Source organism: Pelophylax lessonae, assembly GCF_965119305.1.
Source record: "Pelophylax lessonae genome assembly, chromosome: 2".
Classification (NCBI taxonomy): domain Eukaryota; kingdom Metazoa; phylum Chordata; class Amphibia; order Anura; family Ranidae; genus Pelophylax; species Pelophylax lessonae.
The window spans coordinates 463,486,017-463,558,105 of record NC_138769.1 but is presented as its reverse complement, the minus strand read 5'-3'; the positions used below and the strand labels follow the sequence as shown (position 1 = coordinate 463,558,105).

The window sequence follows — 72,089 nt, the reverse complement described above, 5'->3', positions numbered from 1 at the left end:
GGCAGGGGGCGGTCTAGAAGAGGTTAAAATACTATACATATGTTTACATAAGGTTTTACCCCCCTTAATGACAAGGCCATTTTTTGCGATTCCGCACTGCATTGCGTTAACTAATAATTGCGCGGTTGTGCAACACTGTACCCAAATACATTTAGTGTTTGCGCTATAAACAAAAAAAGAGCATCAATTTTGAATATCTTCTACTTTCTGCTATTAAACATTCCCAATCATTTTTTTTTTTTAAAAATCTAATTTTTTTTATCAATTTAAGCCTATTTGTATTCTGCTACATATTTTTGGCAAAAAAAAAATCCCAAAAAGCGTATAATATTTGATTTAAAAGTTATAGCGTTTACAAACTACGGGATAGATTTATGCACTTTTTATTTTTTTTATTTTCTATTAGTAATGGCGGTGATCAGCGATTTTTCTCGGGATTGCGATATTGCCCGCAGACAGATTGGACCCCTCCAACTGACATTTTTGACACTTTGGGGGACCAGTGACAATACTACAGTAAAAAGTGCTAAAAATATGCACTGTTACTGTGTAAATGACACTGGCAGGAAAGGGGTTAACACTGGAGGTGATCACCTATTTGTGCTTTACTAACTGTGGGGGGGGATGGGTTGGACAGAGGCAGAGAGAGATTGGTGATTCAGCTTAGCTGAATCACATGATCTTTCCCTGCCTCTCTGACAGGAAACCCATCTTGCATTGTTTAAATTCCAGATGGCTCTCCTGTCAGTAATGCTGAAGATCGCAGGAGGCCAGCGGCAATCGTGCCCACTCCTCCCGCGGTCTGCCTCCCACTGTGTCTAATCACAGCGGGAGCGCAGCTCCGGCGGTTATATGCATGTGGTTACGGCTCCACCGTAACCGCATAGCATTGTCCCCTGACTTGGTCTGTGGCCTAAACATAAATTGTGCTTAGCACCACTTACAAATGTGGCTGGAACCAAGGATTCATCAATAATTGCTCTTTGGAAAGAAAAAAAAAAGGCAGAACAACTTTCCACAGGCTCACCTGAGTCAGAGTACAGTTCAGTGCTTGTTTTATTTTGCTTTATTGAGGGATTAGAACTTAGATAGGGATTGGGAAATTATGGGATGCCCACTTGACTTCAGACAACTTCAGAGACAACTTCTCCTATACACTCCTAAGTTCCTCCAGCACACTTGCTTGCAGAATTCAATTCCAGCTGGCACACTGTTTGTAGATCAGACAAAGCACTCAGATTTAGAGCAAAAGCCTGTTATAGGTAGGAACCCAAGGCCCCCTTAAGTGTGCAGGAAAAAATGCATTGTCCAGCTTAGTCACTCCTGTGGCTACTGATTCCAGCACCACCTCTTCAGGCACTGCAGGCCCAACCTTTTTACTAGCCATCCTGGCTACATCTCCACAGTCCTCCCAGACTGACACTCGCTCACTCCACAGTCCTCCCAAATGGATCACTCACTAGCCCCCCCAGCTGACCTATCAGGAAACCTCCTGGATGTACTGACCTGCTCCTGCTGTCCTCTCCTCGCTCCTGTGCCTCCAGGAAATATTCATCCATGTGTTGTAGAGTTTTTCTCCAGCACCCAAGCCCCAAAGCCAACCCCCCCCCCCAGACTAGGGGGCGCCCTCAAGGGCCACCAACAGCCTCCTCAGCACTTCATCTCCATCTTCTACCCGACTGCCCCTGCTGGCATGACTCATGAGTACATATTTTTGCCAGCCCATTTTGTTGGGGATTGGCTGGGGCACTCATCAATACACCAAGCAGTTCCTCCTATACTCCACTCTATACTTCTGGAAGCTTATCCAATGTTCTATAAAGTAGGGGGTATCGCCAGAGATGCTGCTTGCTGAGTCTTCCAGCCTCCTAAATCACTTAGCCCAGACTCAGATTCAACCTAGTCCTGGCTCGCAGCCAAGCCAAATTTACCTACACTACATTACTAAAAATATATATATATATATATATATATATATATATATATATATATAGCTACCACACTAGGGTGCTACACTTGAATATAGCAAAAAAACATAAAACAAAGTTCAAACATCATTATCTTTCAGGTTACTAGGTTATTGTAGCATTTGTTAGCAAGTTCCTAATTTACCCTTCAGAAATCCCAGGAGGAAAATGGTCTCACATCCTCTTTAAATTCTTTATTTAAATTGTAAAAATGTACAGTGCAAAGGGAGGTCTTATTTCCAAACAAAAGTATCATAGTGATGCGGGTTTAGAAAAAATGGGGGAGGAGAGAAGAAAAAACGAGTAGAGAAAGGGGAAGGAGGATTCGGGGGGAAAGAAGGAGAAAATGGGCACTACAGTCTTTAAGGAACAATGTAAGATTGACCCTGCAGAAAAAATCCCCAAATTTTCCATCTAAGGAGGAGCTGCAGAAACATTATGTGGAGATTTACTAAAACTGGAGCACTCAGAATCAGGTGCAGCTATGCATGATAGACAATCAGCTTCCAAATTCAGCATGTTCAATTAAGCTTTGGCAATAAATCCTGCAAGCTGATTGTTTTATATGCAGAACTGCACGAGATTTTGCACGTTTCAGTTTTAGTACAAAATTCCCTATGTGTGGCACCCTGACAGTGCTGGGGCACTGGAATGGGGAAGTAGAGGCACCATGAGATAGTAACACTGGCAGGCTAGCAGTGGGGGCAGCAAATTGTTTTGGTGTCAGGTCAGCAGTGGTAGAATAAGCTGCTATAGGTGGCAGGAGCTGGTAACGGTGGCTAAATATTGTAACAGTGGCAGGCCAAGAGGGGTGAAAAGCAATGGTAATGGTGGAAAGAGATTATAATAGTAATAAAGTAAAAGCAGAGGTGGGCAATGGTATGCTGTAAAGTATCATGTCTGGGGTAAGATTCAAAGAAAAAGTGTATTCATTAGCATCATCTGTAAGGTTTGGTACTCATTGCTGATCAAGGGCTGGTTCATTTTAAAAAAAGGTGAGCCAGGCAACTGTGTCAGGGAACAAAAAGATGATTTTACCTGTCACAAAACCACCACAGAATGACCACAGGGCAGCTCAACCCTCAGGGTATCCCCTTCTGCCCTTAAGGTAAATGAAAATCTCTCTTTTTTTTTTTTTTTTGTTAAAAAATAACAAACATGTTCATGCTCTGTGCAGTTGGTTTTGCACAGAGAAGCCCAGATTCTCCTCTTCTCGAGTCCCTCACCAGCGCTCCTGGCCCCTCCCTCCTGCCATATGCCCCCACAGCAATAGCCGCTGCTCTGTTGTCCATTCAGACATAGAGCTGCGGCTCGGCCTGCCCTCTCCGTTTTCTCATTTGCTCACTGACTTTGATTGACAGCAACAGGAGCCAATGGCCCTTGGTGCTGTCTCAGCCAATGAGGAAGGAGAGTCCCATACAGCCGAGGCTCTCGTTCAACAATGCTGGATCTAGAAGCTCAGGTAAGTATTAGGGGGGTTGAAGGGGGCTGCTGCACACAGAAGGTTTTTTTATCTTAATGCATAGAATGCATTAAGATAAAAAAACCTTCAGCCTTCAGAACCACTTTTAAACTGAATTTTACTCAAAAGTGGAAGTTCTGCTTTTCCATCTCCTCCCCCTATTTTTTAACCACCTTTCCACAGCCTTTTATTTTGGGGGAGGGGTTGCGGCATTTTAATTGGAAGTTTTCCTCCCCCCTCCCTTCCGCCCTCAACCTTCTGGGACAAGTCACAGGTCCCAGAAGGCTGCAGGACCATTCAAAATGTGCAGCATGGCTCACTCAAGCACTGTGGGCAGCTGGCTTTAAAGCCACAAGGAGTCACATCTGGCTGCCCACAGTTAACATGTCAGCACTGGGGACCAGAAGACCAGTGAAGAACTGGTTCCAGTGAGGACAGTTTTGAGTTTTGAACCCTTGGACAGGTAAGCTGGCTTTTATTACAAGTCAGCAGCTACAGTATTTTTCAATAATTTAACTTTTAATTATTTTGTTCCGAGGGTGAAGAACCACTTTAATTCCATATAATTTGTGATCATATGCTTTAAGCACTACCTGTGACAACTTTAAAGCCCTGCTAAGACTTCCACACACTGCTGCTCCTGTTTTCACTGACTTGGGTAGCCATGGACTGAAAATGAAAAAAATGCAAAGGAAACAGATGCAGCAGAGCAGAGCGCAAGAACAAATGCAAGCGCACACAAAAAGGTAGTCCTAAAAATAAATATTGAGTCAATTCACTGTAAATACAAAGGGCAATACAATGTACAATAACATGTAACCCCCCCACAATGCAATTCACATTATTATCCACTTCAATACAGGACACTTTTACTCCCTTCCTGCCCAGGCCAATTTTAAGCTTTCAGTGCTCTCACACTTTGAATGACAATTACTTAGTCATGAAACACTGTAACCAAACTAAATTTCTATAATTTTTTTTAGATAGATAGAACTTTCTTTTGGTGATATGTAATCACCACTGAGTTTTTTTTATTTTTTTGCGATATAAGCAAAAAAGGCTGAACATTTTAAAAAAGTTTGCTTTCTTTTTAGTTTCTATTATTCAATTTTGCAAATAAGTAATTTTTCTTCATATATTTAGGCCAACATTTATACTGCTACATTTCTTTGGTAAAAATAACTCAAATCAGTGTATAATATTTAGTCTGTGGGAAAGTTATAGAGTCTACGAGTTATGGTACATATCAATCCTGATGTACTGACGGCTTCATTTCTCAATTCTTGAGGCCTGAAAATGCCAGGAGAGTACAAATACCCCCCCAATTACCCCTTTTTGGAAAGTAGGCAGTCCAATGTATTTATGAAGAGGCATGGTGAGTTTTTTTGACGTTGTAATTTATCCCAACAATTCTTTGGAAAATGAAGAAATCAAATAATTTTATTTAATTTTTTTACAAAAATTGTCTTATTATTAGGTTATTTCTCACATATGGCATAATATAAAAAAAGGGGATATTGCTGCGCTAAAATGTAAAGATAAAAACATACATGAATAAAAAGTCAACAGACCAAATGAAAGCAGCCAGCACCTGATCTAGAATCAGAAATACCAGATCTAAATAGCAATATAGAATGGGATTGGTGCAGCGCTAACACAATTGAATCCACAGTCCATACAAATGTTCAAATGGATCAAATACAAAAGTGCAGTAAACAAAAGTTCATCAGAGAGTGCTCTAATAAAGAAGGGAAACTGTCCACCACTTCAAGCTTGGAAAAAGCCCCGAGTGCAGGAACCGCCACCAAGATAATAAATGGCCTCTTACCAAATTGCAATGACCCCCATTATAAGGATCAAAGACAGCCTGTGTGATCAAATCAGTGCCCAGATTGACATGTATCGATTCCCAGTGTTCCCTCAGCATCTCCGACCGGAACAAGTGAACATAAGGAAAAGAGGGACAACTCCAATAGTGAAGTACGTTCACAGGTTTATTCAGTAAAAGCAGAGTGGCAACTCACGTTTGCATGAAGAAATCACAGCATGTCACGTCACGTGTTGACGAAACCGGTCGGAGGAGGAGCCTGCGGTTCGTCGTGCTGAGGCCAGCAAGGTGACACGGCGGCCATTTTATTGGTTGGAAACAAAGGTTCTGAGAGTATAGCTCCGAGACATGCTGTGATTTCTTCATGCAAACGTGAGTTGCCACTCTGCTTTTACTGAATAAACCTGTGAACGTACTTCACTATTGGAGTTGTCCCTCTTTTCCTTATGTTCACTTGTTCCGGTCGGAGCTGCTGAGGGAACACTGGGAATCGATACATGTCAATCTGGGCACTGATTTGATCACACAGGCTGTCTTTGATCCTTGTAATGGGGGTCATTGCAATTTGGTAAGAGGCCATTTATTATCTTGGTGGCGGTTCCTGCACTCGGGGCTTTTTCCAAGTTTGAAGTGGTGGACAGTTTCCCTTCTTTATTAGAGCACTCTCTGATGAACTTTTGTTTACTGCAATTTTGTATTTGATCCATTTGAACATTTGTATGGACTGTGGATTCAATTGTGTTAGCGCTGCACCAATCCCATTCTATATCACATATGGCATAGGCATACTTGCAATTTTACCCCAAAATACATTCTGCTACTCTTCCTCGGTAAGAAGATACCACACGTGGGAGACTTTTTTTTACAGCCTAGTCACATAGAGAGACCAAAGGAGAACCTTTTGTTGGCTGTGATGGGTACACTGCTGGTGGGTGACAGTAATGGTGGCTCTGTGACGGGTACTTTAATAGGCTGAACTTTTGGCTCCTGTGACATGTACATTGATAGGTTGCACTGATGGCTGCAGTGACAGGTACACTGATAGGCTGCACTGATGGCTGCGGTGACAGGTACACTCATAGGCTGCTCTGATGGCTGCAGGGACAGGAGCACTGAATGGCTGCACTGATGGCTGCGGTGACAGATACACTGATATGCTGCACTGGTGACTATGGTGATGGGTACACTGATAGGCTGAACTGATGGATGTGGGGATGGGTAAATTATTAGGCTGCACTGATGACTGTGGTGATAGGTAAAATGATAGGCTGCACTAATGGCTGCAGTGACAGTTACACTGATAGGCTGCACTGATGGCTGCATTGACAGATACACTTATATGCTGCATTGATGGCTGCATTGACGATACACTGATAGGCTGCACTAATTGCTGCGTTGACAGTTACACTGATAGGCTGTACAGTATAATACAGTACAGCGCATATGGGGTACACACTCCACAGTCCACACTTTGTAGCCAAGCACACTGCTAATAACTGTTATCTAGCTCAATAAGCTACTAAATATAGCATTGTATAGCTCTGTATATAGCACTAAAAAAAAAAACTTTAGAAAAGTATATGTCTCTCCCTGAAAACACTCTTTCAGCTGTTCCCTATCGACTCCAATTCAAACACTGACAAGAACCTAATAGGAAACCTGACTTTTATAGGAAGAGGTATGGCATGTTTAAAAAAACCCCCATCATTGGCCCTTCTATGTCACATGACTGCCCTTTCAATAGCCAGGAATTGTATGACTGGTAGTATGTTGCTATGGCAGTAAACTAACTTAATAATTTGTGGATGGCTAGAGTTTGAGTCAAACTTATGGTCAACCTGATCTCAGAGCTCATAAAGCTTTATAATCTCTTCTTATGATGTTATAAACATTTTCTTTATAAGAACTTTATATGGGAATCTGCTTTCACTGTATCTGAATATTAGATACTAAAATACAACTGTTTTAGGTAAAGTGAGTTTAAGGATATGCAGGCCACAGGCAATCTCATGAGTACTCTGGGCATCACTAGGTTGGTGCATTATGCTGGTGCACTTGGAGACCAACAATAGTAGCTTTGTTGGTAGGTTTTGAGCAGCAAGAACTGGTGAACTCATAAATTAGTATTTATAATTTGTTAAGAACACCTAACACTAGAAAACCTTCTTACTTCTTAAGTAAGTCAATGCTCAGTAATGAAAAAGATAATAGTTGCAGTTGTTACTACTTCAAAAATAGATCCCAGGGTTCTCCATGACAATGCTTTTACCATTTTCTCAGTAGGCCAATACTGTCTTTGTTCCAGCATCATTGTCAGCTTTGTCAGTATCTACTCACTGGATAAATATGTTGGCTCAAAGATGACACTAAATACTAGTGTCTTTGTATGTTCTTAACTGTTCTTGGCTGCCTACCACTTTGTAAAGGGCTAGAAAATTGCAATGTACAGTCTCAGTTAGTGCAGAAGAGAGAATAGGTGAATGCTTTCCTGCTGCATGTTGCATAATGATTACATAATTATACTGTACAGTGGGGATCGAAAGTTTGGGCACCCCAGGTAAAAATTTGTAATAATGTGCATAAAGAAGCCAAGGAAAGATGGAAACATCTCCAAAAGGCATCACATTACAGATTAGACATTCTTATAATATGTCAACAAAAGTTAGATTTTATTTCCATCATTGACACTTTTAAGATTACAGAAAACAAAAAAATGGCATCTGCAAAAGTTTGGGCACCCTGCAGAATTTATAGCATGCACTGCCCCCTTTGCAATGCTGAGACCTGCCAGTGTCATGGATTGTTCTCAATCATTGTCTGGGAAGACCAGGTGATGTCAATCTCAAAGGTTTTAAATGCCCAGACTAATCTGACCTTGCCCCAACAATCAGCACCATGGGAACTTCTAAGGAGTTGTCTAGAAAACTGAAACTGAAAATTGACGCTCACAATGCTGCAGAAGGCTATAAGAAGATAGCAAAGCATTTTCAGATTTAAATATCCTCTGTTTGGAATGTAATTAAGAAATGGCAGTCATCAGGAACAGTGGAAGTTAAAGCAAGATCTGGAAGACCAAGAAAAATATCAGACAGAACAGCTCGCAGGATTGTGAGAAAAACAATTCAAAACCCACGTTTGACTGCAAGATCCCTCCAGAAAGATCTGGCAGACACTGGAGTTGTGGTACACTATTCCACTATAACAAGATACTTGTACAAATATGGTCTTCATGGAAGAGTCATCAGAAGAAAACCTCTTCTACGTCCTCACCACAAAAATCAGCGTTTGAACTTTGCAAATGAACATATAGACAAGCCTGATGCATTTTGGAAACAAGTTCTGTGGACCGATGAGGTTAAAATTTAACATTTTGGCCGGAATGAGCAAAGGTACGTTTGGAGAAGAAGGGGCACAGAATTTAATGAAAATAACCTCTGTCCAACTGTTAAGCATGGGGGTGGATTAATCATGCTTTGGGGTTGTATTGCAGCCAGTGGCACAGGGAACATCTCAGGAGTAGAAGGAAAAATTGATTCAATAAAATTTCAGCAAATTTTGGATGGTAACTTGATGCCATCTGTGAAAAAGCTGAAGTTCAAGAGAGGATGGCTTCTACAAATGGATAATGATCCTAAACACACCTCAAAATCCACGGGGGATTACATTAAGAGGCATAAACTGAAGGTTTGCCATGGCCTTAACAATCTCCTGACCTCAACATAATTGAAAATCTATGGATAGACCTTCAAAGAGCAGTGCGTGACAGACAGCCCAGAAATCTCAAAGAACTGGAAGACTTTTGTAAGCAAGAATGGGCAAAGATACCTCAAACAAGAATCAAAAGACTCTTGGCTGGCTACAAAAAGCGTTTACAAGCTGTGATACTTGCCAAAGGGGGCAGTACAAGATATTAACTCTGCAGGGTGCCCAAACTTTTACAGACACCATTTTTTTGTTTTCTGTTATTTTGAAAGTGTAAATGATGGAAATAAAATCAAATTTTTGACATATTATAAGAATGTCTAATCTGTAATTTGATGCCTTTTGGAGATTTTTTCCATCTTTCCTTGGCTTCTTTATGCACATTAATACAAATGTTTACCTGGGGTGCCCAAACTTTTGATCCCCACTTTATTGTGACTTTGCAAAAATACATTAATTAAATCTTAATGATAGGCCTATTTTATCTTCCAGAACTCTTAGCACTTTACATAACCCCTACATTGAATCCTTAGTTTTCATTGCACTTACCTCCAGCCTCCAGCTCTCTGATGTTCTGGCCAGTAGTGAATGTTGTTATTTTGAAAGCTGAAATGTGACAAAAGATAGGTGCCAACTAGTGAATGTTAAAGAAATTCCGCAGAAGCAAACTCAAGAGTCCTTTGATGTCACCAGGGTGGAATATTAGATCTTTGCACCAAGATAGCAGTGCTTTTAGCAACAATAACAAGTAAAAATCCCAAAGATGCCTTAAGTGTCCAAACATTAATTCTCAACATGGTAGTTTTCTATTTGTTTTAAATGCCCCTAACTATAAAAGTTTCCCCAAAAGTACCATTTAACACTCATCCTTTGTCTGTCTAAATCATTAAAAATTAATATAACCCCCCTAATCCCTAAAAACACTTAACTCCTCATCTAAAATCTGGCAATTAACCCTTCTCTTGACCATTTCACTTAACCCTCAATCTAACCTTGGGAATCTCTAAATTAACTCTTAACATTGAACCTACTTCTTAAGATGTAACCTAAACTGAACCTCCTAAACCTTAACCATAACCATAACAGTTAAATTACACCACTTAAGCCCTATCACAAACCAATAACAAGATGCCAATAGTTAGTGAATCCTCACAAGACAGCAAACTGGAGAGTTAAACATTTTGGCTATTGTAAATACGTTCAATTGTTTTTAAACCATGTTCAGCACTGTTAAAAGCTTTAAGAAATGAAATTGCATAGCATATGAGTACATTTTATTGTAGGCACTGATTTCTATGAAACATATGTTGTTTAGATATGCCGTTTAGAATACCCAAAAACCTAATTCAAGTTACCCTAACTATATTGTAAACCTCTGCACAAATTGTTGGCCCTATATAAATACTGTCTTATAATAATGATATTAATAATAATAATTGTAATAACAAATAATAATAATAATAGTAATAACAAATAATAATAATGGAAAGAAGAAGAAGAAGAAGAAAAAGAAAAAGAAGAAGGAAAAGTATTTATCTTAGCAACAATAAAAATGTGCATTGTGAAATACAATATAAGTGCAGAAAATCCTGGACATTTCTATGCTAATCTCAACTGAAGGTATATATCCTGTGCAGTATATTGCATAAGTAACTGAACAAAGAGCCTTTCTTTATGTTTATGGTTTTCTGGCAAAGTTCTGCTTTAAATATTATTCTGTTTCTGACCCTGGTATGTGTACTGCCTGTCTCAGCTACAGCCAATAACTTAACAAAAACCTCAACTTTTGCCTCTAGCTAGACATTCCTTTGGCACTTTGGACTTTGTCTCCCATTCAGCACTGTATTTGACTCAACTTTCTGCAACATTATCCACAGGTTTTGGTGAAATCTTAGACCAAAACTCCAGCCTAAACTTCTTTTTATAATTTGGTATAGAGTAGGAAAGGGTTAGGACTTTAAAGTCAAACACTCAAATTATTGTGTTGCCTGTGTCCCATTTGGTCACCTTAATTCTTGCTCCACATATACAACAAGAAGTGAGAGGAAATCCCACATTTCAGCACTGTATTTGACTCACCTTTCAGCAACATTATACACAGTTTTTGGTGAAATCTTAGACCAAAACTCCAGCCTAAACTTCTTTTTATAATTTGGTATAGAGTAGGAAAGGGTTAGGACTTTAAAGTCAAACACTCAAATTATTGTGTTGCCTGTGTCCCATTTGGTCACCTTAATTCTTGCTCCACATATACAACAAGAAGTGAGAGTAAATCCCACATTTCAGCCCAGTGTTTGACTCACCTTTCTGTAACATTATCCACAGTTTTTGGTGAAATCTTAGACCAAAATTCCAGCATAAACTTCTTTTTCTAATTTGGTAAAGAGTAGGAAATGGTTAGGACTTTTAACTCAAACACTCAAATTATTTTGCTGCCTGTGTCCCATTTGGTCACCTTAATTCTTGCTCCATATATACAACAGGAAGTGAGAAGAAATCCCACATTTTTTCAGTTGTCACCGGAACAATTCTCTAACTTAGAAAATATCTCTACAACCTCTCCAGGGACAACTCTAATTTTTTTTGCCCTTACATTCTGTCTTGGTGACAATGGTCACCAAAACAAATAAAAAGGGTGAATCTGCCTCATGGGGACACTGAATAACACTCTCCATGGCCACGTTGATTGTTGCTATATATGCAAGCTTTAAAGCAGAACTAAAACTTCTCATCTCCTATCCTCCAAGGATGGTGCCATCTTAGGTTTTATTTAGATCTACAGTTGTAATCATGCTGCAGTACACACATGACCAGCTATGACACAAGCCATTTGAGGGCTTTAAGGTTTGGTGGAGGGATTACATAAGCACCAGAGGCATTCTTTGAAAGTAATATAGACAGTAGTGCTCATGGGCTAATAGGCAGAAAGTATTGATATGTTTGATTAAGCATTTCATAAAATTTAATGAACATTTATTTTAGGAGCTTACTTTTAAAAACAGTTCAATTAATGGATTTAGTTCTGCTTCAAGCTACCCTAAAATACGTCTTGAATTTTTAAATCCAAAATGTTTGGCTTGGGTTCTAGCATGGAAGGAGTGATTCCAAATATATGGATCATTCAATCTCTGTAATCAAAATGTATTCTAGAAAGTTAGTATTAATTAGTATTTGTTTTAACTAGTAATATAACTACTAATATAAACTATAAACAATAAACTATCAGCGCAAAACCTAGTATGTGATGTACATACAGTGCAAACAAAATTAAATCACTGTGCGTGAAAATAAATGTGCATAAAAATGTACATAAACATAAACAATAAATGTGCATGAAAAGATGGCCGGCAGCATACACCAATCGTGTCCACACTTCACAATCAAAATCACATAAAATAGAAAACGTGATGCGCCAGATGTGCACAGAATTATCCTGAAGTGACTATATAATTAATTAATAAAAGTCCACATATACAATTCAATAATTAATCGTGCTCAAAATCAACTGTAAATGTGTTTAAGTGTCCAAGTTGAAGCCTCAATCCCGTGAGAGATAATAAAAACACCAGTGTGTTGAATCCCTCCACCTGAAAGATTGGCCTCTCACCTCAATATGAGACCCAAGCAGGCCAGCATTAGCCTATATGACGATAATGGACTCCTGGGATGACTCTCCAGCCTTTCACCTCCGGAGGTCGCCGGGACATACAGTAGGAAACAAAGGCAAAAATCTAGTGCTCTCTGCTTATAAGTGTGTAAGCTTTATTGAATTAAAGAAAGCAACTCACATTCTACGGGCACTCAGCCATGCCTGCTGGTATGGCAATCAGTAGCTAGTTCCACCCGAGAGACGACCAGCGTCAGCCACGCAAGCTCCGCCCCCCTATACGCGTTACGTCAGAGCGTACGGCTCCGTTGACTTCCTCGGTACCGAGTGCCCGTAGAATGTGAGTTGCTTTCTTTAATTCAATAAAGCTTACACACTTATAAGCAGAGAGCACTAGATTTTTGCCTTTGTTTCCTACTGTATGTCCCGGTGACCTCCGGAGGTGAAAGGCTGGAGAGTCATCCCAGGAGTCCATTATCGTCATATAGGCTAATGCTGGCCCGCTTGGGTCTCATATTGAGGTGAGAGGCCAATCTTTCAGGTGGAGGGATTCTACACACTGGTGTTTTTATTATCTCTCACGGGATTGAGGCTTCAACTTGGACACTTCAACACATTTACAGTTGATTTTGAGCACGATTAATTATTGAATTGTATATGTGGACTTTTATTAATTAATTATATAGTCACTTCAGGATAATTCTGTGCACATCTGGCGCATCACGTTTTCTATTTTATATAACTACTAATATGTCCAGTAGACAATATGATATATATATATATATATATATATATATATATATATATATATATATATATATATATATAATATATATATATATATATATTTGTACTGTGTATATATATATATATATATATATATATATATATATATATATATATATATATGTATATGTACTATGGATATAGATAGCTAAGATGATACATGGAAGACTGGAGTTATGTTAGCGTGTTAATAACTTTGTTTATTCTTTTTACATACCTACTCTTTATTTATGCTCTGCTGAAAAAGTGGACATTGTTCATAAGATGCATAGAGAGTCGCTAATATCCAAGAAAGAGATTTGCAACATATATGGATCTGGATTATTGACATATGAGAAATAACTACTGTCAAGTGTAATCCCACTAAGGCTAAAACATTTTAAAAAAAATACTACTAGCCTTTTAAAATATGGTGTTATTAATGGATGATTTGAACAGAATGTAAAAATAAAATATTTGATTTTGTGATATTGTAGATATTTGTGTGCTTCTAAAGTAGCAAATGTTTAGTTTCTTTAGTATATGTTTGTTAAATAGAATGAATCATGGATAATACACACTGAACCATATTTGCCTAATTAATTTTTTAACAGGAATGAGAGAGACTGAAAGAAAAGTAATATTAAGGTATTTGGTTTTTAAGGGCGTCATAAGCTTACAAAACTCTAAAAAGCCATTTTCATAAATCCCAGAACTGTTATTGTTTCAAAAAAAGTCCCCTAATTTAACTTCATCCTTGTTTTTTTTTTACAGTCAAAAATGTAAAATAAAAAAAAAAAAATTAAAACAACACATAACATTCAAACATTGATATAAAGAAAACTAAAGAAAATAAACTAACCTAAATACATATGAAAATCCCAGCCCTTCAAATAAAAAAATAATATTATAACTTTTTTTTCAAGCAAATTTCTTCAAACAGGTAGCAATCATAAAAATGTATTCTGTAGAAAAATTGATTATTATGCTACAAATTTGATTTTGCCAAACTCACCCCTCTCTTTGCTAATTGTAAAAATGGCTTGAACAAAATGGCTATGGAACAAAATGTATTGCATGTTTGTTGAAATGGGCAACACTATAAAGTGTGTTTTTGCTGATTTTAGTAGAACCATGAAAAGCTTCTGTTATATAGAAGAACCTTCCACAAATGTAAGCCATGTCTTCTCATTGATTTATCTGTTCCTAAATAATGCTAATATTTCATGAAATGAAGCGGGACCTTATTAAGAACAAGGTAGGGACAATACAACTAGCATTATTATAGCACTGCAATACAATTTATATGATTGAAAAAATTATACAAATAGGAAATTGCAACACATTTTTGTGACACTCTTAAAAAACAGAAATCTGGATAGGATGGTTTTGTCTATTTTATACTAACTACTATCTTTAGAGATGTGGAAAACATCTAAGACTAGATCTAGGACCACCGCATTGCTAATATTCAATGCATAAACTTTAAAATACTCTTTTGGATAAAACTGCTCAGTGAAATAAAAATAGAGTGTGATGTTGGTCTTTGTACCTGGTTAATTCAATGTCTTCAAAGTCATACAGTAAAATTATTATTTCCATACAACACATGCCTTCAGAGGACTGTAAAAAATGCAAACTTTCAAAAGCACAATGAAGCTCCCCCAGTCATATGTAAGCAAACTTTACTAATTTATTCAAAGATATTCTGATATGCTTTGTTTGTTGTACCTCAATACACACAGAGCTTATGTCATCCCACATTTGGACAAAACAAAGATTAAAAAAAAAAAAAAAAAAAAAAAAGGTTGGGTCCTTAATGATAGCTCTAAAAGAAGGGAAAAGGGTAAAAGATTACGTTTGTAAACCTGCTTTGTTTCCTTGGATAGAGTAAATTTGCTAATGTATTTTACACATGCAGTTATACTGTAAATGCCCTTCATCAGTCCTGAGAATCTCATTTAAATATGTGGGTCCTGTTTGAAATCCTTTTTTGCATATATAAATCAAAATAAAATGAAGCAGAACAAAGCAATATTATATCTACTCTTGCCTGGAGACACATCCATGCTTTGGGAACATTAATTAGAAATGGCAACTGAGACAAGACCAAATGCAGCAAGATACAATATTCAAGTACTGAGTGCTACTGCTTCATCAGTCCTGGTCTAGCCTTTATTTATACATTTATGTATTCATTTTTTTATGTTACCACCAACATTATTATCAGTCTATTTATGTCAATATTTATCCCTAATATGTTCTCTTCAATTAAACATTTGATCAACAGTCTTCTGGCCTTGCCTTCTACCATTGTACCACCTTACTACCTGTTGATGGCATGTCACTTTATACCACCCAGCCAATGAGGTTAGAATGTTAGTAAATATGGTAAAATGTGTATTTACTTTAAATACCCAATCATTCATAAAATAAATTGAAAAAAATATGATTTTTTTTTTCTGACACACAATTAGCGTTCAAAGTAAACACAGGTTTGCCTTACTAACATTCCCTTTGGTCAGAAAACAGCCTTTACAATGCTATGTGTGAACCAATACCTTTTCAAAGTCACATAGTATGCAATTAGATACAGTCAGCTCTAGAGAAAATGATACAATCTTGTTGTCGGAAACATAGGAGTATGTCCTTTCCAGGTGAATAGTCTCTTTTGTAATTATGATTACAGTAGGCAGTATCCACCCTTTTGTCACTTCCTAATGCACAGTATCCATGGCTTTGCTGTTTTTTTCAGGCTGGGAATCTTTATAAAATATATACATAAAAATTATTATAAATTATTGCAAGTTGTGCAGTTCCAGCTGCAACTATGCCTATCAATAATTTATAGTTGACGGCTGCAGTGGATTGACTAGTTAAAGACAGCAAGCATGTGAGCAAACCAGCTCTGATGGGGAGAGTCAGATTTGAAACCATTCAGCGATTACACATTCTAGATACAGTGGTTACATGCCCTATAACCGGATCCACTACAGGGATTTTTTTCTGTGCAGTAAGGGTTGAGCAGGTCTTTTCCTGGCAGTCTGTAAAGAATGTTTGTGAGTACCTGTCAGGAGCGTGTAATTGTAAATGCTCCTGTTCTTTTACTGTTGCTGGTCTCATTCCATTATCCTGGTTTTGGCTTTGATGCATCCCTTTCTGTCCACCTGCAAGGTGATTAATGTGGCCAGTCTCTGGGTAGAGATCAAACCTGATTTAGGCCAGCCAAGTGTGCAGTCTCATGCTTGTGATAGTGTTTTTATTACATGTTCCAGGCTTCCTGTTTGTCTTCCCTGCTCTGCTAGATTGGCTTCCCTTGTTTACGACCTCGGATCAGATATGGACTATTCTCTGAACTCCGCCTGCCTTTTGACTATAGGTTGACCCAGACTATTCTGACCCTTGCCTGCCTTGTACCTGAACTGTCATTAAACCACTCTGCCTGCCTGCCACCGCAAGTACCTGTTTGCTTTGCTCAGTTTGCGCCTGCTTGCCTTATAGGAAAGGGGGCTGCTATAGGTGAATAATACAGAAGCTAGTTATAGTGTCTGGCCACCCGTGTGGAGAGAGAGCGTAACAGTACTAAATTTTACTATTTTTGTAGAAATGGTTCAGGGGGAGGCTTTAAGAGGTCCCCCAGGGTTCTATTCCACTTGTGGTGGGACGTGGCGCTTGGTTCACCTCTCCCCGCCTCCCCCTGAACCATCTGGGAGGAGGACAGGCAGTGGAGAGGACATTGCGCGTCCCGCCATTACTGCACATGCGTGGCCTTTTGCGCATGCGTGGTAGCGCTCTCTTGTCTGACAATCTCCGGCTTACTAGCTTACTAGCCAGAGATGTCAGCAATTAAGCTGGGAAGGGAAGAACAGCTGGAGAGGCTGCCAGTTTGGCACCAACCCAGCTATTTAAACAGCCCTGAAGTCTTCAATTACAGCAAGGCTGCTGTGAGAGCAGACTGAACGGACTGAAGGTAAGCGCAGGAGACACATTTTTTCTTGTATGTCTAATGAAAAGAGGAGAATTTATCCTCCACTGGGGTAGCAAAAGTAATTTTATGCTATATAATTCTGCCCTATAGATCTTCCTTATACCTGTATTCTAAGGATCATCAGCGTATCCTAAGGATAGTTAAGCTGACTTATCCACATTGCAACCGAGCCCACTGCAGCCTTCTCATTATCCCTAGACACCTTGGAAAGGTAGGTTCTTCCATTTATGAACATTTAATGTAAAGTGCCTGATGAGATTTTCTTTGTCACCAAACTGTTGCCCAGTTTCATCGCTGATAGTCTTTTAGATCTATTTAGTATCAGTTCAACACAAAGCCCTCTTTTAACCTTTCAGGGATATTTTTTGGAGGGCAAAGTACTTACCAATATATGAGGAGCTCAGGTGAGATTGGATGGATTATGTGATCAAACTGCCCCTATCCCTTTCCATGTCTTCTTCTGGACTATGATGGACAGATACTCTCCTGAAAGTCTGGGCGACCCTACATGCACTTATCCTGCTTTGAAGATAGATAGAGTCTAACTGATTTTGTGGAAACCTGAATGCAATCTGATCCTCTGCATGGACAATTTAGTCTCCATACGCCCTTAGATGGTTGATTTGCCTCTGTATATGTTGGACCATCTTTGATTTGTAAGTATAAGATATATGAACTCATAGTGGATTAATTTATGATTGATCTGGTTATTATTTTTAAAAATGTATTATATGAGTATACTTTTTCAATACACTATACAGTGATGTACATTTTATGAAAAAACTTAGAATTATGGATAATGATGTCTATGTATACATTGTATTCATATTTCTCTTTCTTTTTGTATGTTAGTATAAACAACACTGTGAATATTGTGATTCCTCTACACCTACCCTTCCCTGAAGAAGCCGTCTAGGTGAAATGCATTGGATGCCCTACCTTGCCCCACTTTAGGACATTCCCATATGTACTTATGTGGGGCTGGGTGTGGGTAAGGTGCTACTTAAAGGTCCACGTATATTGATTGTTCTTGTATGTATGTTGGTGTTTGTTTAACTGTACCTTTGTTGTACAGATTTTTAATATGTATTTTCAATAAAAGGTCTTTTTATATTTATATTTTTTGAAATTCTTTGTCTCTCAAGGCGGTAGAATTAGCACCGATATAGCCCCCCTTTCTTAGCCTACAACCCCATTTTTTGTCATACAGCATGTAATACTCCCTCAAAAAGCACCCCAGCACTTAACCTTCCTGAGAACTGGTAAGTTGATAGAGAACCCTATGGGGTTTATTGCTGTACCTGCCTCCAACTGGGTCTTCTGGTGGCTTAGTGCCAAAATGGGGCATATCAGTGGAATGTGACCTATGCTCGTCTGGTATCACTCCATGCATTGGTATATGGCCCTTACTACTAAAACTGTAAATCTGCATGAACATTGGGTAATTTGACAGGAGGTTGTCACACTCCCTGCTTCTAAAAGTGTGGTTACTCTGCTCCAGTCTGGAAGTTGGGAAAGCTGAAACTTGATGAACAAGTGGGCATCATCTGTATGCATGGTGATGTAAAAGATTATCCTGCAATCTTGTGTCCATCCCAGTAGGAACTGCTTCACTAAAGGTTAGGGTGTTGGGTTGCAACAGGACCTGTTAATTGGGTAAGATTGACCCATATTTTAGGACTTATATGGACAAGTCAAAAGGTACAAAGACATCCCCTAATAAAGAGGATTCCTCTGATGAAGTAACTAATATCATGCTTAAAAGCAGGGCTGATCTATGTATGGAGAAATGTGATCCTTCAGAGACTGACCAGGTCCCCTAGAAGTGTTTTCAGGATTAAAAGCAGAGACCTACTCCTCTGAGCTAGACCTGCCCGATTTTGAGTTCTCCCAAGAACATTTTGTTAGCACTCAGATGAGGGATCCACTCTGATCCCCAAGGGGGGAGCAGGCCTCAGTGTTAAATGGTGATCCACAGCAAGCCGGAGCCAATGTGTGATTCCCCATTTTGCTGTGAATCATGATCTGTTGTACAGAGTAACCTAGAAGAATGATTCAACAACTGGTGGTACCTCACCATTTATTTTTTGTCATACAGGAGGTGACCCATCAAGATAGCCACATGGTTCTCACCATCTGAATCGGTTTATGGGAGACACCCCCATGGACTAATGGATCTGTTTATTGAGGTGAGGGAACAAGAGGTTAGTCCCTATCAGACCATAGTGAAACACACTGCTCAAGTATGGGGCCAAATGGCAGACACGATGCCCATAATAAGGGAGCATTTGCATTCAGTGCAAGAGGCTCAAATAGATTGCAAACCTGGCATACCAAAGGTCAGAGAGTTTAACCAGGGGATTAGGTTGGTCCCAATCAACCCTAGCATAATGGTAGGAACCATATGACAAAGTCAAAAAAGGTAGGACAGATTAAGTATATGGTCTACTAGCCCACAAGGAAAAATATCTACCAAATATATCATGTTAACCTGATAAAAACCCAAAAGGAAAGCTAGTCTCTGACAGTAGTGAAAAGCAGAACATACTTGGATTTAGTTCGGGGCAGATTTCACGAACAGTACAAAAATTCTGAGCCAAATCCAAACTTCATTAAAGTCAATGGGAGCCAAATGTTAAAAACAGTAATGACTATTTTCTAGGTTAATAGGGAAGGGGTCATCAAACAAATAGGAGATTGGGCACTGCCCCAGGTGGCATGTACCAAAGCAAAAAAAAATGTAAATGTATTTGGTGGGGAGCAGCAATTTTTAGTAATTCCTAAAGTGAAACATTAAAATGTGAAATTCCTTTAGGTAACATGTCTGGGGTTGCCCTTAACCTGTCTGTGAAGTAGGGCATCTATGCAATGTCCACAACCTACTATAACAAAACTGACATTTACAGAGAAAAAGTGTTTACATTTCCAGCAAAATAACATCTCCCAGATAATTCTGTTTTACACAGAGCATCTGGGAATTCCATTCATTTGTACCAGACCTTTACCCTAGATGAGGGTCTGATGTAAATGCTAATGGGTGACCAAAAAAAAAATAGGCATAAGGGTTTATATCATTAATCATAACAATCTCTTGAAGTATGGTATCATTTTTAAGGAGGATCCTACACATAAAAAAAAAAAAAAAACACGTGAGGTCTTTACCAAATTTTTTTACTATACCCCTTGGGTCTGTTATGGTTTTTTTTTAGTGAAACCACATCCAGAAAAAAAGTGTGAGGTCCCCCAAAAGATCAACATCAGATCGAACCTGTGTTCAGACCTGAACTGGGAGCTCATTCCTTTTTGACAGTAGATATGAAAGTTCAGGAACATTCCAACAGCAAGAATATAAAAGTAAGCTTAGCAGAGATCCTCTCCTCACCTTAATAACAAGAATCCCATGAATTCTTGCAGAGACTTCATACAAATGTTAAGCCATGAGTTGGCCCCAACTGTTACAGCCATAACATCTTCAACTCTTCTGGGAAGGTTTAGAAGTGTGTCTATGGGCAAATTGAACACCCCCTCTGGTTGAACTACAACACATCCTAGGGAAGTGGTAAAGATATTTGAGGATTTTTACTCAAACCTACTCTCTCCTCCTACAGAAGCTTCATCACACATTACTCAAAACTGGTTGGACTCCTTGCCAATACCACAATTAACTCCTGCACAGATTACTAAATTAAACACTCCCATTACGACTGAGGAAATATTAAAGGTCATTAAAAATCTTAAAAACTCCTCAGCACCAGGTCCAGACGGTTATATCGCCATATACTATAAAAAATTTGCCACAATTCTTGCCCGTAAACTCACTAGTTTATTTAATTTCGTATTACAAGGAGGGAAAATTCCCAGATGAAATGCTTCTGGCCAATATGTCATTAATACCAAAACCCAACAAAGATCTCTCCAACCCACAAAATTACAGACCAATATCAGTCATAAATAATGACCTCAAATTATTCAGCAAAATATTGTCTAATAGACTATCACCCATCATCACCACCCTAATTTCACCCTATCAAACAAGCTTTATACCAGATAGACAGATCACTGATAACATAAGGTTAGCATGTAACATTATTCAGGATGCAAAATTATTCAACAAAAAACTACTTCTTTTGGGCCTGGATATTCACAAGGCATTTGATAGTGTCTCATGGCAATTTTTGCAATTGGTATTGTCCAGATTCGGTTTTGGCGGTGAATTTGTTAATGGATTCTCGGCACTGTATCACAACCCCAAGACTAGAGTTAGAGTCCCTGGTTGTAACTCTGACTTCTTCCCACTAGGCAGGGGAACCAGACAGGGTTGCCCCCTCTCCCCCCTTTTATTTGCCCTCGCATTAGAACCCCTCTCGATCGCTATTTTACAAAACCCAAACATTATGGGATACGACAAAGGAAATGAAACATTCAAACTTAATCTATATGCAGATGACACCCTTCTATTTCTTTCGAACCCCTGCACATCGATTCCGAACTTGCTACAATTACTTAACTCATTTGACGCCCTCTCAGGTCTTCACATTAACATATCTAAATCAACGGCCCTTCCGATCAATTTTACACAGTTGGAGGTAGAATCTCTGAAAAATCAGTTCCCATTTACGTGGCCCTCGGACTCAATTCTTTACCTAGGAATTCAACTAACTAGATCTTACGATTCTCTTTTTCAATGCAACTTTCCCCCATTAATAAACAAAATCCGAAGCACCCTACAAATGTGGTCCTCATACTCCCTTTCCTTCCTTGGAAAAATCACCGCCATTAAAATGACCATACTCCCTAAAATCCTTTACCTGTCCAATTGCCATCTCGAAGGGTTACATCTCTAAGATCCAATCAATTATAAATAAGTTTGTCTGGAACAGCAGGAAGCCTAGATATAATAAAGCCATACTTTATCGATCTCACAGGTTGGGAGGCCTGGGCTTCCCGCAGTTGTGGTACTATTATGTCTCATGCAGATTATCCCAACTAACCCAATGGAATATCCATTCTCCTACCGCCCCTTGGATTAGATTTGAGGAGCAGTCAGTAGCCCCCTTTCATCTCCCGAGTATACTGTGGTCCACGGGTAATTGGGTGAGTCGGATTGCTCCGCGAAACACTATAGTCTCAGACTCCTTAAAACTTTGGAATAAGTTTAAAAAGGAGGGATCTCTGATCTCCAACCCTCCTCCGGGAGCCTCATTCCTAGGAGACCCCAGATTTGTGGAAGCTTTTGTCTCCCCTTCGGATTTTTCACAATGGATAGATAGAAATATTGTTAAACTTTCAGATTTCTATCATGGAGGAGTATTTCTTCCTTTTACCCATTTTTCTAACTCATACAACATGCCAGACTCTGAGAAATCAAACTATCTACGAATTAGACAATTCTTTGAATCATCTCTCCCTAAGCCCTCCGGCTCTCCGGTAATACTCTTCGAACATATCTGCTCTACAACACCTGGGGGCAGAGGTCTCATCTCTATCATATACAGTGATCTTAACTCTCAACACTTAGATGTTAAATTATCATATATGATGAAGTGGGAGACAGACCTTGATAAGGTGTACTCGGTTGATGAATGGAATCAAATGTGGTCAAACTTGCGCAAATGCACCAGATCTCTCTCTATTAGAGAGACAGCAGTTAAGCTATTCACCAGGTGGTACTACACGCCGGTTCAATTAAATGTATTCTTTCCAGACACCTCCCCTCTATGTTTCCGTGGTTGTTCAAACCTTGGAACACTCTTACATATATTCTGGGAGTGTGGCAGGGTCAAACAAATATGGTCTGAACTGTTCAAGATTGTTGACAAGATGGCCGGTAAGTCTTGAACTGACACACTTCCACTGCATATTTTTCCAGAGCATACACGATACACCCTCCCAATTCCAACAACTTGTTCACACGTTCTGTGTAGCTGCCCACTGGACAATCGCTCTACAATGGAAAAAAGATTTTGTCCCCTTAACACAGGTTCTTAGTAGAATTGAGGAAATAAGACATATGGAGTATTTACAACACTCCATTACTAACACCAAACACATATATGACCTAAAATGGAACCCTTGGCTCACGTACAAAGCTTCACAAATTGTTGCACCTCCAGTCAATCCCTAATACTATATGTTTGCATTAACCTTTACCTCAATATACCATATGTACATTTCTGAATCCTATTGATATTGATATACTTAAATATCTTGATATGACTGAGGATATTACAGTTGTTTTTTCTAAAAAGAAGAAAACATTTATTTTTTTATTTTTTTGGATTTATATTTTTATATGTATATTACAAAACTTTATATATAATGTATGGATGTTTTATTATGCATTGTATGTTTTGTACCGAAACACTTTCAATAAAAGTTTTTAGACAAAAAAAAGAAGTGTGTCTATGGGAATGTTTGACTATTATTCCAGAAGCAAATTTGTGAGGTCAGGCACTGATGTTAGATGACAAGGCCTGGCTTGCAGTCTCCGCTCTAGTTCATCCCAAAGGTTTTCTATTGGGTTGAGGTCAGTACTCTGTGCAGGCCAGTCATTTTCCTCCACCCCAAACTCCCTCATCCTTGTCTTTATAATCCTTGCTTTGTGCACTGTTTCAAATTATTTGGTGGAGGGGGGATTATGGTGTGGGGTGGTTTTTCATGGGTTGAGCTTGGCCCCTTAGTTCCAGTAAAGGGAACTCTTAAGCTGTCAGCATACCAATACATTTTGGGCAATTTCATGCTTCCAACTTTGTGGGAACAGTTTTAGGATGGCCCCTTCCTGTTCCAACATGACTGTGCACCAGTGCACAAAGCAAGATCCATAAAGACATGGATTTGGGGTGGAGAAACTTGACTTGCCTGCGCAGAATCCAGACCTCAACCTAATAGAACATTTTTGGGATAAATTAAAGCGCAGACTGGGAGCCAGGCCTTCTCTCCCAGGGCCTGACCTTACAAATGCGCTTCTGGAAGAATGGTCAAACAATCCCATAGACACACTCCTAAACCTTGTGGGCAGCCTTCCCAGAAGAAATGAAGCTGTTATAGCTGCAAAGGGTGGGCCAACTCAATATTGAACTTTACGGACTAAGACTGGAATGCCATTAATGTTCATGTACGTGTAAAGACAGAGGTCCCGATACTTTTGACAATATAGTGTGGTTACTAGCCCCTTCCTCCCCTCTCACTTCTGAAACATCCCCCGCAGCAGCTGGGGGGGGGGGGGAGAGGCAAGAACCCAGCAGCACTGCAGGGTGGTAGATCCAACACAGGGGAAGCCCAGGCAATAGGGGGTAATAGCACTGCAAGCAGTGATCAGGGTGTGCCCAGGCACACCTGGCACACACCCCGAGCATACCTATGATGTATATCCAATGCCCTGGGTATAAGGGTTACTGGCAGATCCCACTCACCAAAGAATTTGTTTCAAAGAGAGTTGTCCACTGTTTTTGTTGAAGAATTGCCCTGTCTAAAGTGAGATCTACAGTTTAAACTTGGGGTAGAGAAGGAAGGCTTCAAAAACAAAAAGAAAGTTACATCTAGCTAAGACACTTTCCTTGTGGACCCATTTTTCTGTACATTTTTGTTTCCATTAGTGTTTTAACTGATCTAGAGTAGTGACTTCATGGTAGTTCAGGATGTTGGGAGCTCCATGCCCTTGTAATCACCTGTCTCTGCTTCAAATTTTTATTAAATCTGTGTTTTCCTTGCCAGATAAAATGAGATACAGCAGAATTAAGAATGATGGAAAAACTATTCAAAATAAGTATACAAAAAAATCTAAACCGAAAAATAAGTAAAAAAAAACTATACAAAATAAGTCGAAATGGTGATCCTCGCAGTCCAGGATACAAACGAATGATCATAGACTTTACCGCTGCTGAATCTGAGATATCAAAGGCATGTACAGGCTTTACATACACGCACTTTACATACACTGGGGGGGTATGGATATACCCACAAACGTACGTAAAGTTCCTTGCAAGTATGGACATTCCCATGCTGCACAGTCCACCAGCCAGTACAGAGTTGCCCACCAGTCAGCCTCGAGTTGCCATCCAACAGTCAGCTTGGAGTTGCCCACCAGCCAGCCTACAGTTGTCGTCTGCCCACAGGCCCAGAGTTGCCGTACATCCACCCAAAAACCTGCCTAACTGTAAGTGGAGTATTGTAGCATACTGTACAGGTGATTGGGAATAAACATTAGAGCAAATGTACCTGTACAGTATATTTTTTTGGTGAAACCTGTACAGTACAGTATTTTCCTTTAACTCCCCGACCCCCTCACTACAGCCCATGGCCCCCTACTATAGGCCCTAACCCCCCCCACTACAGCCCATTGCCCCTCACTATAGGCCATGACCCCCCCACTATAGGCCCTGACCCCCCCCCACTAGAGGACCTAACCACCTACTACAGCCCATGGCACCCTACTATAGACCCTGACACCCCCACTACAGCCCCTGACCCCCCACTACAGCCCATGACCCCCCCACTAAAGGCTACAACCCCCCACCACAGCCCATGGCCCCCTACTATAGTCCCTGACAACCTTACTTCAGCCCCTGATGCCCCCACTACAGCCCCTGGCCCCCATACAGCCCTTAACACCCCTAATACATCCCCTGACACCCCCACTACAGCCCCTGATCTCCTCACTACAACATCTGATATCCCCACTACAGCCCCTAAAACCCCCACTATAGCCCCTAACCTCCCACTACATCCCCTGACCCCCTCACTATGCCCCTAACCCTCTGAAATAGTAAATATTTTACAAGTCTGTGAATTTAAGCCTAATAATTAGGGATAATTTTGAAATACAGTTACGGTACATATTTTAGGAACTTCTATCTGTTCTTTTGATTGTTCCAGGTACCTATCATGTACTGTAATGTACTGTACATTATTAATGGCAGATAAAAAAAAACAAAACGTAAATCTATTCCCTTGGATATGAAGGCTAAAATTACTAAATTGTATGATGAAGGTGTAACTCAAGCTGAAATAGGCCGAAGGCTAGGCTTCACTCAGACTACAGTTAACACCATCATGAAAAACAGAGAAAAAATTCTTGCAGAAATTAAGAGTGCTACACCAGTAAACAAAACAACAATTCGAAAAAGGGATAGCATTGTTGCAGACATAGAGACTCTTAACACTTTGGATAGAAAATCAGACAACATGTTCCTGTCAAACAGGCAATTATACAAAGTAAAGCCTTAAGCCTATTCATTGACCTGGAGGCTAAGAAAGGTGAGGCAGCAAAGGATGCAGAATTTATTTGCAAGCCGTGGATGGTTTGATTGGTTCAAGAAGAGGTCTAACCTACATAGCATTAAAGTAAAAGGAGAGGCAGCTGCTGCAGATGCTGAGGCTGCAGAAAGCTATCCAAGCGATTTTTCCAAAATTATTCAAGATGGAGACTACTCCATGCATCAATTTTTTAATGTGGATGAGACTGGGCTATTTCAGAAGAAGATGCCTGCCAGAACCTTCATCGCAAGACAGGAAAAATCAATGCCAGGCTACAAGCCAGCTAAAGATGTAATAACCCTTGTTAGGTGGCAACGCTTCTGGTACCTTAAATCTAAAGCCTTTGCTAATTTACCGATGGCAAAATCCCAGAGCTTTGAAGAACTATGTAAAAAATAGACTTCCAGTACATTGGAGAGCTAACAAAAAAGTATGGGTAAGTGCAACCCTTTTTAAAGAATGGTTTGACACCTGCTTTGTTCCAGAGGTGAAATCCTATTGCAAGGACAACAATGTCCCTTTCCACACTTTTTTGCTTGACGATAATGCCCCTGGACAACCTTGAACGCTAGATGAGCTGAGCCTTAACATTCAAGTGCAAATCCTACCACGAAATACCACATCACTACTGCAGCCAATGGATCAATGTGGCATAGCCACCTTCAAGTTGAACTATTTTAAAAGAACATTCGGTAAGTGTATTGCAGCAATAGACAAAGAAGGAGGAGACTGTAAAGAAGTCCAAATTCTGGAAAAGATACAACATCTTGGTTTGCATTAAAACTGTAAGAGATGCTTGGAATGACATTAAGGAAACCACAATGAAAAGGGCCTGGAAAAAATTATGTCCACAGTTAGTTGATGATTCCGAAGGCTTTGAAGATGTAGCTAATGTTACTGAAAATATTGTAGAGATGGCAAGGCAGGTAGGGCTGGAATTGGAGCCAGAAGATGTTACTGTACTGCTAGAATCCCACACTGAGCCCTGCAGCAATGAAGGTCTTCTAGAACTTGAAGAGGAGAGAGAAGAAGATGTGCAGGATGAGGTTGTGATCATTGAACAGCCTGAAGGCTTACCTAGAAAAAAATTCTCTTTGAAGTTTTCTGTCATCTTAATAGCGCCATGGCTCTTTTTGAAAAGCATGATAGGGATTTTGAAAGAAGTTCCAAAGTCAATGCCAACATTTCAGGGGCTTATGCCTGTTACAACGAAATCTACAGGGAAAACAAGAGAGCTACACTGCAAACCTCCATAGCCACTTACTGTACTTTTCTAAAAGTCCATCAGCATGCAGATCATCAACATTGACTGACAGTAATTTTGATCCCATATTCATCATCATCTGACAGTCGATTTCCAGCTCTGACATCACCATCAAGTTCTGCTCCTACTCTGATTGCTACTTGTTGTAACATACCCAATTCGCCAGCAAGAAAGCGACTCGCCTTTGAAGACTTGACTTGTGAAAAAGAAGATACCTGTATGCCTACCAGTCCATTTCCAGCTCTGACCAGGGCAGCCATCATAAATTGTGGGGCCCCTTACACAGCTTTAGGCCTGGCCCCCCCCCCCCCGGGCTGACCACCCACATTCAACAGGGCCTACCCATGGGCCATCCCACCAAATCCACCCACTAGCCATACCAGTGAGTCCTTCAGTGTACACTTTTAATTTTTCTTTTTTTTTTTTGTACACTTTTATTTTAACACTCTTACAACATAATATATGAAAATGAAAATTCTATTCCAGGTTATCAGTGCTATCAAGATTTAACAGTAAGGAATTATATTTTGTCCAAAAAGATCCCAATTCAGCAGCTGTACGCACTCAGCCCCCTCACACGTGTACGCACTCAGCGCCCCTTATACATGTACGCACTAAGCGCCCCTCACACGTGTATGCACTCAGGCCCCTCACACGTGTACGCAATCAGCGCCCCTCACACGTGTATGCCCTCAGGCCCCTCACACGTGTACGCACTCAGCGCCCCTCACACATGTACACACTCAGCGCCCTTCACACGTGTATGCACTCAGCCCCCCTCACACGTGTACCCACTCAGCCCCCCTCACACGTGTATATATTTCACACACACACATGTACAGACACGTGCAGACACACACAGACATGTACGCACGCACAGTCACGTGTACACACACATGTACACTCACAGATATACACACACAGACATGTACGCACACACACAGACATGTACGCACACGCACACACAGTCATGTGCACACACACATGTACACTCACAGATATATACACACATAGACATGTACACACACACAGACATGTACGCGCACACACACACACACACACAGTCATGTGTACACACACATGTACACTCACAAATATACACACACACACAGACATGTACACACATGCACACACAGTCACGTGTACACACACACACATGTACACTCACAGATAGTGATGGAACAACATCAGCCGGGGCGGTTCGCAAACGTCAGCCGCATATTTTTTTCAAAAATCCGCGAACCGCGAGTTCGCGCCGGGCCCCATTGACTTTAATGGGAGGCGAAATTTAAAAACCTTTAGGTCATATTTGCAGCCACAAAAGACGTACTAGGTGTGCACAAATAGTCCCAGCACATGGACAATGTCATAACAGAAGTATTGCAATTGGAAAAATTGCCCTAAAATTGTTTATTTTTTTTACAGAAAATTATTTTTTTTTTTTTCATAAATCAGCCAGAACTGACAGCAGCTGGTAAATACATGTCTAATACATATAGGGTCCATTCACACATCTGTAAAATGGGTCCGCATCCATTCCACAATTTGGCGGAACCTTTACAGACCCATTGATTTTCAATTCCAGTCTGAAAAATTAGGCATTCACGGGATAAAGAAGTACTGTAAGTGTCGGCCATTCCAGGCCCCAAAAATTAGCCCACATGCGTTTACCTGACAGCTAAGAACGTCGTTTTCTGTGGCTTAAGGTTCATTAGGCATTCACAGGATACAGAAGTAAGTGTCGGCCTGTATAGGCCCCAAAAATTAGCCCACAAAAAGGGGCACTCTGACGGGGACACACTGGATATCAAGGGGCACTCTGACAGGGACACACTTTCAGCCTGTGTCCCCCCTCATCCAGCCGGTGTCCCCCCTCATTCAGTCTGTATTCCCCTGTCATTCAGCCCAAGTCACTGCTGTCATGCAGCCTGTGTCCCCGCCGTCATTCAGCCTGTGTCCGTGTCCCCATGAGAGTCCTCCTTTACATCCAGCGTGTCCCTGTCAGAGTCCATCCTTTACATCCATGTCCCCATCAGAGTGCTCCTTTACATCCAGTGTGTCCTCATCAGAGTGCCCCTTTACATCCAGTGTATCCCCATCAGAATGCCCCTTTACATCCAGTGTGTCCCCATCAGAGTGCCCCTTTATGTGTCCCACTCAGAGTTCCCCTTTATTATTCCAGTCAGAGTGCCTCTTTATTATTCCTGTCAGAGTGCCCCTTTAATATTGTGGTCAGAGTGCCCCTTTAATATTGCTGTCAGAGTTCCCCTTTATTATTCCCGTCAGAGTGCCCCTTTAATATTGCGGCCAGAGTGCCCCTTTATTATTCCCGTCATAGCTGCAGCAATGCTCAGTCACCACACCTGTCACAGTGCTGCACAGTGCACAATAATACTACTAATCCACTATAATATGCTTTCTGCAAAGTATATTATACCGTGGATTACCCCCCTCCCCCCTATATAGTGCACTGCACAGCAATACCAAAAAAATTGCAGCCCTTTAAATGACTTTTGTGGACATTAACAGACCGATTTGTGTCACTGCAGATGCCGATTTCTGGTATAGGTAATATAGGGTATGGGCGCTACTTCTGATGTCCGTTGTATTTCTCTAAAACACTGGAAATGTGTCTGCCATGGTGTTATGAATATGATATCACCATAAACAACATACTTATATATATATATATATACACACGACTTAGAATATACAATAGAAATTGACGCGTTTCGTCAGCATTGACATCATCAGGAGCTGAGAATAAAGCTCCTGATGACGTCAATGCTGATGAAACGTGTTGGGCTGGACCGCGCGTCACTCCATCACTTCCGCTAGCGTGGTTCCGAGGACTGGAATGCATTGAAACCCGGACATCTGGTCTGCACGCATACTGAGCGGTATTGTGGTCTGTCACAAACCTCACTGTAAGTGGATACTTTATTTATTAAATATCATTTGTGAACTACTACACTATGGTCGGTCTATTTTCCTTCATGTGGGGTCCCATATGAGAAAAACCCGGTAACACCAGGAAGGGACTGAAGGGTAGCGTGGAGGCATCCATATACCAGGACCAGACCTAGATCCATAGGCAAGGAGAGACCCATAGAGGGATATCGCAGGATTTCCAGGACCACCCATATTGCTGTGCAGAGTTCGCTACCCCTTCCCAGGAGAAAGCATTGTGGTGAGTGCATTTCCTATAGGGGCACTGCATCACCGCACGGTGCACAGCTGAGTAAGTATTAAGAGCACAGCATTACCGTATAACTTACTCTTTTGGCTTCTTATACACTTGGGATGCTAGCACCACCTTAGACTCTTACTTGGATCCTTTATTGAACTAAGTGGCTGTCAGTGGACTACAGCACATAACATTGGGACTTTGCAATATACTTTGATCTGATTTGTGCATATTTATTCACTTATATTTATCTATTTCTTCTCTATTATATCTAGCACCTTAGGGGATATTCACTTGTTCTTCAGTTTGACACTACAGCACTTCATATATTTATTCATAATATTTATTTACTTCAATTCAATATATTCAGCATTCCCAATAATTTTTTTGCTCCTAAAATATATATATTTATACATTTGTATTTTTGTCACACTGAGCACTACAGCACTTTAATAATTTATGCTGAGCATACACTTCAGTATAATACACAAAATATATTTATTTTGGCACTGAGCACTACAGCACTTTACATCTAATTTCTATTGTATATTCTAAGCCGTGTGTGTATATATATATATATATATATATATATATATATATATATATATATAAAAGTATGTTGTTTATGGTGATATCATATTCATAACACCACCGCAGACACATTTCCAGTGTTTTAGAGAAATACAACGGACATCAGAAGTAGCGCCCATACCCTATATTACCTATACCTTAAATCTTACTTCTCACTCAGGTGTGAAGCATTTTAGGGATGCTGCAAACTTCAGTTTTTTTTAATTTTTTAAATTTTTTGATAATTTTTCCATATCTGCGCAGGATTAACATACCACTTTAGATGCCGATTTCTAACTGCCCCTAAAGCACAGACTGGATACCTGTCCCTATACTGAAGAGAGACTGGACCGAAATACCAGCCCTGAAAAGGACTTTTGTTGACATTAACAGAGCGATTTGTGTCACTGCAGATGCCGATTTCTAACTGCCCCTAAAGCACCGACTGGATACCTGCCCCTAACCTGAAAAGATACTAGTAGACCTATACCGAAATACCAGCCCTGAAAAGGACTTTTGTGGATCTTCTATTTGTGTCTGGCAATCTCTCCCTCATGAGCACAGGCAACCTCTCCCTACGCTGACAAAATGCGGAATGGGAAATGGCCGACAGCTCAGGTCTATTTATAGGGTAGGGGGCATGTCCATGTGCTGAAATGTTTCAATTGGCTGTCCCGTTCCACCTGACGGCTGTGTCATGGGTCAAAGTTCTTCTGAATGAAAAAGAAAATGGCGGCGCGGACATATTCGCGAACATCGGCAAAAGTCCGACTTTTTGCGAATTTACGAACAAGCAAAATTCGCTGCGAACTGACCGCCGGGCGAACCGCAAGGCCATCTCTACTCACAGATATATATACACACAGGCATGGACACACACACACACATGTACGCACACACACACACACAGACACATGTACACAGACATGTACACTCACAGACATGTACGCACACACACGTGTACACACACATGTACACTCACAGACATGAACACACACAGACATGCAAACACACGTACTCACAGACACCCACCCACCCCCATGTACATACACAGACATGTACACACACCCACCCCAATGTACACACACAGACATGTACACACACACAGACACACGTAAACACACAGACATGTACACACACACAGACACACGTAAAACCTATATGTGTGTATGTGTATAAATACATATAAGTGTGTGTGTATATATACCCCTATACAGAATTTCAGATGTTTTGCCTGCCTCCAAAGACCCCCAGAAAATGCCCAAAAAACCGCCTGCGCCAAAAAAAACGCCCAGGTGTGTTGTTGCAGGCGTTTTTTTTGGGCATTTTTTGGGGGTCTTTGGAGGCAGGCATAACATCTGAACTTCTGTATAGGGGTATATATACACACACACTTATATGTATTTATACACATACACATATATAGGTGTGATAGCAGAGAAGTCATATGGGTGTTAATTATTTCATTAGCGCAAGCATAGGTTTCTGCTACTTTCACACCTATATATGTGTATGTGTATATATACATACATGTGTGTGTGTATATATACCCCTACACAGAAGTTCTGATGTTATGCCTGCCTCCATAGACCCTCAAAAAATGCCCAAAAAAACGCCAGCTACAAAAACGCCCAGGTGTGTTTTTGCAGCTGGTGTTGTTTTTTTGGGCATTTTTTTGGGTCTTTGGAGGCAGGCAAAACATCTGAACTTCTGTATAGGGGTATATATACACACACACTTATATGTATTTATAAGTAGCTGGCGTGTTTTTGGGCAAAGATCTGTAAGGTAGGAGAATCTCAACTTATTTCCTCAAATCAATATGTAACAGGTTCTTTTTAATCGATGAATTTCTTTTTAACAGCATATACCAATCCTAGTGAAAACAGTCTACAGTAAGGAATATATAAGAATATTTATTCACAAGACATGTATTCACAATAATTGATTAGATTTGAGGTAACATAAAGAGATAACTCTACATAAAATACAAACTTAAAACGATAAATGCAATGTGATATTTAGCTCAATAATGAAATTAAAATGAAAGCAAGATTACTATTTCCCCAGGTATAGTATAAACCATATATAAGTGTTCTATATAATCAGACCACAATTGTCTGCGAATTGCACAGCCAACAGTCACTCCGCTGCAGTTGAAGTGAGAATAGGCTATGCAAAATGGGAGACAAATACGCTAAATCTGATATTAATAAAAATGTATAAAAACAAAAATCAGCTTTTAGAGAAAAATCTAATATGGTTAATATGGCTGAGATTGTAATCTCATTACCCTTAAATATGAAATATAAACATGTAAGGAAGAAAATAAATAATTGTAAATAATAATTGAATAAACAGCAAGGTATATTTACCACATTTAAGATGGCTGCTAGCTTAAAATGGTCATTATCAGAGTCCTTAAGATGGCTTCCTTCCCAAAATGGTGACCAGTTAGGGAGGAGTTTAGTTTGGCGTTTCAGATAAATGATGGAGCAAGATGGAGTATGTATAGAAGAGTATATGCATGGATGTGAGTAGCGTGTGTGTTGTAAGTGTAATGAATGTTGTCGTAATGTCTGTGTGTCTCACATCTGGGTTTCCCTTTTTATATTGTATTGAACAAAAGACCAGTAAAATTGCCATAAGCTGAACCCAGAAGGAGGAACTTTATCCCCACTGGTTGGGATTACTTATCCATTAACTGGTGAGGTCATTAGCAACGCCTCTATTAATTATCCAGTATTTTGGATATTCAAATTAAATGATAATTTCTTTATATTTAAGAATAATCATAAAAACAACATAAAAACCTGTCCATACTCTCATATATACATACATGTCCATATAATATCTCCATCATGTATCTTGGCAGGGATTGAATCTGGTAACACCGTTCCAATAAGAATATATTATTAATACAATATATATATTTATTTTGGAAATTACTGATTTACCCCGAGACTGCATTTAGTAGTAGTCTCCAAAGGGGGCAGTATTGTATTGCTTATTAGATTCAGTATATAGTATACAATAATACCAATTATTAACTGATAACCTTTCCTGACCTCTGGCTATTGAAAATCCATTAATTATCAAAATCCTGTCAAATGCTGTCAGACTCTGTGTCTAGGATATAGTATTTATGATGACCATAAAACTTAAGGAACCTTAAAAATGTTTCTAAAAAGAAGTAATTAGCTTCAAGACATATAAGTCCTTACACATAATAGAAAAGTATTCTAATATATATATATATATATATATATATATATATATATATATATATATATATATATATATATATATATATATATATATATAACATTATATATTCCAAGTTCACTCTTACTATATCGATAATAAAAATACAATGTATTATTGTTAATATACATCTTACATATGATGATGTTTTCTAAAACTTATTTTTAAATGATCCTTTAAAAAGAAATATACTAAACTATATTGTTCATTGTAAAATACAGACAATCAAAAAGACATCACCCCCCTTAAAATCTGTTGCCATCCTGGCTAGGCTTTTATCAGGTGAAATGTCAGAAAGCCCCATTTTTACGATTTTAAGAAATACAAAGAAAATCTTCTGTAGAACTTAAGACTCTGTAAAGGGATTTTGTAACAGAACATATGAACTATCCATCACCCCTTACAAAATGGATGCTGTACTATTCAAAATCTCTATATAGAATTAAATATGTATGGCCTTTATAATTCCATTTTTCTTTTATTTAATCTCCCCAATAATCCTGACATATCCCCCCTTCTTCCCAGTATTCAGGTGAACAACCTTATTCCCATCTGGGAATAAGGTCAAGAGAAAAAGAAAAGAAAAAAAAATGTCTGGTCCTCTTTTTATAAGAGAATAGTTCATATTGGGAATTGTTCATAACTTTTAAGTAAAGTGGTGTACTGAAAAATCAGTTCCAAATGTAAGTTCGTAGCGACTTTGCTATTGTCAGCCATGTCACAACTGTTCCTTATTAGTCTTTTGAATTTCGATCTGGTAAAGAAACTCAAATTGTCCTTGAAATTTCCATCTCCAGTTTGCAAAGTCTGGATAGAGACAGAAATGAACTACTGCGATGGTATTGCAACTACCATTCAAAGCGCAGTAAAACAATGTTGGCAATCAGGAATCTCTTTGAACGTTGGTTGAATAATGAATGGTCTCAACATGGTCTAGAGTGTCATACACCTAGACTGAGTTTTGCTCACATATGCAATGTGCCATTCTCGCATCTCCTTCAATTGAAAACAGGAGGTAGTGCGATTCCTCCTAATGGATATCCTCGGATCAAATGCACAAAGATCTTCTGAAACAAAATCTTCCTCTCCGTCAACAAGAATTCAAGGGCGTCTTGCAACATGATTCCTGAAGAGGGACCCGATTTAATGAGGGGTTCCATCTTGAGCTCGGCTCTAAGGAGTGAGATGACTCATCCAATCACTGCGTTTTTGGTAAACATCATCGTCTGTACCAATCAACGGCCTGGCATGGAAGGTTAATCTCCTCCTATTAGATGAAACATACAGTATGAATATATATTCTTATCAATTGACATCTCAATGTGAGGTTGATGTCCTAAGCTTTCTCAGAGGTCTCCTTTAGTCCACCGTGTGATCAGCCTTTTATCTGACCACCATGGAAGGTGAGACTATATATGTAACCTTTCCTAGGGGCGACTGACTTCTGGGGTTCATTAAAATGGGGATGTATTTATCACCATGGATACCAGGCATTGAACAATTGTACAGTAATACAATATTTTGTTATAATTTACCTTCTACTTGGGAGGAAAAATACAATATCTCCCCCTTTGAGGCATCAATGCAATTTATTGTAGGCAACAAAACTACCTGATATTGAGGATTCCTTCTTGGTTACCATAATACAACCTTTAACCTCATGACTTCATTATGTCATTAGAGTTTGATCCTCCTTGTTTTCACCGTCATTGGCGATTTTTCGAAATGTGTCCGCTTTGAGCGACCTATTTGAGTCAGAGGGATGAAGTGACCACTGAAAAATAGGAGGGTAGTTAGTATCTAACGACCAAGATCCCCAGGCAGGGATTTCAGGATCCTCAATACAGTGACCTGGGGATAAAATGGTGTTAGAACCTCTGTCTCCTATGCCTTCATTCAGTGTATCCCTCTGATTCCTGACCACTTGGGCATTTAAGGATTTTGTGGCCTTTGGCTGGCCACAGGATTTGTTCCTAAAGAGGGATACTTTTGGTTCTGGGCTGCTGCCTTGAGTGAACCAAGTGATCATCTGATCCAACTTGGCTTCTATTCAGCTGAAAACCTTTACAGAATTGGATTTTTGGCTCCGCCTCCTGCGCTGCCTATGTCTCTCGGGTTCAGACAGATTGGACAGATCCCTATCAGAACCACTTGCTCGAGTCTGGCGTGGGTCTGGGCCTTAATGGCTCTCTTCCTGAGGATTTTGGGGAACCCTAAGATGGGGCAAAACCCTATTTATTTGTGGGTGTCTCCCCCCCTATTGATTGGTGGGATGTCCGGTGTCCTCCTTGAGGTATCCGGTGTCCCCTTTGGGGCCTAGGTGGCATGTTTCCTGTTACTACCTAAGCGTAAGTCTTGCTCCTTTTTTTTTTTCAGTGTGAGGGTTGAGGAGAAAGGTGTGTTTCTGCCACAATTTTGGTGACAGGCTCAAGCCTTTCTTTGTATTCACTGGTCTGTTGGATGGAGTACAAATTGTCACTCTCTTTCACCAACCATTCCAGTGAACACCCAACTGGTAGTCCCTTGCCAAACTTATTTTTATGTACGTAGGCAATGCCTCAAAGAACAGGGATTTAAATTCCAGGTGGTTGTACTCAGGCTCCTTTATTGTTAAGTGGTAGGCACTTTTGAGTACAGCCAAAAATTCAGTGGGGCTTTGGTGCTGTGTAAATTTTAGGTTGTAGATAGCAGCTCTAGCAGCGGTAAGGTTTTTGTATGGGCTGAATTTTAAATTACATCCTACAGGCCCAACCCAAAAGGGTGTTTTCATAGGCCTCAAGGTGATCAATAATGACTAAGGACCCTTTCTTAACAAAAATCGGGACAGTGCTCTTTTTAAAACTTTTAATTCTGGAAGTGTCCGGTATATTTTTAGGGGTGCTCTTCCTATTTGCAGTGACCTTGATATGACTCATACCTATTTATGCATGGCTGCCCAATTTCTGCCCTCCTATTTTTGGAAGATGGCTGGGGTAGGACATGGACTCTTTACCTGACCCCCCCCTTTGTCTGGGTCATAACCATCAGACTGGGAGTCATATCTGGGTCTATGAATAATTACTTCATTTATTTTATGCAGGACTAATAAGCATGACTCTTTTGCATGGACACCAAAATCTTTTTTAACTCTCCTATTTGTTTACTGATGAGTTCCTGTCCTAACTTGAGCTGTTACACTTTTTTTTTTAATTTCCCATTGCTGGTTACTCTGCAACTAAATTTTCCACTGCTGGTTACTCGGCAACTAAATTTTCCACTGCTGGTTACTCGGCAACTTTCGCTAGAAAACATTTTTCCTTGCTCAAAACTTCCTAATTCTTGCATTAATCTTTTTCATTTCTCTTACAAATGGTTGCTTTCATCAGGGCTTTCTTGATAAGACTCCTGCCACAGATCTACTTCATTGTGCAGTTTCACGCTACATGATCTTAACTGATGTGTCCCAATAGAGGTTTCCTTCACCTGCTCAAGGAGGTTCCTTATCTCACTCTCTTTTATTTGGAGTTGAGATTGGAACTTTACTAAATTCCTCCTCTGCTGAGCCTTCTGGTGCTGAAGTTCCTCACAGAGATACAGTAAGATTGGCCATGACTCTAAAAGTACGTGATCACTCTTCCTGATGTCTTTGGTGTTAAAGAAGCTATTGGTGAGTTCATACATCGGGTTTTCCTCTACCCATGTGTCAGGTGCCCATTATTGGCCCGACTTCTGAGGATTTTGATATATGACCAGCTTTCACATATTCCACCATTTCAGACTCAGAGAGGTGTTTCAACATAACTTTGATCTGTGCCGAATCTACTGGGGCTGTGGTATTACCACTAGGGACTGACATCTTGCCAGAGTTGGCAGCATAAACCTTACCTTCTGTAGACATTTTTAGGGCGTTTCTATCAATTTATATCATATCGTTTATATCAATTATTCACAATTGATAAAAAAAATGTAAAAAAAAATATATATATTTTTTTGCAAAGTTATTAATTATGTCACCACGATCAAAATTATGATTGGCATATGTAAGAAATTAATGATATCTCACTAGGGCCTCCATTGTGTCAGAATATTTATACTGGTCAGAATATAACAGTGTCTCTATTTATGTAAATAAGCAAAGATCTGTAAGGTAGGAGAATCTCAACTTATTTCCACAAATCAATATGTAACAAGTTCTTTTTAATTAATTTATTTATTTTTAACAGCATATACCAATCCTAGTGAAAACAGTCTACAGTAAGGAATATATAGGAATATTTATTCACAAGACATGTATTCACAATAAATTATTCGACTTGAGGTAACATAAAGAGATAACTCTACATAAAATACAAACTTAAAACGATAAATGCAATGTGATATTTAGCTCAATAATGAAATTAAAATAAAAGCAAGATTACTATTTTCCCAGGTATAGTTTAAACCATATATAAGTGTTCTATATAATCAGACCACAATTGTCTGCGAATTGCGCAGCCAACAGTCACTCAGCTTCAGTTGAAGTGAGAATAGGCTATGCAAAATGGGAGACAAATATGCTAATAATGCGCTAAATCTGTTATTAATAAAAATGTATAAAAACAAAAATCAGTTTTTAGAGAAAAATCGAATATGGTTAATACGGCTGGGATTGTAATCTCATTACCCTCAAATATGAAATATAGAACATATAAGGAAGAAAATAAACGATTGTAAATAATAATCGAATAAACAGCAAGGTATATTTACCACATTTAAGATGACTGCTAGCTTAAAATGGTCATTACCAGAGTCCTTAGATGGCTGCCTTCCCAAAATGGTGGCCAGTTAATGAGGAGTTTCATTTGGCGTTCTTCAAAGTTTCAGATAAAGGATGGAGCAAGATGGAGTATGTATAGATGAGTATTTGCATGGATGTGAGTAGCGTGTGTGTCATAAGTGTAATGATTGTTGTCGTAATGTCTGTGTGTCTCACATCTGGGTTTCCCTTTTTATATTGTATTGAACAAAAGACCAGTAAAATTGCCATAAGCTGAACCCAGAAGGAGGAACTTTATCCCCATTGGTTGGGATTACTTATCCTTTAACTGGTGAGGTCATTAGCAACGCCTCTATTAATTATCCAGTATTTTGAATATTCAAATTAAATGATAATTTCTTTATATTTAAGAATAATCATAAAAACAACATAAAAACCTGTCCATACTCTCATATATACATACATGTCCATCTAATATCTCCATCATGTATCTTGGCAGGGATTGAATCTGGTAACACCGTTCCAATAAGAATATATTTTTACTAAAATATATATATATATATTTATTTTGGAAATTACTGATTTACCCCGAGACTGCATTTAGTAGTAGTCTCCAAAGAGGGCAGTATTGTATTGCTTATTAGATTCAGTATATAGTATACAATAACACCATTATTAACTGATAACCTTTCCTTACCTCTGGCTATTGAAAATCCATTAATTATCAAAATCCTGTCAAATGCTGTCAGACTCTGTGTCTAGGATATAGTATTTATGATGACCATAAAACTTAAGGAACCTTAAAAATGTTTCTAAAAAGAAGTAATTAGCTTCAAGACACATAAGTCCTTACACATAATAGAAAAGTATTCTAATATATATATATCTAACATTATATATTCCAAGTTCACTCTTACTATATCGATAATAAAAATACAATGTATTATTGTTAATATACATCTTACATATGATGATGTTTTCTAAAACGAAATGATCCTTCTAAAATGATCCTTTAAAAAGAAATATACTGAACTATATTGTTCATTGTAAAATGCAGACAATCAAAAAGACATAACCCTCCTTAAATCTGGTGCCATCCTGGCTAGGCTTTTATCAGGTGAAATGACAGAAAGTCCCATATTTACGATTTTAAGAAATACAAAGAAAATCTTCTGTAGAACTTAAAACTCTTTAAAGGCATCTTGTAACAGAACATATGAACTATCCATCACCCCTAACAAAATGGACGCAGTACTATTCAAAATCTCTATATAGTATTGAATATGTATGGCCTTTATAATTCCATTTTTCTTTTATTTAATCTCCCCAATAATCCTGACAGATAGCTAAGAAATGTTATTACCCAGGTACAAGAAACACCTACCAACCTAATGATACAGAAATTATTTTTCAATTTCTTTACAATAATATTGGTAATGTCTAGATTTAGTATAAGATATTTAAGCGGGGATTTACTAAAGGAAAACAGGCTGTTTACTTTGCAAGGGAATTTGCCCCAGAGCTTAGTGAATGTAGTTAAGTTTCACTTTGTAAAAATACCCAAATACTTTCACAAAAAAATAAGAAAAAAAATGTACTTACACATGACTGGATGAAAGATGTCAAGTAGTCTAGTTCAAATTTCTGTAAATCAACACCTTAGAGCAATTAACTCTATAATATAAATACCAGCAACCTTCGACAGGGTCTATTGTGCAGCTTGCAGGGAGAACTAATATTGTCGGCAAAAGGCTTATGGTGTGAGATTTGCCTCTTATCCTAATGCCATATATATTTTAATGGGTTCTAATGGACTCTGTCACATCACAAGAGTGAAAATAAGTGGAGATAGGAGACACCCCTGCCCATTTCTCATTAGATATCTGACACCGTTGGTAAGGATAACCAGAAGTGTAAACCTTGAAGATAAGCATAGAATAGATGGCCCTGATTGCAGTATTTATCATACCTATAATATATATCAGGGATGGAGGCGCACCAGACCACTTATTTTATTTATTGCCATATTGATGTTAGGTGGAAGACACCTTTACCCACTTGTGGTCTTCTCCTTCCTTATGGTTTTTTATTAGGTTTTTTATGATACAAGATATTAATACTTGATTCATGTTTATATATGGACTGTTAGACCTATATTTAAGTGGCATTTCAATTTTTGTCCTGGGAGCTGCTATGCCCTTGGGAAGCTTTCCTCCCTTCCCTGCCCATGCCCACTCATCCAGGATGGGCGAGGCCCACGTGGCATCGGCGCCATGTGTGTGTCCGCCACATGATGTCAGCATGCGCGCTGCGTCATCACACCGATGTGCATCATCGTCTCCTTGCAAACTGTGGAGATTCGTTTCTTTGCTGCCTTTCTCCTTTGCCTTGAAGGAATTTGCCATCCTCCTTGATGTATAAATGGGAGGGATAGGAAACAGCTTTTCTTTTTATCTTTTTTCACCTTCAGAGACTGCGAAGCAACAAATGTCTCCTCAGTCCCATCATGTTACACCCACCATGGGTCTTGGTGTTAACTTTCATTCAGTTTATCTTTTACTTGTCTTGTGGACATAGTGGTTTGATTCTCTTTTTTGTTCTTTCATTTTACACAATTGGACTTGCATATATATTCTTTCACAACCTTTCTTAATGAGTGTTTAAAGATGGGCTCTTTTTTTTTGTATTTCCAACATTTAGGCATTGTTGTAGTTGCACTATCCACTTTTTTTGTTCTCCATCACCCTGGAGCTATCGCTTTATTTTTTTTACATTATTTCAGTAGGACCCAGATTTATATAAGGCTTCATGCACACAGGGCATTTTTGCAGCTGCTTTTAGAAGCGACAGACATTTTTATTTGCAGCTTAAAAACGCCCCTCCATGTTATTTTATGACCTCATGCACACAAAGACATTTTGAAGCTGTAAGTGGCATAGGCGTTTTCAAGCTTCAAAAGAAACCCCAGGGCCAGTGCCTTCAGAGAACCGGCGTTATAGCTGTAAATACGCCTGACACTGCTAAAGGCTGCTAAACGTTGCTTAACATTGCTTATACAGCGTTAAACCACGTCATACATTTTTTTTAATGTAAAAATCAATGGTTCCCTATTGGAGCCCATTGATTTGAATGGAAGTTGCTTCCAAGTCAGACCATGATGATCCGACTTGTGGTGTGACTTGCGCTCTGAGGATCTTAAGGGGGAACTGCACTCCAAAATGGAAAAAAAATGATGTGGGGGTCCTCCTCAGGTTCCATACCAGGCCCTTTGGGTCTGGTATGGAGTTTGAGGGGAACTGCACAAAAAATTGACGTGGGGACCCCCCCGAAATCCATACCAGACCCTTATCCGAGCATGCAGCCCGGCAGGTCAGCAAAGTGGAGGGGACGAGCGAGTAGCCCCACCCCCTTCTGGACCATACCAGGCCACACACCCTCAACATAGGGAGGTGGGTGCATTGAGGCAGGGGGGCTCTTCACCCCCCTTTACCCCAAAGCACCTTGTCCCCATGTTGATGGGGACAAGGGCCTCTTCACGACAACCCTGGGCGGTGGTTGTGGGGATCTGCAGACAGGGGACCTGTAACAAGGGGGCCCCCAGATCCCAGTTCCTCCTATGTGAATGAGTATGGGGTACATTGTACTCCTACCCATTCACCCCAACAAGGGCATTATAGTATAAATAATGACAAGAGATGGTTTTGAGAAGTCCTTTATTAAAAATCTTCCTCAGATCTTCTCCCTCCAGTCTTCTTTCTCCGATCTTCTCCCTCCGGTCTTCTCCCTCAGATCTTCTTCACTGCCAACCCAGTCCTGCTCTGACGATGTCTCCCGTGATTATGGCACTCCACTCTTTGCAGCTTTTATATAGCCGTGGGATGTGGCCACAGAGTGACATCACCCGGGGACCCCACCCCCTTATGTGGTCACGCATTGTTAGGTGTAGGCACAAGGGGGCCGGGTCTCCGGGTGATATCACCAGGTGGCCACACCCCACGGCTATATAAGAAGCAGAAAAGAGTGGAGCTGGCATAATCACAGGAGACATTGTTGGAGCAGGACCGGGTTGGCAGCGGAGAAGACCAGAGGGAGGAGATCGAAGAAAGAAGACCTGAGGAAGAAGATTGGAGGAAGAAGACCAGAGGCAGAAGACCAGAGGGAGAAGATCGGGGGAAGATTTTTAATAAAGGACTTCTCAAAACCATCTCTTGTCATTATTTACACTACCCTGCCTTTTTGGGGTGAATAGGTAGGGGTACAATGTACCCCATGCTCATTCACATGGGGTGGCGGGATCTGGGGGCCCCCTGGGTACAGGGGGTGTCCAAATTCCGATAAGTCCCTGGCTCGCAGACCCACACAACCACCATCCAGGGTTGTTGGGAAGAGGCCCTGGTCCCCATAAACATGAGGACAAGGTTCTTTGGGGTGGGGGGGGGTGCAGAGCCCCCCTGCCCCAAAGCTCCCACCTCCCATGTTGAGGGTATGTGGCCTGTATAGTCCAGGAGGGGGTAGGGCTGCTCGCTCGCCCCCTCCCCTTTCCTGACCTGCCGGGCTGCATGCATGGATGAGGGTCTGGTATGGAATTTGGGGGGTCCCCACGCCAAACGGCCTGGTATGAAACCTGTGGGGGACCCTCATGCCCGTTTTTTTCCATTTTGGCATGAAGTTTCCCCTTAAGATCCTCAGAGCGCAAGTCACACCACAAGTTGGATCATCATGGTCCGACTTGGATGCGACATCTATTCAAATCAATGGGCTTAAAGCCGTTTTAAAGATGGCTCATAGGCAACCATTGATTTTGAATAGAGGCAGAAAAAAGCTACTAAAAGCTGACACGGCTCTACGCCAATGGAAAAAGCTACTAATAGCATGTTTTTACAGCTGATTTTTCCTGGCGTTGGTAGTGTCCTCTGCAGCTTGTTTTTTCTAACGCCCTGTGTGCATGAGGCCTAATTGGTAAGCACATATTTTCTTTGTAGCGATCACTCTGGGCAATTTATTTGGATGGATATACTTTAATTTTCCCACATGCTGTATCCACCTTCAGTTTGTTCCCTTGGGTCCTTGGGGGTCCAACTTCCACAGCTCCAAGGCCAAACGTCCCTGGCAGTCCCTTATTGCAAATATTGTATTCAACTTTAGCTGATTTGTAGGCATGGGGTCCCCTACGGTGGCCCCAGAGGCTTGAATTGCATTGCTATTCTCTATTAATTGTCATATAAATTATTTTACTGATGTTTACTTTACAGACATTCGTTATTATTTGCTCTCACTCCTGAGGAAGTGAGCGTTGACTCACGAAATAGTAGTTTTCAAGATGCAATTTTTCATGTTTTGATATATTGAACTTCTAATTATGTATGATATGTACTGTTATGGAATAACTATAAATCAGTTTGATATCCAACTATTTTTATTCCATGTTATTTCATTCCATATTACATCCCATTCCCCAATGTCAATTCATTTCATTTCCATATATTCATTAATATATTTTGAACCATGTCTACTAAATATTTAGTGGTTGTGTGTTCTGCAACTCATTTAAAGGCCCAGGGTATTCTCATGTTTTTATGGATATATATTGGATGGAGGTGCACAACTGGGGGCACCACACCACTTATTTTATTTTTTATCTTACTATAAATCTGAATTATTGAAGGATAAATTATTACTATCCCCAATATACCCTTTAGAATATCTACTCTGCATCCAAAGCAAGAAGCAGAGAAGGCATTCTGTCCCAAGTGCTATACAAATGTAAAAATGTAATGGCGACAAACTGTGGTACTGGTTACATGTTTAGAGTTACAGAGGAGTGCTAGAATTATTACTCTTGCTTTAATGATTGCGGCAATACCTCATATGTGTGGTTTGAACATCGTTTACATATGTGGGTGCGTATTGCGTATGCAAGTACGCTAGCTTGGAGGGATGGGGCGATTTTTATTTTTTTCTTATTTATTTTCCTTTTTAGTTTTTATTTTTACACTGTCCCTTAAAAAAAAAATATTTTGATCACTTTTATTCCTATTACAATGATGTTTTACATAAGTATGACAGGTCCTCTTTAACCCCTTCCATACCGCGCCATAGTAAAATGACGGCGGCAGGAATCCTTTCTCAATCCGGGAGGACGTCATATGATGGCGCCCAGATCTCCCCGCTACTGCGTGCCCCCGGGGGCGCGCAGCGCGGCGATCGGGGGTGAGGCTCGTCCCTTGGACTGAGCCCAACCCCGATCACGGTAAACAGCCAATGAAATTGGCTGTTTACCACGTGATTGGCTGTGTCAATCACAGCCGATCACATGAGCGGCTCCAGCGCGAGCCGCTCGTTCCCTTCTCAATGCACGCTCCCCGGGGACGCGCAGCCCTCGGACAGAGCCCATCCCCAATCTAGGTAAAGAGCCAATGAAATTGGCTCTTTACCACGTGACCGGCTGTGTCCAATCACAGCCGGTCACAAATGTCAACAGAGAACACGGTAACTAGCTGTCACCGTGTTCTCCTCCTCACACACTGATCCAGTGTGAGGAGGAGATTGTGGTAACAGCTAGTTACCAAATACAGTGCACCCCAAACACACTGATTGCCCCCCCCCCCAATAAACAGCACCTGTCACTAGCCCATCAAAGCACCTGTCACTAGCCCATCAAAGTACCTGTCACTAGCCCATCAAAGTACCCGAGTACCTGTCACTAGCCCATCAAAGTACCCGAGTACCTGTCACTAGCCCATCAAAGTACCCGAGTACCTGTCACCAGCCCATCAGGTACTCTGATGACAGGTACTCGGGTACTCTGATGGGCTGGTGACAGGTACTTGGGTACTCTGATGGGTAGGTGACAGGTACTCGGGTACTCTGATGGGATACAGAGAGGTACTCAGGTACTCTGATGGGCTGGTGACAGGTATTCGGGTACTCTGATAATGGGTACTCGAGTACTCTGATGACGGATATTTGGGTACTCTGATGACGGCTATTCAGGTACTCTGATGACGGGTACTCGGGTACTCTGATGAAGGGTACTCGGGTACTCTGATGACAGGTACTCGGGTACTCTGATGACAGGTACTCGGGTACTTTAAATACCTGTCACCGGAGTACCCGAGTACCCGTCATCGGAGTACCCGAGTACCCGTCATCGGAGTACCCGAGTACCTGTCACTTACCCAACAGAGTACCCGAGTATCTGTCACCTACCCATCAGAGTACCTGAGTACCTTCTACCTGCTCATCAGAGTACCTCACACCTGAAGTACCTGAGTACTTGCCACCTGCTCATCAGTACCCATCACTACTCATCAGTACCCATCAGTACCTATCACCTATCAGTATCAGTACTGATCATCCGTACCCATCAGTACAGTATCAGTATCACCTATCAGTATAAGTACTACTCATCAGTACCTATCACCTGCCTGTCACCTGCCCATAAGAGTACCCGAGTACCTGTCACCTGCCTATCGGAGTACTCGAGTACCTGCCACTTGCTCATCAGTACCAGAGTACCTGTCACCTGCCCAGCAAAGTACCCGAGTACCTGTCACCCTTCATACAGCCACCATGTCTAAGTCCAAAAAGGTTTATATACGTCCTCCGTTTAAACCTAAATACCGGTGTTATGGCAGCAGATAGCTGCCATAACCCTGGTATTTTTTTAAACGGTGGACGGTTGGCTTTCCGATAAGGGTGGTTCCAGCGGCGGATTCGCTGTGGGATCACCCTTCCGGGGTGGCGGAAGAGGTGCCCCCCCCCTCCCGCCGCATTCTGGTCCTTTTCCCCGCTTACCGGACCCGCCGGCAGCGGGGAAAACTATCCGGTCCCGGATCCTCACAGACAGAATGTCGAGTGAGGGCAAGCTTGCCCTCACTCGACTCTATGGTCTTGGAGGACCGGAGCTACGGCAAAAGTCGTTGCCTAGCAACCAGTTTAAAGGTCCCTTTTTTTTTTTCATTTTATTTAATTTTTTTTTTATTTTTTTTTTATTTTTTCTATCTTTTAGTGTACTTGTGAGATCTGAGGACTTTTTGACCCCAGATCTCACAAAAAAAGAGGTCTTGTCGTGCCTTTTTCTATTACAGGTAATGTTTACATTTCTTGTAATAGAAATAAAAATGATCAATTTTATTTTTTTTTTAAAAACAGTGTAAAAATAAAAAATAATAAATAAAATAAATAGTAAAAAAAAAAAAAAAATTAAAGCGCCCTGTCCCCGTGAGCTCGCGCGCAGAAGCGAACGCATACGGAAACCCCGCCCACATATGTAAACAGTGTTCAAACTACACATGTGAGGTATCCTCGCGATCGTTAGAGCAAGGGCAATAATTTGAGCCCTAGACCTCCTCTGTAACTCTAAGATAGCAAACTGTAGACATTTTTAAAGTGTCGCCTATGGGGATTTTTAAGTACCAAAGTTTGTCGCCATTCTGTGAGCGTGCGCAATTTTGAAGCATGACATGTTGGGTATCTATTTACTCGGCGTAACGTTATCTTTCACATTATGGAAAACAATTGGGCTAACTTTACTGGTTTCTTATTTTTTAATTCAAAAAAGTGATTTTTTTCCCAAAAAAATTGCGTTTGGAAGACCGCTGCGCAAATGCGGTGTGATAAAAAATATTGCAATAATCTCCATTTTATTCTCTAGGGTCTCTGCTAAAAAAAATATATAATGTTTTGGGGTCCTAAGTAGTTTTCTTGAAAAAACAACTGATTTTAGCTTGTAAACACCAAATGTCAAAAATAGGCCTAGGCAAGTGGCTAGGATGCATGATGATGCTCCTTGGATATTGGGCCCCTCTATATGGCTAGGCGGTGAAAAAGTCTCACACATGTGGTATTGCCATACTCAGGAGGAGTGGCAGAATGTATTTTGGGGTGTCATTTTTGCTATGTACATGCTATGTGTTAGGAATATCCTATAAATTGACAACTTTGTGTAAAAAAAAAAAGTTTTTATTTTTTTCCCACATTTTCCAAAAACTTGTGGAAAAAAATGACATGTTCAAAGGACCCATAATGCCTCATAGAATATACGTTGGAGTGTTTGCTTTCCAAAATGGGGTCATTTTGTGGACTTTTCCATTGTATTGGTGCTCTAGGGCCTTGAAAAGTGTGATAGGTAGTAAGAAAGTTTTATGTGTATTTATGCTCCTAAAATGCCTTATGGTGCTACTTGGACGTGGAGTCTCTTTTTGTGGCCAGGCTGTGTAAAAGTCTCACACATGTGGTATCACCATACTCAGAAGGAGTAGCAGAATTAATTTTGGGGTGTCATTTTTGCTGTGTACATGCTATGTGTTAGAAATAGCTTATAAATTGACAACGTTTTGGGAAAAAAAAGAAAAAAAAATTTTTTTCTTTATTTTCCCAAGGATTGTGGGAAAAAATTATAACTTCAAAAAACTCACCATGCCTCTTACTAAATACCTTGGACTGTCTACTTTACAAAAAGGGGTCATTTGGGGGTATTTGTACTGTCCTGACATTTCAGGGCCTCAAGAAAGGAGATAGGCCATCAGTACATCTGGTGTGATAAATTTTCAGTAATTGGTACCATAGCTTCTAGACTCAATAACTTTCACACAGACTAAATAATATACACTAATTTGGGTTAATTTTACCAGAGATATGTAGCATTATAAATTTTGGCCCAAATGTATGAAGAAAAATTAATTTTTTGCAAAATTTTATAATAGAAACTAAAAAAAAGTGTTTTTTTTTCAAAATTTTTGCTCTTTTTTTGCTTATATCACGAAAAAAAAAAACTCCCAGTTGTGATCAAATACCACCAAAAGAAAGCTCTATTTGTGTGAAAAAAATGATAAAAATTTTGTTTGGTTACAGTGTAGCATGACTGAGCAATTGTCATTCAAAATGTGAGAGTGCTGAAAGCTGAAAATTGGTCTGGGCAGGAAGGGGGTCTAACTGCTCTGTATGGAAGTGGTTAATGAGAGATCTGGGGTCAAAAAGACCTCAGATCTCTCATTTACACTTAAAAGCAAAAAAAATTTCATTTTACTATTGCTATTAAAAAAAAATTGGCCCTTTAATGCCGTTGGGCGGAAATTACGTTTGATGTTGCTCCGGTGCTCCAGGGGTATAGAGTTGAGTGGGGTCATCTTGTCCTCATTCGACTTCCTGCCCATCCGTGCACAGAATCGGATCATTTTCACTGGTACCGACGGGTCCGGTAAGCGGGGAAAATGACAAGGTGGGGGCACCTCTCCCGCTGGCCAAAAAAGTGATCCCGCTGTGAATCCCCCGCCGAGACCACTTTTATCAGATTCTGGATCACCTGATGTGTAAAAAAATACTGGAGTTATGGTAGCTAGCTGCTGCTTTAAACCCAGTATTTAACATCAAAATACCAACGTAAATACACAGTGGCCAGTACAGAAGTAGTTAATATAAAGCCTAATGTCCTTAGAGAGAGAGATAGGAAGAAAATTAGCAGGAGCAGTTATAAGTTTAGATGGCTTGGTAATTGTCACTATAATAGCCTTTCCATTCCTTTCTTGGAAATACTACCCTCTAGTATTGCTACACTGAAACAGTTTTCTAAATATGGGACAAACTGTGTCTCAACGGTTTTATAGTATTCATTGCTAAATCTGTCTGCTCTAGGTGATCTCCCTAAGGGAAGATGTTTAAAGGTAGTTAGGATTTCAGATGTCATGATAGAAAGATTTAATTGTTGTTCTGCGGTTTGTGCAAAAAGTCATTAATCCCAACAGGTGTGGGCAGGTATGACTCCAATTTTAGATGGTACAGTGAGGAAAAAATTCCTTAAATTAATTTGGAAAGCTCTCTTGGCTGTAAACTCTAGCATCTTGTTTGGTCACCAAATAGGAAATGTTTGCTTTAGACCTGTGTTTTTAATTAATGTAGTCATATAGGTTCCAGCTTTGATAGCCTGAAATTAGTGGTTCTGTCTAAGTGTTTTAAGTAGTCAAATTGATGCAGCAATACTTGATTAAACTGTTGTCAGAGTTACCCGAAACACTTAATAGAGGTTTGGGTGGTCCAGGACCAGGGGTCAAGTCCTGGGAAAAAAAGCGTGGGAACTCACCAAGACCCCCCCCCCCCCCTCAAAAAAAAAAAAAAAGTGTGTGTGTGTGTATATATATACACTGCTCCAAAAAATTAAAGGAACACTTTGAAAAAACATCAGATCTCAAAAAATATCATGCTGGATATCTATACTGATATGGACTGGGTAATATGTAAGGACCGAAAGGATGCCACATCGTTTGATGGAAATGAAAATTAAAAACCTACTGAGGGCTGAATTCAAAGACACCCTGAAAATCAAAGTGAAAATATGATGCAGCAGGCTAGTCCTTTTTTCTGAAATTCCAATGCAGCAACTCAAAATGGTACTCAGTAGTTTGTATGGCTCCTAAGTGCTTGTATGCATGCCTGACAACATCGGGGCATGCTCTTAATGGGGCGCTGAATGGTGTCCTGGGGTATTTCCTGCCAGATTTTGACGAGGGCATCAGTGAGCTCCTTAACAGACATGTCACATGGAAACATAATGTCCCAGAGCTGTTCTATTGGATTTAGGTCAGGTGAGCGTGGGGGCTATTCAATGGTATCAATTCCTTCATCCTGCAGGAACATGAGGCCAGGCATTGTCGCGCACCAGGAGGAACCCAGGACCCACTGCACCAGCGTAGGTCCAAGGACTTCATCCCAATACCTAATGGCAGTCTGGGTGCCATTGTCTAGCCTGTAGAGGTCTGTGCGTCCCTCCATGGATATGCCTCTCCAGGCTATCACTGACCCAACCCCAAACTGGTCTTGCGGAACGATGTTACAGACAGCATAATGTTCTCCATGGCTTTTCCAGGCCCTTTCACGTCTGTCACATGGGCTCAGGGTGAACCTGCGCTCATTTGTAAAAAGCACAGGGCGCTAGTGGCGAACCTGCCAATTCTGGTGTTCAATGGCAAATGCCAATCGAGCTCCACAATGCCAGGCAGTGAGCACAGGGCCCACTAGAGGATGTTGGGCCCTCAGGCCACCCTCATAAAGTCTGTTTCTGTTTTTTTTGTCAGAGACATTCACACCAGTAGCCTGCTGGATGTCATTTTGTAGGACTCTGGCAGTGCTCATCCTGTTCCTCCTTGCACAAAGGAGCAGATACCGGTCCTTTGTGCAAGGAGGGCACGGGGCCCACTAGAGGATGTTGGGCCCTCAGGCCACCCTCATAAAGTCTGTTTCTGATTTTTTGGTCAGAGACATTCACACCAGTAGCCTGCTGGATGTCATTTTGTAGGACTCTGGCAGTGCTCATCCTGTTCCTCCTTGCACAAAGGAGCAGATACCGGTCCTGCTGATGGGTTAAGGACCTTCTATGGCCCTGTCCAGCTCTCGTAGAGTAACTGCCTGCCTCCTGGAATCTCCTCCATGCTCTTGAGACTGTGCTGGGAGACACAGAAAACCTACTGGCCATGGCATGTATTGATGTGCCATCCTGGAGGATTTGGACTGCCTGTGCAACCTCTATAGGGTCCAGGTAGTGCCTCATGCTACCAGTAGTAACACTGACCCTAGCCAAATTCAAAACTAATGAAAAACAGTCATAAAAGAATAGTAGGAAAAAAATGTCAGTGGCCTCCACCTGCGGAACCATTCCTGTTTTGGAGGTCATTTCATTGTTGCCCATCTAGTGCACCTGTTGTTATTTTCATTAATACCACAGCAACTGAAACTGATTAACAACCCCCTCTTCTACTTAACTGACCAGATCAATATCCCAGGAGTTTAATTGACTTGATGCTATACTCTGATTAAAAAGTGTTCCTTTAATTTTTTTGAGCAGTGTATATAATATGTACTCCTTTTTTTTAACAAATAAAGTGCAGCATTTATTGTAAAGTGCCAGTTTTGAGGACACCTCCAAAATTCACATGCATTAAACAAATAAGTATAGAACAGATGTAGCAACAAAATAATTCAACCTGTATGCTGTACTAACCAAAAAGCCACCATAATGTGTGATAATGGTTCCCTCGCAGGGAATTTCTAAAACAAACAGTGTATGGAAAAAAAAAAAAAAAAACGTGACACAGTCATTAGAAAATATCCAACAAACAGGAATAATGTTTCCCTTGCTGTTTAAGATGATCAACTTTTTCGAGATTTAGTATCATCTGCACTGCGATGTCTGGTCAGCCATTTTGAGACATATGGTAAAGGATCCCATAAATGCACAGGAGGGCCAATGAGACTGACAAACAAAAGAGGTTAAAGGCATTTAATGCCAAGCCCACTCCTAATGGGTGATATTACCAAATTCATTGTACTGAAGCCCCTCTCACAATCACCGGATGTCACTGGAAGACTGTTACCTGCTGTCACAACTGGTTTCAGATTTTTACCATTATCAATGAAACCTTCACAGATCATGGATGCATTGTTGAGACATAATCTCTTGCACAGCTGCTCTAGCTTCATCTCACCTTCTAACCAAGGACTGTACACATCGATTGGCGAGCGTTGGGAATTCAGGATGGCAATTTCAGAGACAAGAATTTAAAATTCACCTGAGTGTGATGAAGCTGCAGGTCTGTTGCTCGCAGTTAAAGCATAAAGCCTGAAGCATAAATTATCCACCAAACATTGATAAAATTTAGGGAGATTTATCCTTTCTTGGCCTTTTGTACTCTCTGGATTGATGGTTACACCGTTTATCCAGAAATTCCAATACTTTTTTCGGATGTCTGCCAGGCATGTCTTTCACTTTTTCAATTGCACAAACATCAGCTGGTAGGTTCGTGGAAGTGTGATTTCATTTCTTTGAGGGGCTTCAGATAACAGTCCCATTTCCTGAACAGCATCTGCAATCCCACCCAGGTTTAACAAATTATTTTCTGATGTCAGGACCTTGTTAAACCTACTTCTTTTGCATATTCAGAGAGCTTCGACAGTTGTTTTGGTGACTGATGATACACAGCATACAACTTCTCAAAAAATGATGTTACATGATGAAGACCAGGAATATAATCAATTGTATCTGAAATGCACAATTCAAGCCTATGTCACAAGCAGTGCCATTTCACAATCTGTGGATATTTTTCACTAAAGCCTAGTACACACGCAATGATTTTCCCCCGACCGGTCGTCCGTCTTTTGTCCAGAGTGGTTTTGTTGGTTGGAATGTGCCCAGACTGCACTGGACTTTTGTCGACCGACAAAATTCTACTTCAGAAGTGATGTCATGTGTTGGTTTGCTTTCTTTGTGTTCTTTCTTCTCTGCCTAGTCTTGCTCATAAGATTTTTCCCTGTCGAAATCTGTACTGACTGCACGAAAATCGGCCATGTTTTGACGGAGGACAAAAATTTTATAGCCTAGCCTGCACATCAGATTTTTTTCGGCCGAAAAGTCGGAGTCGGTTGTCGGAAGCATCATACTAACAAGCCGAAAATTGGCAGATCGGTCGTACGAGGCTTAAGTCGTTCAAGAACACCTGACTTTCTTCCAAGCATTACACTTGCACCATGACTACAAACACAATCAAGTTTTTAGCAAGAGAGTCATTACTGAACCCATGTTTAGAAAGACAAGCTAGAAGAGTGACTTCAATAGACTGTGCATCTGCTTTAGGCAAACCAAGCAAATCGAGAAAGTGACTGGGTCTTTTCCGTAAACAGAGGCACAAATAAAAACAATTAACACTGAATATGAAGAAACTGTAGTAGATTCATCAATATATACAGACATTTTTGGAGCCTGTTCAACAATTGCCTTGCAAAGCTTTTTTTCTCATTTCACTGGCAATGGAATCTATTATTTGTGAAGCTGTATACTCACTATTGCGAATACATCTGCACCATTTGCAACTTGCAAGCTGATAAGATCTCAGAAATCTGTGAAAGGTCCATTTTGCTTTGCATAAAAGTAGGCAGTACAAAATACTTTAGTGGTTGACGCAAACTTATGCTTCTGCTGTTCTGCAATATTAGATTGCAAAATCTCCTTTCTAGATATAGCTTGAATATCTCCCGCCTTTACATGTGCTTCTGAAATGTTATGTATATGGATTTATTTAGGTCAACATATCTTTTTTTGTTTTGCCATATGGAGTAATCATACTAGTGCTCCATTCTTTTGAAATAGATACACGCTGCAAACAGACACTCCAAGGTGTTTAACCTCATGAAACACATTGCAGCCTAAAAGGTAATTTTCAACAAACAGCCAAGGATACTTTTTTTGTAAATTCTAGACACTGATTCTGGTCCCAACATTCTGGTAGAATAATTCTCTTACTAACATCAGCAGCTGTATCTTCAGTACCTAAGTCAACTACAGCTGAGTTACTCACTGGTGTCGTTTTTGCAGAGGACACTGGGTCATCCTGCCGTAGCAGAGGCTCACACTGAGATGAGCAGCTTGCAGACCCTGTATGCGATTTTTTTCTGGAAGCCTTTGAGAAGAAATCTATAAGGCTGCCCTTTCATTTGCTCATTTCTGTACAAATAAAAACAATAAAAAAAATGTACTGAAAGAGAGGGTGGAAAGGGTGGATCACATAATGGGTTCTACAGTAAATCTAAAAGATGGTAAAAAAACTTTGAAGCCAAAATGGTAATCAAATAATGTCTTAATAATGTTGTGTTTTCTTTCCATTATTCAGATATATAGGTTTTGTGTTCTGCATGTATCTTGAACACCACTTTTTTCATATTTTATTTTATTATTTTTTTTTTTTTTTTGGGAATCTCTCATTTAATTTATGGCATTTACATTTAATATTTTAATTAAAATGATTACATTTAAGTTCCCCCAATTAATTTTGATGCTTTCTTTCCCCTGGCTGTAGCTATTGCTTGACAGCCTCACTAACCAGTTGGCTGGGGTGTGTGTAATTTAGTAGGCTGCCTGTTCCTTGCACTTCACAGAGCAGTTCTGCGTGGCTCCCGCTGCGCTTTGACCCATGGCGTCACGTCCCCCGCAGCGAGTTGCATGGAGCTGCTGTAAATCATTCCGGAGGACTATTGGCAGCCTACTGCGTCTGTGTCTTTATCCTTTGCAGAGGCTCTGCTTCAGGCCTCTGCTCAGCCTCAATCAGTGTGGGACAATTACTATTGTGAGCTGTGTCGGCGGCTGCTGGTGTAGCGCCTGTAACATGGTGGCGACTCTAGGAACAATATATAACAGGGCACATAGGATACCACAGTCAAAATTGGGGGGGGGGGCACTCATAATTTTCACCACTATATCATACCACTGAAAAAAACTAAATAAAACTATATATAAATATGGTTACAAAATCTTGTAATGCAGTATGCAAAAAAATACCTTTTTATTGTACTAACCAAACACTTAAAAGACAAGCTTTCAAGAGTTTTCCTTTTTTCTTCAGGTATTGCGTCAGACTCTAGAAAAAGATTTTCTTTATAGCTTAAAGCAATTTCAGCAAACAGTTTAAGCAGTAATAGCCCCTAGTATTGGTGCCAGTTTATGCAGTAAAAGCCCTTAGCATTGGTGCCAGTTTATGCAGTAATAGACCCTAGTATTGGTGCCAGCTTACATAGTAATAAAGCCTAGTATTGTGCCAGTTTACACAGTAATAACCCCTAGTATTGGCACCAGTTTACGCAGTAATAGCCCCTAGTATTGGTGCCAGTTTACGCAGTAATATAGCCTAGTATTGGTGCCAGTTCACTCAGTAATAAAGCCTAGTATTGGTGCCACTTTACGCAGTAATAAACCCTAAAATTGGTGCCAATTTACTCAGTAGTAAAACCTAGTAGTGATGCAAGTTTACGCAGTAATAACCCCTAGTATTGGTGCCAGTTTATGCAGTAATAACCCCTAGTATTGGTGCCAGTTTACGCAGTAATAACCCCTAGTATTGGTGCCAGTTCACACAGTAATAAAGCCTAGTAATGATGCAAGTTTACACAGTAATAACCCCTAGTATTGGTGCCAGTTTACACAGTAACAAAGCCTATTATTGGTGCCAGTATACACAGTAATAACCCCTTGTATTGGTGCCAGTTTACACAGTAATTACCCCTAGTATTGATGCGAGTTTACACAGTAATAACCCCTAGTATTAGTGCCAGTTTACGCAGTAATATAGCCTAGTATTGGAGCCAATTTACGCAGTAATAAGGTCTAGTATTGGTGCCAGTTCATTCAGTAATAAACCCTAGTATTGGTGCCAGTTTACACAGTAATAACTTTTAGAATTGGTGCCAGTTTATGCAGTAATAAAGCCTAGTGTTGATGCCAGTTTACGCATTAATATAGCCTAGTTCTGATGCCAGTTTACACAGTATTAAAGTCTAGTATTGATGCCAGTTTACACAGTAATAAAGCCTAGTATCGGTGCCAGTTTACGCAGTAATAACCCCTAGTATTGGTGCCAGTTTACACAGTAATAACCCCTAGTATTGGTGCCAGTTTATGCAGTAATAACCCCTAGTATTGGTGTCAGTTTACACAGTAATAAAGCCTAGTATTAATGCCATGCTCTCAGTGCCTTGGATGTAGGGAAGAATGCCAACCATAGTGATGAAGGTGTTAAGACCATCCACGACAGTGGCAGGTCATGGGAGATCTTTATTATTTCCCCGTTGGTCTCCTGCTATAGTACTGCACACCTCTCCATTCGGTGCTCCTTCCTTCCGCCACACACCATGTTGAAAGTAAGGGGGAGGGCTGCTACAGCAGACCTCTTCATCTGGGACTCATGCCCTTACAGCAGGGGTGTTCAACCTTTTTGAGGAGCGAGGGCCACTTTAGCGATTTGGTAACTGGTTGCAGACCACAATAAGCAGAGCAGGCAGATGACAGGTCTGTGTCCACTCAGCAAATGCAGAGCAGACACAGCTCGCTCTACTCTATGGGCCCTCCAAAATGATCCGCCCTGTCAGATGGGGACAGATTCCCTTCTGTTTTTTTAAGTGGATCGGACTGGAGATAGGCGAGTGTAAACGGACATAAGTCCCTTTACATCTTTTACATATGACACTCTATAGAGGTGAATGGAGGGTCCGATTGGGTCCACCTGAAAAACAGACAGGGGGACCCCATTGGACCGATCGTGTGAAAGGGGCCTAAAGCTGCTTTAACACGGATGCACTGCGGTTTACCTGAAACTCAACTGACCTCAATCTTCACTTCTTCCTCAGGATTCCTGCAGGTATCGCTGGCTGCTGCTGTCCTCCAGGCACGTATGGCTGATGGCTGATTCTAGCTGTTCTCCAGGGCTGGTACTGCTGGTGGATACTGCTGGGGGTTACTGCTGTTGGGTACTGCTGGCTGGTACTGTTGGTGGGTACTTCTGGCTGGTTCTGTTGGTGGGTACTGCTGGCTGGTTCTGTTGGTGGATACTGCGGGTGGGTACTGCTGGCTGGTACTGTTGGTGGGTACTGCTGGCTGGTACTGCTGCCTGGTACTGTTGGTGGGTACTTCTGGCTGGTACTGGTGATAGGTACTGCTGGCATGTACTGCTGGCTGGTACTGCTGACAGGTGCTGCTGGAGGGTACTGCTGGCTGGTACTGTTGGTGGGTACTGCTGAGTGGTACTGCTGGCTGGTACTGTTGGTGGGTATTGCTGACTGGTACTGCTGGTAGGTACTGATGGCTGGTACTAATGGTGGGTACTGTTGGTGGGTACTGCTGGCGGGTACTGCTGGTGGATATGGCTGGCTGGTACTGCTGGCAGGTGCTGCCTGTGTGTACTGCTGGCGGGTACTGCTGGTAGATACTGCTAGCTGGTACTATTGGTGGGTACTTCTGGCTGGCACTGCTGGCTGGTACTGCTGACTGGTACTGTTGGTGGGTAATGCTGGCTGGCACTACTGGCTGGTACTGCTGGCTGGTACTGCTGGTGGGTACTGATAGTGGGTACTGTTGGTGAGTAATGCTGGTTGGTACTGCTGGTGGATAATGCTGGCTGGCACTGCTGGCTGGTACTGCTGACTGGTACTGTTGGTGGGTAATGCTGGCTGGCACTACTGGCTGGTACTGCTGGCTGGTACTGATAGTGGGTACTGTTGGTGGGTAATGCTGGTTGGTACTGCTGGTGGATAATGCTGGTTGGTACTGCTGGTGGATTCTGCAACAGGTACTGCTGGCTTGTACTACTGGCTGGTACTGCTGGCTGGTACTGCTGGTGGGTATTGCTGGCTGGTACTACTTGATGGTACTGCTAGCTGGTACTGCTGGTGGGTACTGCTGGCTGGTACTGTTGGTGGGTACTGAAGTCTTGTATTGCTGGCAGGTACTGTTGGTGGGTACTGCTGGCTGATACTACTGGCAGGTACTGTTGGCTGCTACTACTGGGAGGTACTTATGGCTGGTAATACTGGCAGATAATGCTGGCTGGTACTGCTGGAGGGTACTGCTGGCTGGTACTACTGGCTGGTACTGCTGGTGGGTACTACTGGCTGGTTTTACTGGCTAGTACTGCTTACAGGTGCTTCTGGTGGGTACTGCTGGTGGGTGCTGCTGGCTGGTACTGTTGCTGGGTACTGCTGGCTGGTACTGCTGGTGGGTACTGCTGGCAGGTGCTGCTGGTGGGTACTGCTGGCGGGTACTGCTGGTGGGTAATGCTGATGGATACTGCTGGCTGGTACTGTTGGTGGGTACTGCCGGCTGGTACTGCTGACTGGTACTGTTGGTGGATAATGCTGGCCCAATGCCCAAAAAAACGCTAGCGCCAAAAAAAAAAACCACCCAGGTGTGTTGTTGCAGGCATTTTTTGGGGGTTTTTGGAGGCAGGCAAAACATCTGAACTTGTGTATAGTGGTATATATACACACATACTTATATGTATTTTACACTTACACATATATAGGTGTTATAGGAGCGGAGCCATATTAGTGTAAATGATTTCATTAGCGCAAGCATATATTTCTGCTGCTATCACACCTATATATGTCTAGGTGTATATATACATATAAGTATGTGTGTATATATACCCATATACACAAGTTCAGATGTTTTGCCTGCCTCCAAAAACCCCAAAAAAATGCCTGTAACAACACACCTGGTCGTTTTTTTTTTTGGCGCTAGCGTTTTTTTGGGCATTTTTTGGGGTTCTTTGGAGGCAGGCAAAACATCTGAACTTGTGTATACGGGTATATATACACACATACTTATATGTATATATACACCTAGACATATATAGGTGTGATAGTAGCAGAAATATATGTTTGCGCTAATGAAATCATTTACACTAATATGGCTCCGCTCCTATAACACCTATATATGTGTAAGTGTAAAATACATATAAGTATGTGTGTATATATACCACTATACACAAGTTCAGATGTTTTGCATGCCTCCAAAAACCCCAAAAAAATGCCTGCAACAACACACCTGGGCGTTTTTTTTTTTTGGCGCTAGCGTTTTTTTGGGCATTTTTTTGGGTTCTTTGGAGGCAGGCAAAACATCTGAACTTGTGTATATGGGTATATATACACACATACTTATATGTATATATACACCTAGACATATATAGATGTTATAGTAGCAAAAATATATGCTTGCCCTAATGAAATCATTTACACTAATATGGCTCCGCTGGTATATATACACACATTTATATGTATTTTACACTTAGACATATATAGGTTGTATATATAGGTTCTATATTGGTGTTAATTATTTCATTAGCGCAAGTAGTGTTTTCTGCTCCTTTCACACCTATATATGTGCAGGTGTATATATACATACATGGGTGTGTATATATACCCCCTATACACATGTTCAGATGTCATGCCTGACTCCAAACATGTGCTCAAAAAATCCCTATAGAAGCCTGCAGCCAAAAAGCAAGCAAAGCCATATTACTGCAGCGAAAGTGACTTCAGAGAAACTAGCTTTTCTCTATAGCGGTCACCCTGATATGGAAGGGTTTGGTCACCCTGCCATAGCAGTCCGTGTCAGTTCAACCTACACTACACTACGGTCACCCTGGCACTTAACACTTTCCCTACAGAAACAAAATGTTTGCATCTAACTAAATTGTAAAAGAGCACCCTAACTACACTAGATATCCCTTTCCTCACACTAATAAATGCTAAATGACACTTTGTAGCAGAAGTCACAGAACTGCTTCCACTCTCTTCCATGTCCCTGTATAACAATGCCAGGAATTTGGCGGGGGCTATCTTATATACTGGGGGTGTATTCACTAATGATTGGCCTATGGACCCCCTAGTCACTCCAATCACATTCCTAGCATTCTCCTGCCCCCTCAATTGGCTTTTGCTAATGGTTCTGGTCCAATCATGGGCTTTTAAAGCCCATTTCCTGTCCCATTGCATTTTGGTCGGTTCTGGTTGCCGAATTCCGAACTTTTTGGGCAAAAAGTTCTAAATTCGGCCGAACCTGGAACAGCCAATGTTCGGGTCGAACCGATGGTCGACCCGAACCGTTCGATCATCCCTAGTTGCCATCTGCAGCCTTTGCAGTCAACGCATAAGTCGCGGTAAGCCCAACACTCACCTAGGGACAACCGCCTTAAGAAGGCACCTGAAATCCCATCTCCAAGCCCAGTGGGAGCAACATTGTCAGAACCCACAAAGGCACATTCCAGGCTCTCACCGTCCAGCCTCTTCTCCTTCTCCTGTCTCCTCACAGTTTTCCTCCACTCCACCTTCCATGATGCCGTCGTCACGTTGTTCTGGAAAAAGACAGGCTTCTGTGGCTTAAATGTTTGAGCGTAAAAAAAGGTGTCCAACAGGTGTCCGACTACATCGGGTTAACGGCCGATGTGGACGCTCTGAGGAGTGATGGGTGGGCAGGCTTGACCTCTGGCCTGAGCTTGCACAATTTGCAATGGAACTGTTGGCTTGCCTCCCGTCCAGTGTCCCGTCCGAAAGGACGTTCAGCACAGCAGGGGGGGATCGTGACCGATAAGCGCACTCGCCTAGCTCATGACAGTGTAGACTACCTCACATTTAAAAAAATGAATGAGGCATGGATCTCTGAAGAATTCAACACATGTAACCAGTAGACCATGTTTCATTGAAATTCCTCATGACAGGCCAAAAATATCTGCAAGACCGCCATCAACCCACAACAATTCCTGGTCCTTGTCTTCACTAAATACAGCGGCATAAAGGCATTTCATGTCCATTGGATGGCTATTTTTTGGGGCCTATACAGGCCGACACTTCTGTATACTGTGAATGCCTAATGTACCTCTAGCCAACAAATACATTACGTTCTTTTCTGTCAGTTAAACCCACGTGGGCTAATTTTTGGGGCCTATGCAGGCCGACACTTACTTCTGTATCCTTTGAATACCTAATGTACCTCTAGCCATCAAATACACTACGTTCTTTGCTGTCAGTTAAACCCATGTGAGCTAATTTTTGGGGTCCATACAGGCCGACACTTACTTCTGTATCCTGTGAATGCCTAATGTACCTCTAGCCATCAAATACACTACATTCTTTGCTGTCAGTTAAACCCATGTGAGCTAATTTTTGGAGCCTATACAGGCCAACACTTACTTCTGTATATTGTGTGAATGCCTAATGTACCTCTAGCCATCACATACACTACGTTATTTTCTGTCAGTTAAACCCATGTGAGCTAATTTTTGGAGCCTCTACAGGCCGACGCTTACTTCTGTATACTGTGTGAATGCCTAATGTACCTCTAGCCATCAAATATTACGTTCTTTGCTGTCAGTTAAACCCATGTGGGCTAATTTTTGGGGCCTATACAGGCCGACGCTTACTTCTGTATCCTGTGAATGCCTAATGTACCTCTAGTCATCAAATACACTACGTTCTTTGTTGTCAGTTAAACCCATGTGAGCTCATTTTTGGGGCCTATACAGGCCGACACTTACTTCTGTATCCTATGAATGCCTAATGTACCTCTAGCCATCAAATACACTACGTTCTTTGCTGTCAGTTAAACCCATGTTAGCTAATTTTTGGGGCCTATACAGGCCGACACTTACTTCTGTATACTGTGTGAATGCCTAATGTACCTCTAGCCATCAAATACTACGTCTTTTCTGTCAATTAAACCCATGTGGGCTAATTTTTAGGGCCTATACAAACCGACACTTACTTCTGTATCCTGTGAATGCCTAATGTACCTCTAGTCATCAAATACACTACGTTCTTTGCTGTCAGTTAAACCCACGTGAGCTAATGTTTGGGTCCTATACAGGCCGACACTTACTTCTGTATCTTGTGAATGCCTAATGTACCTCTAGCCATCAAATACACTACGTTCTTTGCTGTCATTTTAACCCATGTGAGCTAATTTTTGTGGCCTATACAGGCTGACACTTACTTCTGTATACTGTGAATGTCTAATGTACCTCCAGCCACTAAATACTACGTTCTTAGCTGTCAGGTAAACCCATGTGGGCTAATTTTTGGGGCCTATACTGGCCGACACTTACTTCTGTATCCTGTGAATGCCTAATGTACCTTCAGCCACAGAATACAACGTTCTTAGCTGTCAGGTAAACCCATGTGGGCTAATTTTTGGAGCTTATACAGGCCGACACTTACTTCTGTATCCTGTGAATGCCTAATGTACCTCCAGCCATCAAATAAACGCTCTTAGCTGTAAGTTAAACCCATGTGGGCTAATTTTTGGGGCCTATACTGGCCGACACTTACTTCTGTATCCTGTGAATGCCTAATGTACCTTCAGCCACAGAATACAATGTTCTTAGCTGTCAGGTAAACCCATGTGGGCTAATTTTTGGGGCCTATACAGGCCGACACTTACTTCTGTATCCTGTGAATGCGTAATGTACCTTCAGCCACAGAATACTTCGTTCTTAGCTGTCAGGTAAACCCATGTGGGCTAATTTTTGGGGCCAATTCTGGCCGACACTTACTTCTGTATCCTGTGAAAGCCTAATGTACCTTCAGCCACAGAATACTACATTCTTAGCTGTCAGGTAAACGCATGTGGGCTAATTTTTGGGGCCTGGAATGGCCGACACTTACTTCTTTATCCTGTGAATGCCTAATTTTTCAGACTGTAATTGAAAATCAATGGGTCTGTAAAGGTACCGCCAAATTGTGGAATGGATGCGGACCCATTTTACAGATGTGTGAATGGGCCCTATATGTATTAGACATGTATTTACTGGCTGCTGTCAGTTCTGGCGGATTTATGAAAAAAATATATATATTTTTTGCTGTAAAAAAAAAATAAAAGTTTAGGGCAACTTTTTCAATTGCAATACTTCTGTTATGACATTGTCCATGTGCTGGGACTATTTGTGCACAGCTAGTAAGTCTTTTGTGGCTGCAAATATGACCTAAAGGTTTTTAAAGTTCGTCTCCCATTGAAGTCAATGAGGCCCACCGCAAACTTATGGTTCGCTGACTTTTGAGAAAATTTGCGGCTGACGTTCGTGAACCGCCCCGGCCGATGTTCGTCCATCTCTAATATTCAGTACATTTATGCAGAGTAGGGTTTTTAAACTGGCACATTTTTCCAAATTCAGATTTCATCACTTTCTATTTTTAGAATGCTAATGCAAGGCCAATGATTAGAAATGAAAGCTATTATTCATATAAAATAATTTTACATTTGTTACAGCAAAGCATTAAATTGTACATGAACCCCAACAACATTCGGCTTTTTTCTCCCTTTAGGTCTGTTAAAATTGCTTTTGAAAGTGTTGTAGTGCATATGATTAAAGTGCTAAAAGAAACCTGTTTATGCTGCCAGAAATCCAGTGAGCTGATTACATTCTGTGATCTCTGCAGTGTTATCTATTAGTAGTTAGTCACATTCAACTGAAGATGTATTGTAGCTTGTCCAAACCATTTGAGTATGTGAGCATCAACCTAGCACAGAAAAAGTGTTACAGGCAGGGTTACCAAATGAAGATAAAGAAAAGGAAACCTAGAAAAAGGAACTAAGGTATTGCACTGAGCAATAACAAACAGGATAAAAGGCTGATGTAAATGGAAAATGTATGTATTAGTCACTGCTGATGGTGGTGGATTAGTAATTTGTATATTGGAGAGATTCTTTAAAATCTTCACATATTCAACCTGATTATTCTTTTTTTTTTTTTTTTTGCACTTTCTGTGGGCAATTTGTGATGAATATCATGACAGGAAACTATGGGGTGAAGGCCTGGATATCAAATTAGATTATTACTCTAGTTTGCTGGGCCAAACATGCATTCTGTTGCTTTTTTAACATTTTAGAAGACACACTGCTTATCATTTAGATGGGATGCCACACTGTGAAGAGAGAGCTAGAAAAAAAAACATACGTTGACAGAAGCTCTGAAACAATATCAATAATATGGGCATTATAATCAGAACTAACAAAAGCTGCTGCTGGTTGGTTGCATAGCTACAATGTAGCTACATCTTAATAGGGGAACATTTCATGTACATATACAGTATGTTTTTTGTATTTATTATATCCAGGTATAAAACATGTCTTTCTATTACTTTTTCACCAATATTTCACTTGTGACATTTCAGGCAGCAGGTGGGGCTTTAAATTCCACTTTACAGTTTCACAAAGCTAAAATTACAGTTTACCTAAAACAATCCAGAATTGGCAATAGAGCTGAATAGCTGGAGATCATACAACCCATACATGTTCAGAGATAGGATACATCCTTCTTCAGCTTTAAAGCGTAACTGCACTTTTATTTAGAAAAAAACATTCCCCTCTAGGTGATCTATGTACATTGCATGGATTATAACAACCTTTGTTGCAGATTCCTACCTTTTGTTATTCTGAAGATATCATTGTTTGTTCCTCTGTGCCCCTGTGCCGAGTGGGTCTAATGGGAGTGGTTTTATAATTATCAACCAGATGTGCAGCTGAAGAGCATAAATGAGAAAATCTGCTGGGCCTGCATCCCTATTGACGTGTTCCTATTGGGAGTATCTCACCAAAAAATGACATTTATGTTGCAGGGGATGCCTGAAATCGGACTTATATCTTAATGCAGACTTCTGGGAAAATCAGTGAGCCAATCATACAAGTCGGAAAAAATGTTTTGGAGGCGTGTTCAGTACACATTCTGTGTACACAACACCTCCAGGTAGCCATATTGCATTGCACTTTCAGAAAATTACAGCGGCTGCAGATTGAAAAGGAAAGGTACGTTTTAATAACATTGAATCACAATATGACTTGTGTTGCAATTGTATACACTATATTATTTTTTTCTTTATTTAATACTTTTTTTCCCCTTCAAAAGAGGAAATAACCTTTAAGTATGCAGTACAGGTAATTATTAGACAGAGACAGGGACAAAGGGAAAAACTAGTGCTGGGCTTCCTCTTTAGGAAATTCAGAATGATCTGCAATAACTCTGCCTTGGGTTCAGACCTTTATTGAATGCTTATTTGTAATAAAAATATATATTTAAAATACATTAAAAAATACATAAAATATAAATTAAGACTTGTACAAAAAATAAGTAGATAAACTGAACACAAATCAGAATAATTTCTCTTAAAAATGTATTTCCATGTTTGCAGTCAAATTTAATTAAACCCTGCTATATATTTTTATGTGTTCATAGTCAAATTTGGAAATACAAAAAAGGGGGAGGAATAAATGGACTTTGAAGGCACCGTAATAAAAAACACAACACTTTATTTTGGATACGTATTAAAACCACAAAAGTGTGTATCGACCGATCAACATGGACAATTTCATTGATCAGAGGATACAAATGATAGGTGAGTGGGGAGGACCTCACCACCTAAAGCATACAATGCAACAGACAATACAAGATTGCATTTGAATGATATACAAAGGAGAAGTAGGGCGCTATACGCTGCACACAGACCGCACCACGGTGCAGGCAACGCAGAGCGTCCTGTACAATATGATAACAGCTTCCAAAAGGAAATAAACCAATATATCCAATTGCTCTACATGTTTCGCCTGGTATTCAGACTTCATCCGGAGCGGTTTGGAATATAGATTCCATAGGAAGATGTTGCTGGAGCCAACCAATAGGCACCAGAAGAATAATAAACCAATCTTGTGATTAGTAATCACGAGGGGTGACCTGTTGAGGTAGCTGGAGGAGCACGCACTGCTTATGGTCAGATTAAAAGGGAATCAGGTAGTCACAATATAGGGTATGCCTGTCCCATACATAGCCGGATATAAGGCATATAGTAAAATAGCAGGCAGTTCCTCCAAAACGAAAAAAGCATGCAGCGCGTCCTCCAAATGCTCCTCAAGGACACAGATCAGTGACCCCCGGATGGGGAATGACCACCATGTGGAATGGTGGTCATTCCCCATCCGGGGGTCACTGATCTGTGTCCTTGAGGAGCATTTGGAGGACGCGCTGCATGCTTTTTTCGTTTTGGAGGAACTGCCTGCTATTTTACTATATGCCTTATGTCCGGCTATGTATGGGACAGGCATACCCTATATTGTGACTACCTGATTCCCTTTTAATCTGACCATAAGCAGTGCGTGCTCCTCCAGCTACCTCAGCAGGTCACCCCTCGTGATTACTAATCACAAGATTGGTTTATTATTCTTCTGGTGCCTATTGGTTGGCTCCAGCAACATCTTCCTATGGAATCTATATTCCAAACCGCTCCGGATGAAGTCTGAATACCAGGCGAAACATGTAGAGCAATTGGATATATTGGTTTATTTCCTTTTGGAAGCTGTTATCATATTGTACAGGACGCTCTGCGGTGCCTGCACCGTGGTGCGGTCTGTGTGCAGCGTATAGCGCCCTACTTCTCCTTTGTATATCATTCAAATGCAATCTTGTATTGTCTGTTGCATTGTTTGCTTTAGGTGGTGAGGTCCTCCCCACTCACCTATCATTTGTATCCTCTGATCAATGAAATTGTCCATGTTGATCGGTCGATACACACTTTTGTGGTTTTAATACGTATCCAAAATAAAGTGTTGTGTTTTTTATTACGGTGCCTTCAAAGTCCATTTATTCCTCCCCCTTTTTTGTATTTCTGACATTCAGGACGTGGCACATGTCTCTTTATTTTATTACGCCCCTGTCCTTTGCTGCACCAGGGATAGGCGTAGATATTCTATTTAGTTAAACATAGTCAAATTTGACTATAGATTACCCCAAAATATTTCTTACTGTTTAGAATGCTTCTAAAGAGAAGGTGTCATGGCTCATTCTAAAAATTTCTACACTGTCTCAAGTGTCTTTCCCCCTATGCTATCACTAACATACAATGCAGAAGGGCAGATTCTAAAATGTTAACCTTTTGTTAGGACAGACAGCATTCAAATCTAGTTTACAGTTGATAATAAAGAATAATGAACACAGTACAGACAGGGTTAATTGTGCTGAATATTACTCTACAGCGCTGACCTAAACATTACACAGCAGGGAGAGCATGTAAGGATATTTAAGCAAGTATAAAGAAATTTAAAGTGTAAGTAGCAATTTTTATTTGTTTACACTAAGTTACGGGGAACATGTAATCAATATAAACAGGTGTTATTTCAGTTTGGGTTAAAAAAGGAAATATGCTTTAGTAAGGCATATGTAAATATTACCAAACAACTATATATTTTTTTAAGCAAAAAAACATGAATAAAAATACTGCTCTGAATTTCTTCAGGACACTTATAGCCTTGGCAAAGTTGACATATCAGGCTACCAGGTGTATTGAGGGTGTTTTCATCATCATATGCTGCATCTATTGTTTTATAAAACACATTTTTGTTTTTATTTTAGCAGATCCTTCTCACATATTTATCTAAAAAAGATAAATAAAAATGCCATAGGTCCTCTTTAGAAAATGTTTAAATCTGCATCATTTTTTTTCTCTATCATGGCCATTTCTGGCTTGTCTGGTAGACATAATGTCAGCTTTGTCCACAACCTGAATGGTCATTGAAATTTCATTCTTCTTGTAAATAAATAAATCTATGTTTTTTTAATAGTTTTCATTGCATTCGTAAACATTTAACACACAAACAATAGTCACAACCGTACCAACAATACACGAACAATACAATGTTACAGCATCCACAGCCAATACAGCAAAGGGATCTTGAAAAGCAAATAATATAGAAATGTCAAAAAACTCATAGACATAGACTATATAATCCAAGACGTTACCAATCCTCCATAGCATATTAATGATATCCCCATGCATCAACCACCCCACAGAGGAGTAAAAGGCAATTACATCCACCTCCAAGTCAGCCTAGGGGGACCAAGGAGTAGACACAGAGCCCAGAATTCACAACCAAAATGTGTGTTTGATACTTTCCTCAGTTGTATCCCTGGGAGCCATGCTGGTCTTCCTCATTGTTTTGCCACTTTTACAGCAGCTGTGTTCATGTTACAGTATTTACCAAATTACACATCTGGTCCCTTTATTGAATGGAGGTAGTAGACAGTATGCTTTAGGAGTCAGTTGATATTTTCTTAGTACTTAGATCTCATACCTTCTGCTTGGCTGCTGTTTCAGTTATGTGACTGTAAATTTTAGATCTCATTGGATTGAAAAAAAAAAAACAGTCACTTATTAAAAAAAAAGGTATCCTTCTCCTGGTGTGTTAACTTTCTAAAATGATAAAAAATAATAAAGATATTGTAGCTATCACTAAATGTGTTCCCACATACAGTCCTAACAGTCCACGCATAAAGTGCTCTAGTGCATCTTCATATTTCAATATGAACTCCACCATATAACAAAAGTGCTCCATCACCAAGTGAAATACTCGCTCACCTCAGGACAAGACCCTCAAAAGGGCCAACACAGCATAATGGTAATCAATCCTGTACACCAGATAGTGGGTCCTCTGCTCACTTCCTCCTCTGATGATGATAGAACTTCCCCAGCAATGATGACTCCACAGAACTCTCAGAATAAAAGAAACAATCTCCAATAGTGCAGTATCATGGTTAAAATGCATAAAAGAATACCAGCCAAGCTTAAGGAAATTCACTTTATATTTATTCAGTTAAAAACAAGCAATATGATATAACAGAGTAACAGAGTCTCACAGCATCCAGATGAAGTAATGATACACACCGCCTGGCTCCCTCTTTATGCATTACACCACTCTCCCGCGTGACTTCTTCAAAAGGTGAGCCGGACGGCTAGGGCGAGCGCGTTATACAGTGATTGGAATTTAACTCAGTGATCTCTGATCCAATAGGCAAAAAAGTACAGAGACCAGTTAATTATATTGGCCTTTAGCAGTATAATGAGCATTTCCTTAAGCTTGGCTGGTATTCCCCTATGCACTTAAACCACGATACTGCACTATTGGAGATTGTTTCCTTTTTCTGAGAGTTCTGTGGAGTCATCCCAGCTGGATAAGTTCTATCATCAAAGGAGGAATTGAGCAGAGGACCCACTATCTGGTGTACAGGATTGATTACCATTATGCTGTGTTGACCCCATTTGAGGGTCTTGCCCTGAGGTGAGCGAGTATCTCACCTGGTGATGGAGCACTCTTGTTATATGGTGGAGCACATACTGAAATATGAAGATTTACTAGAGCATTTTATGAGTGGACTGTTAGGACTTTATTTATTTACCTAATATGTTTTTATGTATTTTTCAATGTATCAATATTTATAGCAATTTTATAGCACAGGAGTTTATTGTTACCCAATATTTATGGAAGTCACTGTTTTTGTTTTTTCAATTGATTAAATAATAAATTGATTGATTGATTGTTCACTATTTGGCAGCGCTATCACAACATTTTTTTTACCGATAACTTTGTGAAATGACCCTACTGAGTGGCTTATTTTACCTAGGCTGATTAGGTTTCGTTTGGTATACCCCCTTTTGCCATGGTGCATCATTCCTGTGGCTTACTAAAATGGATCATGAAAGATAAATAAATTGCCCCTGGCCATAGCTGCTGATATGATTCTTTTGCAGATGAGAACACAAGAAGAATTTCAAGAAGCATGCTACTTTCCCTTCTATGTCTGCATAGAGCACAGAGAAGCCTTTATCTGACCAAAAATATCAAATTAGGTACCCACCATTGTGGCTGAAAAGATTTCAAAAGTTTTGTTAGGGCTGAGGCATCAGCTTACATTTATGTGTGACAAAATGACAATTGTTTAGCTAGCAGACAAGATGATTATTGGGTCAAGTTTTTACTTTGTGTCTAAAAGGTTCACAGTGACAACTAGTAAAGGTAGAATAGAATGGAATAGAAGAATTACCCTGTTTCTGGTAGGAGTAAGTATTATGATGCTTAGCAGATAAGCCACTGGGTACAAAGGTATTTTTCATATATCTCTACCATTTTTATGTCATTACTGATACAGAAAATAAGTGATATTCTTGGTTAGGAGAGGACTGGCCAGTGTGGCCAACAATAGTAGTAGCATATCAGTAAAATATACCTTTTTGCTCTTGAAATGGCAACTCGTCTGGTACCAGTGAGTTGTTGGCCACTTTTCTTTTACCACAAGAAGGAATAATTGCTCTTGATGGGCACCTTGGGAACAAAAGTTTCTAAATCTGTACCTGTGAGCTGCTTAAAGGTGAATATGATGTCTTTGTCAAACCCAGGTTCCTTCAGCAAGATTAAAATAAACAGCATAGCTTTAAAAAAAACTTTTTGTGTTACTTACTTGTACATCTTAAAAAATAACTCTAGGATGCTTTGTGCAAAGAAAAATAAATACATTCATAAAACTCAACAAATTTTTTAACTATTTTTCCTAAAACTATATTTTCGACCCCAGCCCCAAAGTATACTATTCACAGAATGCAACATTTTCAGCAAATTTCTCATTATCTAGCAAGATTTTTGTAAGGGAAATCATTCCTTTATTAGAGAATTGGGATCTATGGAAAATAAATGGGGTTATAATATCTATATATATTCATGAAAAATGTTTCCTAGCTCGCATGGGTGATAAGTTGCACTTATTTATATGTATGTATTTATATATATGATAATATATGTATGTGTGCGACTATGTATTAACAATCTGTGCCAATGTGCATTGTAATAGTGTAATTGACCTGAAAATGTTTTCTTATTTAGACATCCTACACAGGGTGTGCCTTATTCTTTGTTATAAATTAACCTTTATCATTTGATTACAACCTTTACAATCTTCATATATTTCATTAAGTGTTTTCACATTTTTGCAACAACCAAAACTGTGGTAATAACAGAGCCTCATGTGTTTTTTTTCAATCCTTATTAGTTTATATTTGGCTTATTAAAATCTAATCTTGCTATTATGGCTAAAAATAATACATAGGCTTTCATTGCCAAGAGATTGGTGCTAGTAGATTTAGTGCAGTGCAGAGAGCTATGCCCAACCCTAAGGCATCTCACAACCAATTCTTCCCTGTAACCCAAACAGTAATGTTTTTTGCAAACCTAAACTAAAGCTTCCTTATGTAAACATAACTCCTTGTTTGAAAACTCTCTCCTCCTGCGCCAGGATCCATTGCACCAAAGATACATTTATAGGGTGGAAAGATGTTGGCATCAACATTTCTGCATTGAAAGAAATTGGCACCGAAGGAAA

General features: G+C 40.3%; 1 pseudogene across 1 annotated transcript; it reads left to right on the top strand.

The window, feature by feature from the left end:
• The first annotated feature begins 27,395 nt into the window (after window positions 1-27,395).
• On the top strand, window positions 27,396-68,320 carry LOC309548147 (tigger transposable element-derived protein 1-like; annotated as a pseudogene). Its single transcript has 3 exons — window positions 27,396-27,839; window positions 27,891-28,106; window positions 68,295-68,320. The product of its transcript is annotated as a tigger transposable element-derived protein 1-like (transcript).
• The last annotated feature ends 3,769 nt before the right edge of the window (window positions 68,321-72,089 follow it).